A 72089-nucleotide genomic window follows, 5' to 3' on the forward strand; every position below is an offset into this window, starting at 1 on the left:
AAATAATGGAATCTCAGCACCACGTCCCTTGGCTTATCTCCAGGTTGGGGTCTCATTCTTAAAGCTCTGTGATCTGTCCAGGGTCAGAGACTCCTCTGTGAAATCTGGGAGGGCTGACAATAGCCATTTGCCCATGAACCCCTCAATATCTGTTTCAGATTCTGGGATCTTCTGGGATCCCCTGAATCCGGAGATTGTTATAGCAATCTCCATTTTCCGCATCTTCCTGTCTTTCCTTGACCTCAAGGAGCTGGGCCTTCACCTCTTTGAGGTCAGTGTCCATAAGAGATTATCTGGTGATCGTAGCGTCTACCTTAGATACTAGGGAGCTGGTGCGATCCCCAAGAGAAGAGATCTCTTCTTTGAGGTCCTTCACTGCTATTTACATTAGGGTTTCAATTTTATTGAAAAAGGTAAGCAAGTCGGTCTTTGTGTAGAGACTTTTGATCTCCACACCAGGTTCAGAGTCTGAGTGCTCCAAGGAGGGTGCATCACCTAATTCGGCATTGTGTGGGGATGGCTGGCCATGCTTTCTAAAGTATTCTTGCAGCTCACTCTGGTTCTTTTTCTCTTTGATGAATTTAATAGTTTTTGAGGCCATAGCAGGTGGGTCTCGGATGAGATATGGTTTATATTTAAAGAATCAGTTAGGGCAAATTTTCTGACATTAGCTTAGAGAGAGGGAAGCCTGGGGTATTCAAGGAGCTTGGGTCTCAATCCTAGCTTGCTCTGTTCCGGCTCAGTTATGCACACAGCACTCTTATAGGGGGATACATAGTCCCCTGTGGAATGTCCTAGAACTTCAGATTTTGTGATTTTGTGTGTGTGTGCCATCCACTTCTATGGGGAGTGGGGGAAGGTGCTTCCCTGAGGGGTATGGATTCTACATTGTAGATTCTCAGTTAAAACTTTTATGTAGGTTTCGTGGTGTGTGGGTGATGTGACTATCAGACCCTAGTTGCTCACCTTCATTGTCAAAGGCTGTCTGATTTTGCTGTAGTCTCCTGCAATGTCCTATAGGCCTATGGTGGACATCTTGGATAATGGGGACACCCTGGGTGGTCCTGGGCTTTGATCCTCCTCACAAAACTGGGAGTTTTGAAAAACATGTGGGAGAGGGGGATTTCACTTAGGCCAAGCCACCGGCAAGAGGCTTTGGTCCACCAATTAGCCGGGGGGTGAGAGAAAAGGGATTCACCCTCCTTTGCGGTAACGTTATGGGGCGCTGAGGCAAGATGGCCACCCCTCCCCATTTCAAGGGCCTCTGCAGCAACCGCACTGGACAGCAGCCGACAGCCGGGAGCCCTCTTCAACATTGGATCGGGGGTCCCTGACAGGCAGCCCCCCCCACACCAAGTTCAGGCCCCCTCAGACTTTACCGGCTTTTGGTCCCTGGGGATGACTCCTGCCACCGACCGTGACTCCGGCCTTCCGCTCTCTGCCTCCCTCGCGCTCACTGCGCTCACCTTCTAAGGCCCCGGAGCCCGTCCAAGCTCCATGCCAGGCCTGGGTTGCTTGTCCTCGTCGGACTCTTCCCACTGGCCTCTGGATGGCCCGCTAGGCATGGATCTTCTGGATAAATGGAGCCGCGTGTGACCGGTGGCCATCTTGGGCATCCCAAGGGGATTTGGCTGCAGGGATATTCCTGGAGTTTTCTGAGTGGTGGCCCAGCTGCAGGAGAGTCCCAGGGTCGGTCGAAAGGTACCCAACAGCTCTGCAGGTCCAGACCCCGAGATTAGAGCAGCCCAGTACACTTTATTAGGCGATGTTGCGTGTTTTGGGGCACAATTCCACGCTATTGTTGAGGAGCTGAGCTGACCTGCGACTGTACAGCTCAGAATCTTGGCCACGTCCCGACATTTTATATTTTTATATTGATTATTATCCGGAGAGGTGAACACAGACCATCCAGCGAGCACCTATGCTACAGCTAAGTTTCTATTATTATTCTATTCATCTCCAAGAGTGCTTTCACCAAATGTAGGACTTGTTCTACAGCAAAACCCCTGTTGTTGGCTCTGGAGGGCGATAACGCCACCTTTAGGTAAGACCGGCATAACGCAAGACCTGTTAAACTAATGCGGTGCAGTGCTAGCTTAACATGCCGTTTTGACTATTCTGAGATAACAGCCATTTTTTTTGCATATAATTAGCTGTGTGGATTGGCGTTAACCTCAGGGACATAACGTCTGTTACTGATTTTCATAAAATGACGTTATAAGCCATGACTTAATAGTGCTTTGTTGATCTGTCCATAAATGTGAGAAATACTTTCTTACATCTGGTGCAGTATTAAAAGCTAGAAAGGTATACCAATGTAAACTTGGAGGATTTTGATGCAGATTGAAGGGAAGATGGCAAAACAGAGGTGCAGAATGTTATAAATCTCATTGTAATCTGTGCTTCATGTTGCTCTTCCCTAACTCCTCCTTTTTAAACTCCCCAAATTGCAAGCTAATGCACATACTGTACGGCCACAATTAGAGCAAGAAGCTAAATACATTCACACAGAGTGATGCAAGATAACTGAAAATATTTATCTTGTACCATTCTGTCCCTAAATTGCAGTACTAAATGGCCTCTAAAGAGTTAAGATATTTTCAATAGTCTTGAGTCAATAGAGGGCATTTAGAAAATATTTGTTATTCTGACATTGTCAGGAATCACTACTTCACAATCAGGGTACACTTTTAGCCCTTTCTAAAATAACATTGTAAACAAAGTTGTATTGTGAACCTTAACATGTAATCGGGCTTTTGAAGTCATAAGTCTGTTTTACGATGTGACTGATTTAGCTAGGGTAAATCAATATGTTGCTAATCATATAGAAAAAACAAAATGCATTCATTTTCATGGTTTGTGAAAGCTATGAAAGTCCGTTTGCATTTAACATTTAATGGATATTCGCGTGGTATCATTTTACACTTCAGGAGGGATAAGTGTCTGAGGCAAAAATAAAGTATTTGATGTTACGAAACATCAATACTATAAAACGCCAAATAGGTCAACATTTTGAAAGTCCTTAAATACCAGCAGTATGATTTATAACCGTATGAAGCATCAAGGCTAATGCACAAGTATAGCACTAAGTGCATATGTCTTATATTGCTTTATCTCTCAGGTTGAGTAAGGAAACAGTTTGTAAAATACCCAGGAAAACTTTATCCTGCACCTTAAATCAGAATCCTGTCATCTTGTCCCAAAGGCCAAACTGTTGAGCTTTTTTTCTATTGCTGTAATAATTTAAGTAGTGGTGTTATAGAAACAAGTATTTTAGAGATTTTTTTTAAGAATGTCATGGATAGTTGATTATTGAAAAATTACAATTTGATGAGACTATAATACGTTTAAATTTATCAACAAATGCCAGTACTTTAAATAAGAGTGGCCACAAAATGATTTGTAGAGCTTTATATTAAAAGGATTCTCAAGAGAATTGATTTTGATTAATATGGTATGTTTAATTTAGGGCAGCAAATACTAGTGATTGCTCCGTAGTGATGGCGGGCGATTTTGTCAAAGCTCGAACCCACTAACGTTCCAACTAAACTTTTCTATTTCCGCACACACCCATAAATGTTTTTTTTTTTTTTTTTTAACCTTCTGTTATTCTAAAAATGTGCAAAAGCATGACATTTGCAGTAAGGGTTTTTTTATTTGTGTTCGCCAAAGCAAACCTTTTAAGTTTAATTTAAAAAAAAAAATAGAGAGGCATCATTTTGGGGTAATTTAAACGACATCACGAAACACCATTTTCAAAGCAGTTTTGAACTGGGAGGAAAAGTTTGCCCCTCTATTGCTCAGCAGTGATACTCTGTCATCTCAGTAGGAAGTACAGATCTCACATTCTCACATTCACCTATTTTCACAACCACTAAGTTGGTCCATTCAAGTTTTTTTTCTTCAGTCCATTTGTAAACTTTAACTGATATACATTTAATAGATAAAAGGTTATAGCATACATTTTGTTGTATGAAAGTAATTTACTTCATCATTACTATATGTTCCTAATTTCTGTGTAGCAACTAAGACCCTAATAGGCGTACGTATCTTTGCCTAAACTATGGCCTTAAATCGACAAACTATCATAGGGTCAATCTGGCGCTATTGCACAGAAAGCTTAATTGACTTCATTGAGTCTTTCCTTTCGATAGTGTCAGAGTGGAACTATTACATTTACAGAATAAGAGCCTACTGTATGACAAAAAGTAACAAGTTGTGTTTTTTTCCATGAAAACACACCTGTATTAGCTAAGGTTATATAGTTTGTTTTGCCAAATTGTACATTATGCTCTGATTACCTTGGCAGTTTCATACAAGAGGAAATATACAGTAGGTCCCATGGTACTAAATTGTGCTAAGCCATAAGAACACAGTATGCTGCCAGTAATGTAGGGGCCATGCGGCTTTCATTATAAGGGTTAAGCCCAGCTATTGCCCCCCGTCTGGAGATCAATCTGCCTTTGGCTCATCTGGCCCAAAAAACATTTTTACGATGCAGAACTGTATTCTATAAACTCTCTGTAAGAGATGTGTGCAGAGGTACATTTAATGGAGACCGATTAGGGTGAAATTATATCTTGGCTTTATTGCACCTGTTCCTACACTACCGACACACTTTATTAAAGTGTGGCCAGTTCCGCAAGCCGGGAGATTTCCCGGCTTGCTAGTGGCCGCCCCTCGGCGTGCCGCGCGTCACCGACGCGCGGTCACGCGTCATCGGGAGCCTGCGCCCCCTGCACGCGCGTCCAGGGCTCCCCAAGGGAGCCCTGGTGTCCCGCGATCGCGGGACGGCGGCAGGGGGTTCCGGGGGACCCGGCGGACCTGGCAGCGGTAGGGAGAGCGCCCCGATCGGAGGGCGCTCTTCCGCTGCTTCGGCGCGCGCCCGTCACCCTCCGGCGCGCGCCAGGATACTGCTGCGGCCAAGAACGGGCAAATGCTCGAATAAACTTGGCCGCAGCAGTACAAGAAACATACAAAACCAAACAAAATAAAGGCCTACTCCACTTTGGAGAATAACTAGATCTTCAATCCAAAAAAACCTCAAGTACAACTCCACCATGTGCTATCATACACAGTGATAACAATCTGTATTTATCAGAAAGAAGGGGAAATCATGGCATTAAATATACCTACTGTACTGTATGTGAAAGAAAGCTTTAACCTTCCATGTGTGTGAACTCCCTAACCTTGGAGAAGCAACGTTAGAAGTTTTGAATGCCTTGGGACTATATGGCTTACTAGGGATCACCCAAGCTTCCTTAAACTATTTTAAAGGAATCAGCAATTACCAGTTTATGAAGGTTTCAAGTGTATATGGATAAGTTACCATGAGGTCTTCATGGGAGGTGTGTTCTTCGTTGTTCATGTATACAATTTATTATAAACATTTTTATTTTAAATAAACATTTACAGATGTGTAAATATACACTTTAAAAAGTCATACATAAATCCCCCAGATTTAACCTCTTAAACATGTCACTATAGTTGGTTTAATTTGGTTCTAGGACAGGGTTCTCATTTTAGGTTCACAGATTTCCATAAATGAAGAATAGACTACAATACCTCAATATCTCCTGTTTTGCTGTTACATGACAAATGACAATCTGTAACCTTACCAGTACCATCTGAAAAATAGCAAGCAAAGTATAAGCAATAGTATGCTAAACTATGGCAGCCACCATTCACCAATTTATAACTTGGGACCATAATTGGTCATTATATATAATTTGATCCAGATGTATTTACAGAACTTTTATACTGTTTTTTTTATTTTTGTATAATATATGTTCTTAGTTATTTTAATGTTGCTAAAAAGCGGCCTTGATCTTTTTCACCCTGGTGCTAAAGTATGAGATACAGTATACTTGTTTTAATGATACCGAGCACAAAGCCTCACCTTAGACTCATACTGTACCTGTTTTATACTGGTATATAAATTGAGGGGAAAAGAATTAAGGTTAAAGCAGTTCAAAAATCTGGGAGCCCCATCTGGAAATACATGTAAGGTTTGTGCATCTCTGTTTTGATAGGGTTTAATCTAGTATGATATATATAGGCACTTTTTTCAATATGCATGAGAATACAGTAGATCAGCTTGAGAAGAAATCAACTCCGTTCAAATGAATAGGACTAACCTTTTCTCTAGCACCAGGGAACCGATTCACCACACACTGAATAAAGCCTATAGGGTATAACTAGGCTAATTAGTACTGCAGCTTGTGAAACATCATTGTATGTTTAAATGTAACAGCATTAGAGACTAAGATTAAAGCTTTCGTCCATTATTTCCATCATAGACCACATTAATTTTTGGCCCGATCTTATCATATAAATTCTTTATCACATTCAACTTCTAAACACTTACCATGCATGACTCCTTATATTTTTGGCCCATGTTTTGTGGTGGAACATCTCAGCTACAAAAGGCTACAAAGTTAAATGTCATATCAACATTAGATGTGCTTTTGATGTTATGCTGTTTAAGGATATTTTGACATTTTATAGACTACACTGACTTCCTTACCTTTAAAGATGATTCCTTTCATGACCTGTAACACTGAGTCAATATTTCTTCTAAGGATATACTAGAAAAACATGTCAATGATTTGTAAGCCTAGAATGCTATAGAAAGCCTAGAAGTCCCTTTTCGGAGATTTGGATGAGTCTGTCTGATTACATGTTACTTAAAGTTTTCTTAAATATATTAATTTCTCTGGAAGTTGTGTACTTGTGTAACAATAATTTGATATATACACACTTGAAAATTTAAAAATTGCAAGAAAGTATCTAAAGAACATATTAAAAAATAAAATAACTTCCTAAAAATGCATAAAAGCACTGTTGAGGTAAAAATAAAAAAAAGTCTAATTAAGTATAATGTAAAAGATGTAATTAAAGTGAAATTAATTTTGTTTTTTGAATGTCAGTTGCTAAACTAAATATTTAGCTTTATAGGCTATGCAATGCAATTAGCTAAGCCCCAGGGATCCTTATATTGTTTATAATTTGTTTATATGTACAGAAAATAGTCTTCATTACATCCAAATTAGCTATGATATTTTCTACTATTAATGTCCAGCATTCCTGTGAAAAATACTCCCTGTCCCCCAAGCTGTATAATTGATTTTAAGACCACATACTTTAGAAGGTCTTCTTTAATGTGTCAAGCCATGTGTCTTCATCAACTTTTGCTATTCACTATTGTAATACAGCTGAAGAAATGTTTGATTTTAAAAGTACATGAACATGAACCTTGTGCTGTTTTTTGCTTGTAAGTATATGCTTATATACAGTAGATTGCCTTGCATAAAGCACTTTTTTTTTTAGATATTAGCTAGATTTAAGTTTAAGGCTAGCACTGTTTTCACTGGTCACTAGAATTCAAGTGGATCAAGTATGTATGTATATATATATACTTCAAAGATTACAGTGTGCCTACTGCCCCTCTACATACACTACCGACACGTTTAATTCGAGCACGGCTAGCACCGCAAGCCGGGGGATGCCCCGGCGTGCTAGCCGCACTCCCTCAGCGTGCCGCGCATCACCGATGCGCGGTCACGCGTCATCGGGTGCCAGCGCCCCCTGCACGCGCGTCCAGGGCTCCCGAGGGAGCCCTGGTGTCCCGCGATGTGGGGGACGGCGGCAGGGGGTTCCGGGGGACCCGGCGGACCCGGCAGAGGGAGGGAGAGCGCCCCGATCGGAGGGCGCTCTTCCGCTGCTTCGGCGCGCGCCCGGCACCCTCCGGCGCGCGCCAAGTTACTGCTGCTGCCGAGAACGGGCAAATGCTCGAATAAACTCGGCCGCAGCAGTATATATATATATATGAAACACGAAAAAATGCCTGCAACAGACCATAAATAAGAAGTTCTAAAATCAGTAAGGTAAAGTGTGCAATATCTACACTAATGGCGGTGCTCAGGGATGTGGAATATATGAAAACAGAAAGAAAAAGATCCCAAAATAGCAATCTAGCGTACAAAAATATCAAATTTATTAAACACATAAAACATATACAAAAGATCCACAGTGTCCCCAAAGCTGTCTAATCTGAAACACTGAAAACAAAACTAATCTAAACACTGGAGTCAGCAAAATAAAGTAAAAAACTAATAAAGGTAAGTAAGAGACTGAGCTGAAAAAAACAAGTGAAAGCTGAGTATGAAACAGACAGAAATAACCCAACAAACAGAATAAATGCAGAACCTGTAGTGTAGAGGCTAAGTAGTTAGCCTCTGAATACTAGGACCGGCCGGTCATAAAGGGTGGGTGTAAAGGTACATGAACAAATTGGCTTGTAAAAAACATAGCAAATGCATACACAATAGGAATCATTCATGGGTGAAAATACACACACAGAATGGCAGCAGGACTATGAACAGAGATCAAATACAGCCATAATAGTACCTAGCACTGGTCCAGGATCAGAACAAACAGGAAGCTGACAGTCTGCATGTGAGGGGAGTTTGTTCAGTGTGGAAAGAGCGCCGCAATGTGCATGCTCCGTGAGCAACTGGAGCGCCAAATTCAAAATTGCAGCTGGGGAGAGAAGAACAGCCAGGGGCACTGCTGGATCAGGACAGACAAAGGAGTCCCGACGCGCACGTTTCGCCACATGCTTCGTCCGGGGGCTTGACGTAATTGCTGATTAGAGCCATATTTGTAGTAGAAATTCATGTGATGTGTATGTAATCAAGTGAGTGAGCCATCTGGAGACACCACAGCTGATAGGGTTGCGTCATGGCTCCTCCTAGATGGGAGGGATAACCGGAGTAGGTCTAAGACTTGATGTAATTCTTGGTCAGAGGTGAGGACGTGCCAATGTTTTTGGATTACATCTCTATATTTCCGCCAGTTACGATCATATGTCCCAATAAAACGAATTGTTTTATCTGTGGTGTTCTTGATATTCCTAGGCATACCTGTCGTTAGATTAGAAGATCCTCTAGTAGTGGCAACTATGTAAATTCCTTCGTAACATGTGAGGCAAACACTTCAACTTGAGAACAGGTCTCCATATCTTCAATTAATCTCAATTCTTGGCTTGTCCATAAAGGCTCAATATTAGATTGTGATTCATTGTCCTTGACCAATCTTGTTTTTGAATAAAACTTATGAAGCAAAAGTTTTCGGCAGAACAGGTTAAGATCTTTAATCCAATCAAACCTGTCTGCCGAAAAGTTGGGGGGAAAAGAAAGCCCCAGTTTTAAGACTGAGATCTGATCCGCAGTTAGTACCACATTAGCAAGGTTAATGATAGCTAGTTCATTCATTTTTTCGACTTGTTCTGAGACTTCTTGTTCTGTGTGGTTCCCTGTGCAGTTGTCGTATCTCTTAAGGCCCTTCTTGCCCCTTCTCGTCCTTGGTCTGTTATGGGGTGGCTTGTACCAACCCCTAATAAAGGGGTACTAGAAGCTTTAGTAGTAGAAATTCTTGCTTCCCCATCAGAGGATTCAATATCAGATGTAATAAATCCCGATTCAGGATCTTATGGGTTGGTTGGGATCCTGAACTGTTTCTTATTACGTCTATTAAGACGCTTATGGCCCCATTTATAAACCTTGTTTTCTTTGAAATCAGCAATGTCTCTATTATATTTCTGCTTCTTGAACTCAGTAAGTTCTACCACATAGGAGGCTAGTTCCTTTTCAATGTTGGCAATGATATTGTCACCTGTCAATTCTAAGCTGCTTTTTAATGTATCAATCTGTGGGGGCTATGCACTAAGCAGTGATAAGTCATTTTAAGAGCGCAAAGTGCTTTTAGAATGCAAAGTTCCACCGAGCGCTATGCACTAAGCCGCGCAAACAGGCACTTTGCGCTCTAAAACGGGCTTTTCCTTGAAATTTTTTCTAAGTCCAACTTTGATCGTACGAACAGCTGTTTGCGCTGAATCCTGCCCTTCTGCGGGATTCACTAAGCAACGCAAACTGATCGTACGTTAAAGTTGCGCTGAATAAAGCTCACCAGCTAAAGGCTGGTGATAAAAAAGCTGGACTTGGCTGGCATCACTCCCTTTAAGTGATGTCATGTGAAAAAAAATAATTAAAGTCGGAACATGGTTTGAACAGCCAATCAGGTGGCTGTTAACCATTTTGAGGCTAAATGTGACCTCACAAGCCATATTTAAGGCCGTGACGCCTCATTTGAGCCCAAGAAGCCGACGAGACAGCATCGGCTGGGATTTAACATGGGGTATTTTGGATTGACAGATGAAGAAAGAAGATAAAGAAGAACAAGAAATGGTTACAGATGAAGATAGAAGAAGGTGATTAAAGAAAGAAAAAAGAAGATTGGGGTACCTGAGCCGGATCTTCATGGCGGATGACATCGGATGCTGTTGGAGGCCTTCAAGGTATGTGAGCTTCCTGTTTCCCCGGGAGTCGGATGGCCACCGCTTCTAATGGTAAGTAATATTTCAATGTTTGTAAATGTCTCTTTTTACAGGTTTAATCTTTGGATGTGTTTTTTGATTTATTTGGGGGAGGCACATTGACTGATAATATATTAATCGGTACCTCTTTAGGGTACAGATTAATACATTATTATTACATTCTGGCTTGGTATTGCTGTTGGTTTTTTTAATGTCAGTTTCTTATGTGGATGTAATTGTTAGTATTTTTCCTGCTTAATGTAATAAAATGTTTGCGATTTGTGTTCGTTTGTAGTTAAGGTTGTGTTATGTTGGCTAATGCGTTTTATGGTTCTATCAGAGATTGTTTGAATGTATTTATTGTCTTTTAATGTTACATTCATTAATGTTGTAATTAATTGGTTTGATTGGTTAGTGTTACTATTCATTTTGAGTTGGTTTAGGAATTAATTGGTTTCATTGGTTAATGGTTTAATTAAATAATTGTTGATGTTGTTACTGCTTGTATTGATTGGATTAGCTGGCTACTGTTTTTATTGACTTTATTTAGGAATGCTAATGCAGTGTTTAATAATGGGCAAATAATCTATTATCCATATCTGGATAATAGTAATTTTGCACATTATTGTACTGTATGTGTTAGGGCGGAGGGGGGAGGGGGGTCGTGTATTGATGTTTGTTAATTCTTTTTTTAATATACATTTTAATTATAGTGTAGATGTGCAGGGGGTCTCCGGAGCTGACCCGCATTGGTTTCAGGTCCGAGGACCCCCTACTTCAGGAGATACAGGCCCCATTATGGGATGCCGGTATCCCCTACACTTTCAAGCATCCGCGTCACGTGACCAGGACATTGAAATTTTGCAGGGGATACCGGCACCCATAACGGGGCCTGTATCTCCTGAAGTAGGGGGTCCTCGGACCTGAAACCAACGCTGTTCAGCTCCGGAGACCCCTGCTCATGTACACTATAATTAAAATGTATTTATTTATTGTACGATCGCCTGTAACAGCCTTGCATGGAGATGACAGTTTTGGGCACGTCTGATAAAAAATGGGCTGCGGGCCTTAGTGAATCTCACTGCCGGCTTCATTTTTTATCGGACGTGCTATTTTTTTTCCGGCCAGCGCGAAAGCTCGGAGCTTAGTGCATAGCCCCCTGTGTGCGTAAATCACCCAAAGTAGATTCATCATTCAGAATTAGAATCCTCATTAATTCTGAGGAGCAGTTATCTAGAGCAGCCTCCCATTTTTGTTTAAGGTCGATATTACGAAATTCAAATGAGGGGAAAACTTGAACCCGAAGTCCCCTAGGTATGAGATGCTGCTCAAGATAACGCTCCAAAGAAGTACGATTCCACCACATTCTAGATTGCTTCTGCAACATACATTTTAAAGTTTTTAATTGGTCTGCTTGTGTGTTAACAATTGGGACATCACGTTCTACTCCTAATGAGTCCTGTGTACTGAAAATTTTATCAGCATTGCTGATCCAGCTGATTTCACTCAGAGAAAAATCCATAAATAATACAAATAACACAAGGTCGTGCTAGGCAGGAAAACCACAAAAAGTGGTAGTAAATATGAAACACGAAAAAATGCCTGCAACAGACAATAAATAAGAAGTGCTAAAACCAGTAAGGTAAAGTGTGCAATATCTACACTACTGGCGGTGCTCAGGGATGTGGAATATATGAAAAAAGAAAGAAAAAGATCCCAAAATAGCACTCTAGCGTACAAAAATATCACATTTATTAAACACATAAAACATATACAAAAGATCCACAGTGTCCCCAAAGCCTTTATGGACAAGCCAAGAATTGAGATTAATTGAAGATATGGAGACCTGTTCTCAAGTTGAAGTGTTTGCCTCACTTGTTACGAAGGAATTTACATCAGTTGCCACTACTAGAGGATCTTCTAATCTTATGACAGGTATGCCTAGGAATACCAAGAACACCACAGATAAAACAATCCATTTTATTGGGACATGATCGTAACCGGCAGAAATATAGAGATGCAATCCAAAAACATTGGCACGTCCTCACCTCTGACCAAGAATTACATCAAGTCTTAGACCTACTCCGGTTATCCCTCCCATCTAGGAGGAGCCATGACGCAACCCTATCAGCTGTGGTGTCTCCAGCTGGCTCACTCACTTGATTACATCCACATCACATGAATTTCTACTACAAAAATATCTCTAATCAGCCATTACGTCAAGCCCCCGGACGAAGCAGGTGGCGAAACATGCGCGTCGGGGCTCCTTTGTCTGTCCTGATCCAGCAGTGCCCCTGGCTGTTTTTCTCTCCCCAGCTGCAATTTTGAATTTGGCGCTTCAGTTGCTCACGGAGCATGCACATTGCGGCGCTCTTACCACGCTGAACAGACTCCCCTCACATGCTGACTGTCAGCTTCCTGTTTGTTCTGATCCTGGACCAGTGCTAGGTACTATTTTGGCTGTATTTGATCTCTGTTCATAGTCCTGCTGCCATTCTGTGTGTGTATTTTCACCCATGAATGATTCCTATTGTGTATGCATTTGCTATGTTTTTTACAAGCCAATTTGTTCATGTACCTTTACACCCACCCTTTATGACCGGCCGCTCCTAGTGTTCAGAGGCTAACTACTTAGCCTCTACACTACAGGTTCTGCATTTATTCTGTTTGTTGGGTTATTTCTGTTTGTTTCATACTCAGCTTTCACTTGTTTTTTTCAGCTCAGTCTCTTACTTACCTTTATTAGATTTTTACTTTATTTTGCTGACTCCAGTGTTTAGCTTAGTTTTGTTTTCAGTGTTTCAGATTAGACAGCTTTGAGGACACTGTGTATCTTTTGTATATGTTTTATGTGTTTAATAAATTTGATATTTGTGTATGCTAGAGTGCTATTTTGGGATCTTTTTCTTTCTGTTTTCATATATATATATATATATATATATATATATATATATATATTGTTTTATCCTCATTCCACATTCAACAGCTCTTACACATTTCTGTAATTCTGCATACAATCATCTGTTGAAGATAGGAACACAATGGCTATTACTAGTTCTTAATGCTTTGCAATTTATTTGCTTGGGAGCAAACCACATTCTAACACTTTAGGAAGATATAATCTATGCAAGATGGGTTAGACAGCATGAGTTAAGGAAAGAATATAAACCTTCCAATCCATATGGATTGGATTTGTACTTGATGAAAGTTGATTTCCTCCATCATTTACTGTAGCAAACCAACTAGAAAAATACACACAATTGAAGACAGGGCTGTATGTCCTGAAATGTGATCCTTCCACACTTGTAAATCTGTGCTCATTATGTTTCACTGCAGAAAAGCTTGCAAGAGGTTAACCGAGGGGGGAACTTTTTCTGAGCAGGGTCATCTATTGTTGACTTCAACCACATGTTTTAACTTGGAATTTGCCTCAGTTCTTTACTTTTCACTGATAGATGTTAGCAAACATAAACCTGATGCACTGCCATTGAAAATGTCAAGAACAGAAATGTTCCCTTAGTGTTGTTAGCCATGAGGCAGTACAGCAAGTATATTTACCCATTACAAATTGGGTGTAGCTAAGGGGTTTTTTTTGTATGTAGGTGGATGTCAGGAGTGGTGACTGCTGCTGTTGCTGCTTCATTTCTATACAGACAATGGCAGCAACTGACACTGTCTATTCAGGCTGTCAAGCAAAGCAAGACAAATGTAATGTCCTTAGTGATTATTTTCTTAGATGCTAAATCAATGAGCTTATTATCACTACAATTACATTGCTAATGTAAACAGATGCTATGTGTAGACAACCAGTTAACAAGTTATGGAGTACTTATTTGTTTTCTCTCCCTGGCACAGTGGGGGCATTGTGAAACTTTAAAATATAGTCTTGTGCCACATACAGTAGTAGGCAATGAAATTATCTGATTTGCCCTCAGTACCACAATAACCTACACAGAAAATGGCAATCCGTATTCTTTACTATTGTTAATCCTTAGTAACGTTGGGTCTAAAATATGTGTGACCTGTTTATAAAATTGTGATATCATATCAATCTATTTGTATTGGTCCACGAAAGAGTATCAAAACACATAAAATATTTTACGTACTTTTGGCCCTATTCAATATTTTCAAATAAAGCATATTCAGCATTGCAACATTTTTATTAACCTCCTTCCCCTGCAAAATTAGCTTAATTAAATAAAAAATATATACTGTATTGGCAACATTTTCATGGACAGATGCAGCTAATCTTCACTACCAAAGATTCCAGGTGTATATTTTGTAATGTGTACCTGTCAATCGATTCAATTCTTGAATTATAAACCTCTTTATACTGTAGTCACTGTGGAAATGAAGGCATGCATTAAACATTCCTTCATGTCCACAATTATAACTAAAGGGTTAATAACTGATCCCTCCCCTTTTGAACTACGTACTGTTGGGATGTTTTTTCCACGCGGTATGTTATTGGTATAAATCTGATTGGTTGTTTTATCACATGGACGCCTACAACATGTTATGCATTTGCTACGGGTCCTTTATAAGCTAGTTTTACGTAGTGCTTGACAGAGACATTTTGCAGGTACAGGTCCTTAATTCGTGGCACTTACAGTCCATGTTTTTGGTGCCTGAGGCATAGGGAGATAAAGTGACTTGACCAAGTTCACAAGGAATCGACACTGGGAATTGAGCCAGGTTCCCCTGCTTCAAACTCAGTGCCAGTCAGTGTCTTTACTCACTGAGCCACTCCTTCTCCTTATCTCTTTCTCCTTCTCCTTCTCCTTCTTTAAACTGTATCTGTTTTTCGTAAAGTCTGTTTGGTTGGTTATGTTCTGGCATTGCATGTACCATTGAAGTTACAGTCTGATTTAAAGTAGGTATACTGGACAACACATTCTGTGGTATGGGATATTGCATTTTTTCACAGAGTCCTACTTCTCAATGGTCAGAATCTGGATACTATCATGCTGAGAAGTACTAACCACAATACACATTTTCTTTTCAGTTTCTAATAAATAAATTCTGATATTATCTGGCATCAAGTGAGACTTTAATTCCTGCTATACAAGGTACATAAGTCAGCAGGTTTTCACCATTTTTAAATGTATGTTTTTTAAGGATTAGAAAGAAACTAAGAAGGGACACGCTTAGGTCGAAAGGAGAAGTTACACAACATAGAGGACCCACAGAAAAACAAAATATGTACATTTTTCTATTTATGGGTTATTCAACCTTTTATAAGTAAACCAATAACGTTTATCCACTACATGAGATTGCCCTTTTAAGGACCGTGAATTAATTCAAGCTGTTGTACTCATGTATTTGTGTGTCATCTCTTTATAATAAAATCAATGCAGGAAAATAATATACAGATATAGTGAGTCAATTCGCCTCCTGCATGCAATTCTACCAACTTGTGGCTGTTAGCATTTGTGTAATATTCCTTTGTCCCCTGAATTAAATGTCAATTATTTAATATTATTGATTTTACTACAGTAGATAAGAGTGTGATTTTAATGTGTAGAAAATGTACCACTTCATCATGCTTGTGCAAAATTAAATTTTCCTGTTTTGAAATAAGCACTTACTACAAACATATATTCCTGGGCTGGAATATTAACAGGCGAGTTTTTAGGAAAATTTACACATAAATGAGAATGTTCTATTCCTACTTGCTGAGACAAACATACATTTGAAAAAAAAAACATTATTTCTAGAGCAATACAAGATAAATATTATATTAAAAGCTGTAAGAACTAAATTAAAATGTCAGACAAAGTTATTTATAAAATAAGGTGATGGGCTGCTGTTGATTTACCTGTTTCAATAGCAATCAGAACAAAGCATTAGGATCTTCTTTTTTGTGTATAAAAACCTTGCAATATTTATGATTTTCCCTCCGTGTCAATGCAATTTATTATCTAAGGTTGGCTTCTCTATTTTGATTGGGGCTTTACTCTCTAGATGGATTGTAGGGCTTATCCAAAGCTGCTTTTATTGCATATCTAAAATTGCTTTGAAATTATTTTTCAACTTGTTAATTATTATTTTATTAATATAATATATTATTTATATGGCACCAACATATTCAACAGCAGGGTACAATATGGTGGTACGGAGAAGAACAAAACATAAAATACCTATAATTTAAAACAATAGGTAATGAGGTCCCTGCTCTGAGAAACTTACAATCTAAAAGGATTGGGAGAGAGATGGGTTATGACTTTTCAGCATGGTATTAAACAGATTTGTCGGGAGGGTGCTGGATAGGCCTCTTTAAAGAGGTGGACCGCGTGGGAACTTTTAAAGTGTGAGTGGTGGAGGAGACTGACGGAGCAGGGTAAGGAATTCCACAGTTGGGGTGCAGCCCTGGAGAAGTCCTGGACACAGGAATGAGAGGAAGTGGCGAGGGGGGTAGGTCATGAGCTGAGCAGAGATTGCATTTGCCCGGTGGGAGAGTACTTGGAGATTAGATTGGAAACATAGAGAGGGACTGTGTCACTGAGAAATTTGTAGATGAGAACCAGAACCTTGAATTTGATTCTGCTCAGTATGGGTAGCGAGTGTAAAGATTTTGACAGTGAAGCACCAGATGTAGAACTTTATTATGAAATTCTATATTAAAGAAAGCTATTTCTGTGGGGGAACTTTGTGTTCTGGCACCTTTTTTACAGAGCAACAAACACCATATAGTCATACTGACAATTATTCGGACTGAGGTTGGAATATGAACTGAGAGTAGATAAATGTTTTCTACTGCATAACTATATATTTCTTTGCAAATGTTTCATGTATGCTTTTCCCTGTTGTATTTAAAAGCTTTCTGATATAGACACATTTTTGTGGTGACTCAAACATGTCTACTGTTTTGATTGAGTAAAAACATACTTATAATTCAGTCCATAAAGCTGCAATTTTGGAATTACTGCAGAATTGTGTATGAGCCAATGAACTCAGAGCCTAATTTTTATATTATGAACATACACCCTGATGCAAAAGTGGCAAAGAAAAAGGACAGAGTTCAATCAAAATCTGAGAATTAAATCCGTGTCATCAAAACCTTTTTCTGAAAAGGTGCATATTACTTGTGGAATGGACAAAAACAGGTGCAATTCTTGTACAAAAAGGAATAGCATTGCAAGATTTGCACATGTAGCAGGCTTCATTTTCCAATCTGGTGCTTTATGCTGATATATATATTGTAATATTCTTCACCAACACTGCCATTGTATCCTATGAACACTGATATTCTAAGTTATAACATATGTTGTGTTTTCTGAGGGATCGATGGAGCCTGCTACATCTATATATATACCAGAGGTGATTATGCTACAAAAAATGCTCAAAATGCTCAAATTTAGTCTCACATGAGTTATTGAAGGACATACAAGTTGAATTTTTATACATAGTCTATACTCCGACTTATGTAAATTACCCTAATTAATGTTTTATTTGTTTACAAAATTGTGGAGCCTTTGGTAGCAGCTGAAGTATTTTACATATAGTCAGACAAGAGGCCAGTCAGTAAATACTGCTTTTAAAACTCTCTTGATGAATGTTCCTCATTACCTATTGTGTGTGGCCTATAGCATGGTGTAATTGTTTACAAATCTTGTTTCATTTTCTGCTGTTTATCATTAAAGATACTTATGGCTAATGTTGTAGTAACCACTACTCAGTATAAAATAATTATATGCTTTGTAAACTATTAATATATGTTAGTGGTCAATTTATGCATTAAGAATATTAGTGTTTGCAAATTAGTCATTCAGGTTTTTCTATTTAAAAGGACACATATAAGCTACTGATCACCAGTATAGATCCTTCTTTCAGATATGACTTTTTTTTAAATATGTCCTTATCCTGGCCAATTCTTTTGTACAGTTTACGACTAAACAACCACTCCTCCTTCTCAAGCATTTCAATTAAAAACAATGGAATCTAGGAGCAGAAAGCATATCACTGACTGAATTGTACTCACAGTCAAGCCTTTTCAAATTGATGGGAAGTAGTTTCACTTGAGAAGGACATGGCTGGCTTGTTAGTTCCTGACAACAAACTGTGTTTGGTACACGGTGCATTTAAGGGCAATGTAAACCTATTGTCAAGCACCATGCTGCCTCTTTCTTCTACCAGCTTCTGTCTTCTATGGGTGAGCAAGTGCCTTCACATACTGTGCCTAGCGGAGCTGAAAGAGGCTCCCCCTGTTGTATGATTTCTCACATTTAATTACCTTATTTTCCAATCCTGGGGTCAGAATGTAAAATGGAATCACACCATGCTCCATGTAGTTTTGGAATAGCATTGATTGTTTCTAATAGAGCCACTGGTGACACGCACAATAGTTGTATCCTTTGTTTCACATCGGATATTAGACCATTCAAACAAGGGAGAGTGTCCCTGGTCTGTGGATCTTCAATGGAAAACAATAGTATCAGATTTCTACCTTGTCACCCACATCACCTCACAAAAAATGTAAATCTTCATTTAGACTCATGAATTTCTCCATCCTTTAAACGTCTTTCTAAAGGTACTCAGCAGGGAAACATTGCTGTTCCACCATGTTTCTTAACAAAAATGACAATGCCAAAACTTGTTCAGCATTTAAGCAATAGGATGCAATTATGGCGTATATTTGTGTGTGTGCATGCATGAGGTATATACAGTGTGTGTGTGTGTGTGTGTGTGTGTGTGTGTGTGTGTGTGTGTGTGTGTGTGTGTGTGTGTGTGTGTGTGTGTGTGTGTGTGTGTGTGTGTGTGTGTGTGTGTGTGTGTGTGTGTGTGTGTGTGTGTGTGCAAAAAGAAAGTGTTATACTGTAGCGCCAACAATTAAAGTTGAAGATCCTACACCGAGTCTAACATTCAAAATGCATATGTGAAACACTCAATGTATGAACTAAAATAGAATTTAACAAATCATAATAGTGATTGTGTCCATTAATCATAATAAATATGACTGAAATCCTCTTGACCGCTGATTTTCTGTGTGGTGATTATGAGCAATTGTCTCAATGTGCGTGTTTGTGCGTTCCCGTTGTGAGTGCATGCCCTTCTCCCTTTATCTTTTATTCAATTTTTAACTATTGTATTACACTAGGAGTATGCGTCCGTCTCTCTCTCTCTCTCTCTCTCTATCTCTCTCTTCTTCACCATTATTGACTGTACACAGACCCTGTGTCACCACCACTCCTGCCACTCAGAGAGTCAGAATGAGGGGGGAATCCCCCTAGGATAACCTAGCCTGTAACTACTAATGATGTACGTGACAGGGGGCAGAGAACTTCTGTTTTTTGTTTTTTAGATCCCCTTGGAAATTGGTGAACTCCGCAGAAGCTGCTCAGAACCCCAGGAATTATTTGGACCATCTGGTACTGCACCGACACACTTTATTCGAGCAAATACCCAGTATGTACCTGGCAGATACCTGGAATGCGCCGCTCCTCACCTCTGACAAGCCCCGTTGCGTTTGCCTTCCCAGCCTGGGTTCATGCCTGGCTGACGGGCGGCTGATCTGTTAAATGATAATGATTAGGATTTAATAGGCTGCAATGCTTCGGGTGTCTACCAGATGGCATAAATTCATGAATTGTAATGCAGTATATATATATATATACTGTGCAGTATTGCAGCCAGCGGCAATAAAATGCTTCAATCCCTGCCTGGAAAATAACCCAATGCACTCGGGCAGAAAACAGTCACAAACCTCAATACACCCGGGTATACCCGAATTCGTGGGACTAGCCGAGCTCGAATAAAGTGTGTCGCCAGTGTATATATCCTTTTTTCAATTGACCTGGACTTTGTTGTGTTGATCAATATCTCCTATTGGTTTAGGATTATTATTGGATGTACAAGTTTTAGCGCTAAACAATTGTTTTGTTCTGAGATATATACAGTTGTGTGAAAAAGAAAGTACACCCTCTTTGAATTCTATGGTTTTATATCAGGACATAATAACAATCATCTGTTCCTTGGCAGGTCATAAAATTAGGTAAACAACCTCAGATGAACAACAACACATGACATATTACATTGTTTTTTTTAACAAAAATAAAGCCACAATGAGAAGCTATGTGTGAAAAACTAAGTATACCTTATGATTCAATAGCTTGTAGAACCACCTTTAGCAGCAATAACTTGAGTTTGTCAAGCACTGTATATATATATATATGCAAATACAACTGTATGCTCATCTGCATGTCTTAGGCAGGTCTGCAACCCCGCCTTTCCCCATCATCACCCAGCATACAGCACTTTCACTGCAGCAAGGGATTCTGGGAAATGACATGCAAATGAGCACACAGTGTCACTTTATATATATATATATATATATATATATATATACACACACAGATACAAACACGTACAAAGCTTTGTTACAGGCTTTTTGGGAAACCCATGCTTCATAAAGCAGCAGTCCACGCTAATCTTGCTTTTTTTTTGTTCTTTCCCTTTCGAAAGCTGTTTTTAAATCTGATGTTTTGTTCGGGAGATATGTGCTTGAAATAGTGTCTGGAAGGATATAAAATGAAGCTCTCTCCAGAGCCCAGTGCAGTCTAGGTTATCATAGTAACCTTAGACACCAGAGATTAGGAAAATCATGTTGTTTTTTTTTTTTTTTAAAGGGCCGGGCATGTTTATAGTACAATATATTAACATTATATGAGGTAACCTTATACAGCCTTGTAGGGGGCTGCTCCTATAACTTCTGTATTTCTGACAGTACAGATTCACCAAGACTTATTGTCTTTGGTACAGTGACAAGGTGCGAGTTTACACCTGTGGGAATACTTTGTGTACTGCGGTCAGCCAACAGAATCACATCCTGCGGGTATTGTGGGATTTATTTAGTTAATTGTATTTCAGTATGTGTCCAGAAGATGGCACAGTAAATATCTTTGTCCATGCCAGCAGTGAACTTATTGATTGGCACAAGAATGTAACAGATGTTTTTATACAATACAGTACTTAACTGATTTCAGGGGTGGTCAGTTGTAAAATAAATTATTTTTCTGTACTGTACATTTTAAATGTAACCCCTCTTTATTCCCCTGTATACTGTATGCAACTACTAGGACGGGGGCCTAAATCCACCTGTATTTAAATGAAACTGGTAATATTGAAAGAGAAGTAACCCAAGTGGAGCACTCGAGCTCACCCTCTGGTGGTAAGTGTAGTAATTAAAATGTAATCTTTATTATGCAACAAATAGATAAAATAATGGGTATTAAAATGACGAACTGAAGGTATACTGGATCATTACATTTTAATTACTACACTTACCACCAGAGGGTGAGCTCGAGTGCTCCACTTGGGTAACTTCTCTTTCAATATTACCTACATTATTGCCCAAGAGCACCGCTCACAATAACTACCGTGGCAGTAGCAAGGGCTCTCTTATTGTAATCCGTTTGAAATGAAACTGGTCTGACAACATGAGGTGACACGTGTCTTTTGGGGCAACAATTCTTTATAGGAATATAGCAGTGAAGTCACACAATCAATCTGTTTAGTGACCCTCAGCTCGGAGGACCCCAGATTGTCCACAAGTGATATTATATATACTTAGGAGCCTGACACATTTAACTATTGCTGCACTAGTGCCCTACAATGTCACAAATACAATCCCTGTGCCAGAATGGCAGTGGAGCTCATTGATGTGTAGTAAGGAGAGTTATAGTTGAAGGCCTGTACTGTATGTCACAAAGGTATAGCTGAGATGAGATGTGATGTGTACATAAAGGATACCGCAGCATGGTAGGACGAATCCCTGGACTTTAATACGTTCTGAGTACTCACTGTACAAGACCCTCCTCCTTATCGGGATATCACTGCCAAACTCCCCTCTATGGCACTTCTAGCTTTTCCTTGATCCGGATAGGGGATGCTCTGGAGCCACAATTTCTGTCTGCCTCAACTCCACATGAGAAAGGGACTTCCTCACAGTTTCCCCTCAGCAGCTCTAAATCATCCCTTCACATCCTCTTGGCTGCGCCTCCTGCCTATCTACCCACTCACATGATCCCCTGAAAGGGTTCACAGTCATTGGCCAGAAGACCTGTCTATCATTGCCCCAGATACATATGTAGCAAGACTTACACTTCCCATGACTGCAAGAAGATGCGAGGTGACAACCGCATAAATACTTTGTTGTCCAAGTCTCATCCGCGGGCAAGCCGTGTCATCTGCGGGCGAGCCGAGGGTCATCTGTGGGCGAGCCAAGGGTCATTTGCAGCTCAGCTACGGTCATCCAGAATAATTGTAAGTACATGAGTGCAGTTAAATATGTGTGGCCGGCAGGTGGCGCAGTGAATATCTTCACCTACGATACTCGGTAGCCGTAAAGTGGCTGCAGGGAACTGCGGATTGCAAATAAATGCCAGGGATTTACACGGTGTTTTTTGAGTCACCAAGGGGACAATAAGTCTGGCTACATCTGTACTGTACTTAAACCTCTAGGATCAGTTTTGTTCCAAAAGTGCTTTAGCATTTATTTACTGCATGCGGCAGGTGGTGCATCCCTTGTATGCCAGGAACAACACGTGTTTAAATACAAGATTCAATGTAGAAATGTCTAATTTTAAATACGCTCCTTTATTAATGACCTTATACTTTTCTTCAGAATTACTGGAACAGGTTCACACTAGATTTCACATATTTCACAAAGTTTAGTCCATAGGACAATAAGAAATTACATATTCAACTCCTGCTAAACGGAGTTTACCTTGACAAGGTTGGCAACCTTGAATCATGTTTTGATCAATAGATGCAACCAAATGACTCCTTTGTTATACAGGCGTAGGTTCTAAATGTAAACATGTCACTAGTATGTTTCAGCTCAATTGGTAGGAGCACAAGAATTGTTCTTTGTTTTCCATAAAAGTAAGGTCAATCCTTTTCAACACTGCATACTTCATAACGGCATTTAATCATAGAGTTACTGATACATTCCGTCATAGGGTTAGATATGGCTCACCTGGTTTCTGCTTTATTGAGCAGTTCCTTGAAGGTGTATGGCTTCTGCCCTCAGGAAAGAGCTCCTTACCAATTCTTCAATTAGCATAAAAGTATAATACACCTCACTCAGTCTATACTTCACCCTCCACTGAAGAGTAGGTGAGTGTCTATGGCTGGCAGAAAGAGAGATATCTGTAAGTATTAATATTTCACACTAGGGTATTTGTGCACCCACAGTTTACCTTTTATAATAAGGGAACTTTGTTACTGACTTTGGCCAGCTTTTAACTGCATTAAAACACAAATAAACACACGCTTCATTTATTTAACCGCTTCAGGGCCTTTCACATACTTTACAAAGTTTACTCCATAGGACAATAAGAAATTACATATTCAGTGTAGGTACCTGCTAAACGGAGTTTACCCTGAAGAGGTTGGCAGGCTTGAATCATGTTTTGATCAAAAGATGCAAACAAATTACTCCTTTGTTACGCAGACTTAGGTTCTAAATCTAAAAAGTTCATAGTATATTTTAACCTAGTTGCTAAGAGCACAGGAACTATTCTTTGTTTTCTATATATGTACAGCCAATCCTTTTACCAGCTGAATACTTCTCAAAGGGAGGAGCACAGGTAATGTGTACATTATTTGTTTTCCATAAAAGAAACACTGAAAGAATCAAGAACAATTTATGCTACGAAATGCATTTACTTATAACAGAACAGATACTTAAAACAAAACAGATAAAGTTTCAGGGCAGCAACCCTTTCTGTCAGATCACCCTCATTGTTAGTGCAGCAACATTAATCAATATTTAATAACACATGTGGGATTACTCACCCCCATCCCTTTGGCACCCAAAAGTTCTGTTTTTGGAGCCATTAGCACAATGTAGATGCTTCTCATAGGAGGGGAGGGCCCAGCAGTGAAGAAGAATACTTAGTTAGTTAGCTAGTGTCAATTATTCCTAACTATCAAAGACATCAAGGCTATGTACCCTGTTTACAGTGCCTACTGTTGAGACACACTGACCTATTTTTGAGTGTATTTAACCATTATTTTAGTATCTCTGTCTCTTCTCAGTACTTGTGTATCATCATTATATATACTCAGTTTAGGTTATTGATTCTAGTTTTATTTATATGTAGCCCTGATTGGTTTTGGGCTATCGGTCTGCCCTCCTCCTGGCAGTAATGCGTAGTAAGGGTAGGTTGCCAGGAGTAATCATGGGTTTTCTCCACTCATTGCAGTGCATTGAGTCAGAGAAGATAGTGTAATCAGGCCGTGTGTCCAATCAGAGGCACAGGGGTGGTTACTACTGGATCTGTATTTAAGGCACTGCACTTCCTGTATTTAGACAGATGCCTCTACCATGAGAGAGGCTGGTCTACCAAATTGCAGTGTGCAGGGCTCTGTACACAGTGTGCCCTCCTTTAGAGTAGCGGAGGGAGACTGTTCCCCTTATTCTACCAGAGAGTATGGGAAGAGCTGGGACTGCTCCTGGTGCCCTTTGGCTGGGAGTCCAGGGACATCCTGAGGGTGGAAGCCCTGAAAGCTGATACTTTGCTGCTGAATACAGAGAGAGGCCCAATAAAGAACACTGTGTTTTACCATACTTCTGTCCTGAGAGTGAAGTCTATTGGGAAGAAGTGAGAGAGATGCTCCTGCAGAGACTTCTCCCCATACATCTGGGGGCTGCAAGAGATGGAGGCGCTGCACCTGTGAGTACTATTCTGGCAAGACCCCAGAAGCCTGTCCTGTCACTCCCCTACAACACCATGCGGGAGACCCAGAGCCCCCTGTTACCAGCAGGTTTCACCACAATACACCACGGAACCAGCATAGTTTTCCCCGTGATAGACCCTATCTCCGATTGGGGGAAGGGGGAACAGGGTTACATATAGTTATTAAAAGTTATGTTTTTGCATAGTGGTGAGCATACAAGTGATTTTCTTTTGGTGGACATCACTTTGCCATCCAATTTGTATTCCAAACACAATATAGTGTCACATGGATGCCGCTTCCCACAGCCACCACTGGATGATCATTTTTCTGAATCCCTTCTTTTACATCGGCATTAGTTCTTTACATTTTTGTAATTATTATTTTTGTCATGGCTGCTATTCAGTATGTACTGAACCACTATTGAATGTGCATTCAATGTGTATTGCTTCTTAGTTGAACTGTATTATACGGGTAAATCGACAGGTACAGATATACACCTTCTATTGACCCTTTGCAACAGTAGATAACCAATCACCAACTTAGCCCTGTCCAACACCTTGTGCCTATTGCTGACCCTATGACATCAGTGCTACTGTAAATTAATTCTCACAGAAATTATATTGTCACATTCACTGATCTTGATCAGAACTAACTTGTACGCTTATTCTTGTGCTTTTAAATATGTTGTGTGAACAATGGATCAATCCAGCTTCTATGGACACTGCTTACTACTGCTGTACCATAAAAGAACAGAAGAAATTGACGGACGCCTGCTGACCAACACTCTTTTCAGCGAGGTGCTATCTATATGGTAGATATGGATTGCACCTTAATGAAGAAGGATGTTAAAAAGGTTGGAGAAGATTTTAAACTAGGATGGAGTGGGAGGGACAAGAAACAGATAATGAATGTCATGATAGGCTTGCCAGGCATGTAATAAAGGGGCCAACCCCCAGTTGGCAGCCCCTACAATCGTGCAGGATGTGAGGGGTTAATAGAATCGTATACATGTATTTCTGCAGTCCCCTGCTTCAGCACAAAATGTATTCCCCTTTGTTTTATGTGTTCCCGCCCTGTGATGTGATTGCACCAAACATCTACACTGGGATTAGGCCGAGAGGGAAGGGGTTAACTGGGTTTGAATGTTTATGGCCCTCTGTTCCCCTTCCTGCCTCTTTGGCCACCATTTGCAGTGACAGACAGAATGCCATGTATGCAGAGTTTACAGGGCTGTTGCAATTACTGCTGTTTTTGAAATGAGGTTTCGGACCTAAAAACATTATCTCTGATATCACAATACCTGGAGGGCTGAAATTTGGCCACAAGGCAAATACCCCTTAATCAGGATTGCATGGCAGGTTTCAGCCCTCTCAGATTAACTAAACGGAGTATTTTTGATATATATAAATTGTGATATATTTCTGTATAATCAGGGCTACACAATTAGCCCACGAAAGTTCCTGGCCATTTGGAATTGTATTGAGCCATCAGGCGCTGGTGTGTCTGCGTGCTTTGTCCAGATCAAGGCTTCACCTCCCAGATTAAGTACGGAGGGGGGAGAGATAGCAGGACCTGGCTGTTTATGTTCAAGGGCCACAAATCACATCTCCAGTCAGCTTTCCTCTGTGATGAAATACAGAAATACAGGCACAAGGCTTAAGAGTGGGGTGCACTAAATGGGACTCTGACTGATATTGTGTGCGCATGTCCCACCTACCAGGGGGCATGTACCAGCTTGCTCCCACGTGAGCTGGCAAAAGTTAATTGGGTCCAGATAATTGTTCTCTAATACCTGGGTCCCAATGTTAAGGAGTAGAGGCTAAAATATATTTAAGTGACTGTAAGCCCTCTACCCAGTTGTTTTCGTTTGTATCCTGTATTGCTGAATGAATTGCTGGCCTGAATCCTGGCTACTTCATGGTCCCCTTCCTAAGTAAGTGTAAATATTCTGTTTGTTATTTCTCCAACATTGTGTGTCCACCTTATTTGAAGGAATAACATCTCTTTATCATATCAGTCATATTCAAGTCAATCCAGTAATTTGGTGTATATTATAACCCTGCAAGCTATGGTGACAATGAACTAGACAGAAAATATAAAAATGGGGTGATGGAGGGAGAATGGAGGGAAGTGGGAATTTGGCAGGCAGGGAGACACCCATATTAAATACAGATAATAATAGTAAACTTCTAATGACTAAATACAATTGGAGTAGAAAGGCAGGAGCATATAACATAACAATAGCACAGAGTGAAAAAAACATGAATGCATGTCATGTCAAAGGAGACCAGGATTTTTAACAAATTATATCGGAAGCATTCACTAGGAAAAACACAGTAGTGGAATAAAATGATGTTTATTTGGGTAAACCCACATACACTGTGAAATACAAAGATACAGGTAAAATATACACTTACTGGGGGCGCTGGGGTAAAATCTGGGCTAAGATAGGTGCAGGGCACCTGCTTCGGTAGACTTACCCTCACTGGGATATACACCCAGGCTTCCTGGTCCTCTTTTTGGCTACAGTTCCTAGCCACGACCGCTACGGTCCAAAACGAGAACTTGGACTTTGCGTCTGACTTAGTCTCTGCAGGGCAGACTTTCCTAGCTTCAAACGAAGCCGGTTGCTCTGCTATTTGGAACAGAGCAACTTTGAAAAGCCTGCCCTTGCGTCATCGACTCAAGCCACAAGATGGTCTGGTTCTCTGAATGGGGCTTCTCCTTACATACCTTCCACTGTTCTATATTTAGCATAGAAGTAAGAGGAGCGATCAATCAGAGCATGTGAATTCCTCCCTGCCAGCCAACAGGAAAAGGGGCTCATCCTTTGGCTAATGTCAGAGGACGGGGTGCCATCCCGGCTTGGTATGCCCCGTTGGCAGGACATATGAAATTACCAATGGGAAACGCGCCGACATTCTGCCGCTTCCCCCAGTTAACCAATTGCCACCTACTGAGCAGGCTCCACTGAGTCTGGCAGACTAGAGTGTCCTCCATGAAGGGGGTCTCTGTACTCCGGACTCAGTACTCCACCCTGCCCCAGCCACTTAGCACCCCGACACCTCTTTGAACTATGATGTCTATCCAGACATCCTAGCACCTTGGTATATGCCCGGGCTGGCTGAATAGACATTTATGGTAAATTCACAACTCATAATAAAATATGTTTTATTACACAATATTTCTTGGGGAGATCCATATCTGTGTGGGAGATGGATCTGGGATATCTGGGCTCGAAACCCAGGAGTCTGGGGAACTCTGGGCAGCCCAGGTTTAATACCGGCCACGTACTGGCAAATAGTGCCTGCACATCGGGGAGAATTAGGGGACTACCTGTATTTTTGCCCCCAGATCTCCTGCAAACAAAATAATTGCATTTTGACACAAATATCCCACATAAAACGTACACACACCAGAAGTTTCATGTTTCTAGGGCAAAGGGAACATGTAAACAGGAAAAGCAGGGGTCACTTTATTTTTTACATGTATAATCCCTGGCCCGTGGTTTATGGTGCTAGGTAGCTGCAAGGGACCCCACGGTTTTAGGGGAACCAGATAGGCTTAAACCTTTAATGTATAGCCTGGTTACCCCATCCCGTCACAGCATGCTTGCAAGAACCCTGAAAGATAAAATAGGTGAGCTTGAATTAATAGATATAAGGGAAAAATATGATATTATAGGCATTACTGAAACATTGTGGGATAAAAATCATAACTGGGCAGTTAATTTGGAGGGTTATTCCATTTTTTCGGAGGTTATTCCCTTTTTCGGAGGGATTAAACAAATAGAAGAGGTGGGGTGGATTATGTTTATAGGTTAACCCGGATTTAAAACCTAATATAAGGGAAGATGATTATGAAGGGAAAGATGAGCCCTTGTGGATATAAATTAGCAGTGGAGGTACAGGTAGAAACAAATGTTTGTAGTCATATGTTATAAAATGACAATTATGTGAGATTGAGGAAGCCAAAATACTTTTGTAAATGGAGAAGGCATCAAAATTAGGTCATGTTGCATAATGGAGGATTTTAAGTATCCGGATAAAGACTTGAGCAATGGGATTAGCATTACAACAAAAGGAAACATGACCCATGTTATTGTGGAACCAAGGGAGGGGCATTACTAGATTTGGGGATATCAAACAATGTAGAAGAAATTACAAATATTCATCATAACCTCATTTTAAATAAATGATCAAAAACCATATTATATGGGTTCAACAAAAACTTCAAATTTTAGAAAGGAAGTTTTTAATAAACTGAGGAATACGCTACACAAATAAATTGGAATTACATTTTTGCACGGAACAATGTGGAAGATGCATGGACAGTCTTTAAAACATTGTTATAAAAGCACACTTATCAGTATTTACCCTTGATAATAAATATAAAAGAAACAAGTATAAACCAATGTGCCTAAATAAAAAAGGTAGAGGAGGAAAGGAAAAGGAAGAGGAAGGCGTTTAGAATCTTAAAGTCAGAAGGGACAGAGGCATCGTATGGGAATTCTAAAGAATGTAACAAAAGTTGCAAAAGGGCAATCAAATTAGCAAAAAATGTAAATTAAAAAAAGGATTGCAATAGATAGTAAGATGAAAGATCAACCCTAAAAAGTTATTTAAGTGCCTTAATAACAAAAAAATTGAAAATAAAATATAAGACTTTTTCAGTGTGAGATGGGCAGGCAGATTATTGGAGATAAGGAAAAAGCAGAGGTATTAAACAAATTATTTGCATCTCTATTTACCAGGGAAGAATCAATTGAAAAAATAGTGCCACAGAAGGAAGCCACAACCTCTATATTAATTAACAATTTGTTAACTGAGAAAAAAATGCATAGACAGCTTTATAAAATTAAAGTAAATAAAGCACCTGACCCTCGATGGCATACATCCAAGAGTTCTTAAGAAGCTGAGTTCAGTAACAGACAAACCATTAAATTTAATTTTTAAGGATTCCATTTCCACAGGCTTAGGCCCATAAGATTGGTGTAAAGCAGATGTGGTTCCTATATTTAAAAAAGTTTACAAAATAAAGGAAATTGGACTCTGTAAACATATTTGCACCTGGAAGGAAAACCGGTTGAAGAATAGAGAACAGAGAACATAAATGAAACATTTTCAGGTTGTGCTAAAGTTTCAAGGTTTTGTACTGGGGTGTGGCAGGACAGCCTGTAGGTGAAGTCAGACAATGGTCCACAGGTGCAGTTTCAGGGTAAACCAAATGTTGAGTGGTTTTGTTTCTCGACAACACAAATAAACATTTGGGCACACTGTCCCTTTGAGGCAAAACAACACTCATAAAAAGAACACCTATTCCCAATAGAGAGATCTTGCTAAACATTCCAGTCCTTAGCTATCGGGCTGGCTGGCTTTGTCCAGTTCCCAACCCCTAAACATATATCACAATGGTTATGTCCCTAGAGAGTGGTTAGGAAATCCTTCTGGATAGGAGCTTGCACAGGACAGCTCTGTAGTCTGAGTCAGCAAACTACTACACACATTAGCCTACTTATCAAGCTGGTTGTCAGCTGTTTCAGCTTACTTCCTGATTGCCCAACTATTCTTACTGGTTTAACCTTCTGAGTGCTGGATAAAGGACTCAGATGTATGTTTCCCAGGCAAAATGATCAGAACCTAACTTCACCCTGTCACATGGGGCCACTGATTTTTTAACTTTTTAATTAATGTCCTTGAGGTTGGCATAGAGAGCAATGTCTCCATCTTTGCTGATGATACTAAATTGTGTTGACGAGTCCCATACCTTGCCTCCGGTGCAGGGGAGCTGTCACGTAGTTGACCATAGCTCTGCACGATTGGGAGTGTGGGGAGGCCATTTTGGTAATCGCACATGTGCAATGCAGCAAGGCGCGCATGTGCAGTGTAAGGATTGCGGTGGCCATCTTAGGACAGCTCCACAGATTCAGTCGCGGGACTACAAGTTCCAGAATCCCTCGAGGGAGCGACTGCAACACATGGGACTATACCAGCCAATGTGATGCGAGCACTGCGAGGTACAGGATATCCTGCGCATGCGGAACGCCCGCGATCCAGTCCTGACGGAGGAGGCAAAGGAGAAGGTAGTGTCAATGGAGCAGTACTTTCTGGCTAGGCCCCAGTAAGGCCCTGAGCATAGTAGTGGAGTGTTGTAGGGAAAGCCCCAGATAGGGACTCTTCCCCTTATTGTTATTTCTGCTCCGATGACTGGACAGTCACATGGCACCCTGCAGCCTGGGACCAGGTCACATAATCCAGAGACATTGTGTGAGACCCTCTGGCTGGAGCTCACACTACGAGTAGCATCCAGACCCCTTAGGAGAGAAGGCATTTGTGTTGGAGGCCCCGCTGTGTGGGAACCACTTCAATTAACTACGCCAAGCAGCACCTGGGCACTGGAGTACCCAGGCAGGTACCCAACATGCACCAAATCCACAGGGGGTAGCGCTACCTCACACTTGGGGTTGAATCCTGGGACAGGACGCCAGGGATATTGGTGCCATAGCACCCTCAGTACTTTGGGGGAAACCACCACGAGTTGGGTCATTGGGTGTACACTGTGGGTACAGTTATTACCATTATTGTATGTGTTAGTAGGTGTATACAGTAAACCTTAGTTACATACATTGTGTGGTGTATTATTCTTTACTGTGTATTGGTTCCTGTGAGGGGTTATCCCACCAACGCTGGGATCCCTCATAGGTGGAGTCGCTGCACTGCAAGGAGAAAGAGCTCACCCCTGGCTCCCAGAGACAGAGACTTAGGCCTCCTTTAAGCAAACAGGCACGTGTAGTTGCGGCATAGTTCCCTTAGGCATAGGGAAAGGGGGATACATAAGGTAGTAAAATCAGGGCAGGATGTAATTTCTCTCCAGAAGAACTTGGAAAGACATGAAACTTGGGCAGGTAATTGGCAGAAGAGGATTAATGCAGATAAAAATATGGTTATGCATTTGGTAAAAAAGAATAAATAGGCGACTTACAAAAGAAATGGGGAACAATTAGGGGAATCCTTAATGGAGAAGGACTTATGAGTGCTTGTAGACAGCAGGCTTAGCAATAGTGTCCAATGTCATGCAGTAAGTAGAAGTGAAAAATGCAACGCACGACCAGAACAAAGATTGAAAGAGAGTGGGTAACTTCAAAATAGTAGATTTATTCACTCATAGGATCAAGTGACAGGCAAAAAAACAGAGCCGACATGTTTTGTGCTCATGCACTTTATCAAGGCTCCAGAGGCATGAAATATGTCGGCTCTGTTTATTTGCCTGTCACTTGATCCTATGAGTGAATAAAGCCACATTTTTAATTTATCCTCTCTCTTTCAATTTTTGTTCGGGTGGTGCGTCGAGTATTTCCACTTCTAGTTTCAGCATCCAAAGCGAGTAACACACCGACGGTTCAGCTCCGGAGACCCTCTGCACATCTACACTATGAGTAAAACACACATATAAATAAACAATCATTCCTTACCTTTGCGGCTATCTGCTATTGTAATGAAGCAGCATTAATGTATTTTTAATAATAGTGTACGGGAGCAGGGGGTCCCCTGAGCTGAACCACATTGATTTGTGGATCAGGGACCCCCTGCTTCCCGGGTTACAGGCCCCGTTATGGGCCATCGGGTGCCAGTTTCGCCGCCACTGTACAAATCAAATAATTGAAGGGTGGGAATCGGGCCAGGGTGGCTTAACCCTTTAATTACCTTTGAGGATATTATCCGATAAGGTGATTAAGGGGTTAATTGATATCAGAATGTAATTGCAATGTATTGGTTATGTATTTTGTTGGCAACGGAGGACACGGAATTTGCTGGCGAGGGGGCTTCTTATTGATGAGGTCAGTAGAACTTTATTTATTTTATTATGCTAGTTAATGTGTTTAATAATGGGCAAATAATCTATTATCCCTATCTGGATAATAGTTATTTTGCACATTATTGTACTGTATGTGTTGGGGGGGGGGGGGTTGATTGATGTATTTAATGTATAGAACATGTTTATTTTTTTTACATACAGGGTTGTTTCCTTAGGTCTATGTGGGACCTATGGAGACCACCAGTGGTCTCCTCGGGCTTCTCACGGGTAAACGGCTGACGGGTCCACGGGGGACACCTGCAGGGAAGAACCGGTGGGGGCACCGTGGACCCGTAGGGACCACCCGAGGCCCCTCAGACACCTGTGGGTCTGACCCGGGGCCCCCCAGACAGCCGTGGGCCTACCCGTGGGGACCGCATTGTGGCCCACGGTGACCCACAGGGACCACCTGGTGGACCAGGGCACCTGGCGAGGACCACCTGTAGGCCTCCGGACCCTGTTTGAAACATGGTGCTGGGCTACTGTGAGGTCTGTGAGGCGACCCTTCAGGCCCAACGGGGACTCCCGTGGGCCTGGGGTATTAACTCTCTATGTAAAATAATAAATCATGTATTTATGGGGGGCACAGAGGGTGGGTTATGTATGTAATAAATATAATGATGTTTATTGTGGGGCTGTGTATTGGTTTTATTGTGGGTACTGGGGGTGGGTGTATTGGACCCAAGGGTATGTGGGTAGGCCTCCCGGCTGGGTATTGGGTGATTGAGGGTGGTTAGGCCTCACGGGGTGGGAGGGGTAGTGGTGGTGGGTATATAGGCCTCCCGAGTGGTGGGTGAGGGTTGGTTAACCCTTTAATGACTGTAGTGGTTAATAACCGCTATGGTGATGAAGGGGTTAGGGGACATTACATTGGCTGTTTTTATTCTTGTTTATGTTTTGCAGCATCGGAGGGGGCATGGACGGTGATGAAGATGAGGATGGCATTCATCGTGGCAGCCGGACAAGGGTGAGTGCAATATGTATTTAATGTATTTATTGTTCTTTATGTATTTTAAATGGGCAAATGCACTATTATCCATTTGTGGATAATAGTAATTGTGCCCATTACTATACTGTATGTGTTAGGGGGGGGGTTATTTCTTTATAAGTATGTATGTGTTTTTTAAATTAATTTGGGGGAGGGCTTAACCCCATCATGACCGTAGCGGTATTGACCGCAAAGGTCATGAAGGGGTTAAGTCCACCCGCAACCCCCCCGCAAGCCATAAACAACCACCACGGGCCAAATACCCCTTCACCCACCCCCGCTACCCTTAATAAACCTGGCACGGCTGGTAACCCCTTCATTGCCTTAGTGGTTAGCCGCTAAGGTCATGAAGTGGCCTTTAAATGTTTTTTTCCTGCCTCGGATGCATGCCGGGGGGCTCCGGTGCTAGTATTAATGGGTATCAGCTCCGTAGACCCCCGACATCAATCCCAGGCAGGAAAAAGGCCTGATTTTTTCAAAGTGTCGACCTTGCCGATGCTTCTCCCCCAGCAACTTGCCAACTTTAGTTGGCGGGCTGGATTGCCATAAAATCTCAATTCTAGAGTGCCGATCAGCAGAGAAAAGTTGATCGGGGCTACTAGAATTCAGCCGGTTTCAGAAAGTGCCGATAAGTGGCGAAAAGTGGCTTATCGGCACCCGGCTGCCGAAAAGTTTTTTCGGCTAAAAAAAATGCCGATTTTTGGAGCTTATCGGCGCTTACTGAATCTGAAAGGCAATATTGGCGAGAAAATTGTGAAAATGCTTTTCGGCGCTTACTGCATAGAGCCATAGGTTTAGTAATTATTTTTTGTTTTCGATTATATGATATTAATAAAATTTATTTATTTTGACATTTGTGGAGGAGAGTGCACCAGAGGGATTTTTCTGTTTACCCGGTAATGCTGCATAACATATTTTAGTTATATCGTTCTTGTTGTCTTTTATATCATTGGTCTAGGTATATCAAACATAATTTCCCATCAACTTCCATTTACATTACATCAACTTATGTAACAAACACAATTTAGTTAGACACCAATACCAAAAATTGTATCCATGTTTATCTTTAAGCTTTCCAATGTTTATTAGAGATGTGCCAATGTTTCTGAGTTTGTCTTGCTTCTGAGTTTTCACTCCAGTAGAGTTTTCATTTTCAGCTGTTCAATGAAAGGGAAAGTGACAGATTCTTGCTCGCTAAAGTTTTGTGATTTGTGTCAATTTTGCCACTAGTGAATGTCTGCTACAGTATGTCCTATATTACAAATGTCTCATTGTTGCCGGTTTTGTGACCTTCAGTGAATGTTTAGCATCTCTACTGTTTTGATTTATAATTGTTTCCCCTATTTCTTTTATTTCACCATGGTTCCATGAACCAAACTACAATGGAAAATGTGTAAATGAGTTTGAGATCGACAAGGGAGTTTCTATTTCATCCTTTTTACAGTCCAAATACAAGAATAGGGTAATATAATAAAACAAATACACAGCAGAAAGGACTGCTGTATTGGCAAAATAAGAAAAGAGATAAGTACAGTACTGTATGTCACCAAAAGGCTACTCAATTAAGATATTTCTTGCAAGGACAGTACAAATGTATAAAACCAAGCTAAAGAATCAATCTTTTTACAGAATGAACACATTTTCATTCAATATGAAGTTGATAAGCAACCAAGAACACTACACAAGGTTGTTTTAAAGTACTTCCTGGCAGATCTAACAGCTAATGCTGGATGAACTGAAGGGTTAGTTTAAAACTACTGTAAAGGGATTGTTTTTAAGTGGCTTAAATCTAAAATCCGCAGCCACCTTTGTTGTTCAAAAGCTGTAGACATTTTAAAATAAAACTAGCAAGGTTTTAGCCATGTGGTATTTCCTGTTCAAAGAGTTTATTTTGCTTTAATCTTAACTCTTTATCTCCATGATCTAAATAGAGAAATCACATAGGCTAAACCAGAGTCCTTTGCTTTGGGAGCAAATACATATGAATTAGAAAATAACTCTCTGCTCATTTGCCAATTGCCTTTGCAAGACACCTAATTAGGTGATTAAGTCATTAGAGGGATATGTGCATCTGAAAAGCCTTTAGTCAGCTACTGAAATCAGAGGAGATAAAGACCAGACACTTCTTTTTATTCCCTTACATTGAAAAGATAATTAATCCATTTAACTTTGCCTGGCAGTGCATTTCTATAGTAAAGAAGGGGAAAATGAAGCAAGATAGCTTTTCAGAGTCTCTTTGAAACATACTAGTATGACAAATGCTTCTTTCTTTGGCACATTGTATGAAGAAGGTAGTTTTATTCATAGCGGTCAAAATTATTAAGATGAGAAATCATCTAAACTTAAACAAATGTGACTAAGGAATTTAGATGATTATCTTCAGATAATTGAAATTCCTTTGCAATCGAATATAGTATTTCATGGCATAGCCCAACTACTAATGTTCTGCTTGCTTCAGACATGTCATCTGTTTTCAACATTACACTATGCTATATGTGATGTCTAGATCTAAGTGTACTTTCCTGAATATGAGAATAAGTGTGGACTGTGCAGCAGGTTCAAGAAACACGTCTCTTCCATTTCATCCAAAAAACAAATATTTGCATTTTGCGTACAATTTAATAAATTTCTTAATTAAGGTTTAAGAGAACTCGGGTCTGAGGGATACTTTGCATGCAACATAAAGGGATGAAAATGACAGAATATCATGCAGAGTTCAATATATGCTATTATAGTACTGCAAAGTAACCAGAGGCTTTCTGATGCTACAGAAAAGGGTGTAGCATGGTTTTCAAATTGGTTATAATGTTGATCTCATGTGAAATTGATAGATTACAATAGCATACATTGGAGGCCACATACAGTCAACTCACCTACCCAGGCCCTATGAGGAAGGTGACCTACTTACCTCCTGTGAGAAACCCTCTCTGTAGCTTGTTGTATACATTTGCCACACTCAATAACTCTCCTTTTTGACACTTATATACATATATATTTTGTGGGGGCTCAGGCATTCCCAAAAAAATCTTGCTGGGGTTCTGTGTGATGTTAGTACTGCAAAGTAATCAGAGGCTTTCTGATGCTCCAGAAAAGGGTACAGAACGGTTTTCAAATAGGTTATAATGTTGCTTTCATGTGGGATTGATACATTATAATAGCATATATCGGAGGTCACATACAGTCAACTCACCTACCCGGGCCCTATGAGGAAGGTGACCTACTTACCTCCTGTGAGAAACCCTGTGTCATGGGTAAAAGTGAGGATTCTTGTCCTGTTCTGTCTGGCTGTCCTGGTTCCACCGTGATCTCACAGCATTGCAATATTGTTATGGTAGTGTAGCTACTGCTTGATCATTATAGTACAGGCAGTCTTCGGTTATCCAATGGAATCCGTTCTGGAAGTAGCATTGGATAGTGAAACCATTTTAAAGTGAGTCCCATGTTAATCAGTAGTGGTGAGCGTTGGATAACGCATTCAGGCGTCGGATAACGCATTCTGGCATCGAAAAATGACCCATGTGGTTGCATTGTAAAGCATTGGATATGCCATTTGTAGTAAAGGAAAAAGTTGGATAGCGAGGACTACCTGTACTGCAGTCTGTCATGGAACTATTCCTAACTCCTATTTACACTCCACAAAAATCAAGTTCGCTAAAACTGGTGGAATATAATTTGAGACGTGGAACATTTATTTTTTGCATCAAGTTCACAGCAAATGTTATTTGCCTCCTTTGTCTTCCTGGCAAATTGTCTTTAAATAAAAAAAAAACTTTATTCTTTAATTCAATGTTAATTTTACCATATTTACCATGAGAGGCGTACTGTAATACATTTATAGGGAATAATCATTTTATATTTATTTATATTATATATCAAATGTCTTTTCCCAGTTAGTTGCTTCAATAAATGTTTTTTCCTTTGTGAATTGCCTTCACTTTTTCTCTTGCCCTCCAATCGCATGCGTTACTGCCATCCAAAAGTTATACATTCCAGTATGATTATATACATTTTTGAGAGACACTTAAATATACAGTAGCAGTCCTTCTTTAGGGATTTCTACATAACACAGACCAAATCACTGCATCATTGGAATCATTGCCATGTTTAGATATGATCTATTAATGGTATTCTACTGCCACGGACTGTCAGTAATACCGAAGAACAGGGAGGCAGCAAGGAACGTGGATGCTGGGTGGCTGAATATCGAGCTGTCTTCCTGGGCATCACTAGCACCATACATTCTCTTTGATGCACTTTTATATGAGTTTGATACTTGTGAGTGTATTGATTCTATTCCAATATATTATCAACTTTGTTAAATGTACTACACCATGTTAGTTGTGTGTGTGAGCTTCTTTGTTTTAGATACTAATGTGATACTGCCCCTTAAACTAACCTCTAATAAAATCTGTCTATATTGCATATTTCAAGGAATTTTAGGAGCTTGAGTTTTGCATGCAAACTTGAAAATCAACATACTGTAAGAAACAAAAACGTGCAATAAGGTTTTAAACTGTATTGCTTTCACTTAATTCAGGTGCTGAATATCAAAAAAACAAATCTGAAATCTGACTGCCATATCCTGATTAATTCAGGTGTGAATAGCAACATAAAGAGCTGTCTCCAATTGTCAACGAAACAGGATGTATATTGATTACATCCCCAAAACAAAATGACCGGACTTTAGTTAAGGAAAACTGAACTTACAGACAGGCTATATCTGTAGGAATTCCCTGTTGACTAAGCATAGAGAGAAATTCTCAAAGAAAACTATCACTAAGTCTAGTTCTGATGTTAAAAAGTATAAATCAGACTACACCTGTATTTACCACAACATCAGTCAGCGTCCCACATTAAATTTATTCTCACAAACACTGGAGAATATATGCGGGAGACCCCTACGTTAAAGAAACCATCTTTCATCAGGACCCAATGTTGTTTTTAGTAAAGCTAAAAGTGTAAAAAATTGGGTGGCACCCAGTAGATTGCCACCACTAATTTCCACCATAGACACTCATAACCCGCTATTTAAAACAGGTAATTTTAAATGTGGAACCTCTAGGTGTTTAAGCTGTCAGTTTCTGATCATTAATGATTCATTTAAGAACTTTAAGACTAATTACATTTTCCTTGTCAAAGGACAAATTAATTGCAGAACAAGATGTTGTGTATTTGATTACTTGTTGTTACAACCTGTATTATATCAGTCGCACCACTCGTCCCTTGTTTGTTATCTTTTTAGTATATAGACGTACTGTAGTACTTTGAAGGGAGCTCAATCACACAGCGTTGCAAAACTTTTTTGCAATAAACACTTTAAAGTGCTCTGAAGATTATGGGTCTTAAACATATCCCTATCTCAAAATTAGGTGGTGATTGATTAAAGACACTATTTCGTCAAGAAACCTATTGGATTTCAAACTAGATAACCTTATAACCAATGTTCAAAATCAACATTTGGACACAAGCACTCTAATTTCTCGTTAGATTATATTACCTAGATTGTGTTCCTAAAAATCTTTCTTGATCATTGGGTGTCAAGGTTTTATACAACAAAAGACAAAGATACCCAATGTACATTCCAATGTGACAAAATACATAGTTAAATACTTCAATGTTTGTTTTCTCATGAGTAAACGTCATTTAGTTAAACCCTTTGTCCAAAGCATTATAATCCTGCAGCCACATCACGGCATGACCAGTATACAGGTCCTAACACTACCTGTGAAAATTCTCATTTACATCTGCAGTGGAGGGAGAATGGCATTAGTTGACCTGTTCTGCAGAGGTACATGGAAAAACTTGCTACTTAAAAAGTCGGGAGGGGTGAGCTTAAACCCAGGGTGGAGGGGCCACTACCCTCCAAACAACTGATACCAGTTGGAAATTAAAACGAATACACAGTCCCAGGACTAACCTCAGAACCCAACACAATATATATTATTTATATATATATAATATTACTGTATGCTCATTTGCATGTCTTGGACAGGTCTGCAACCCCACCTTTCACCATTATCACCCAGCACACAGCACTTCCACTCCAGCAAGGGATTCTGGGAAATGACATGCAAATGAGCACACAGTGCCACCTTTTGCTTCAAAACCATTCAACATGGTTCGCCTATAGGCTTAAGCTTGCTGCATGGTCACAGCTTTGAGCACAGCCAGGGTTAAGATGCATAGCCAGCAAACCCACCCACAGACAGACTGTTTCGACCTTAATGGGTCTCTTCAGTGTGGGATTGGTTATACTGGCTATGCAAAAACGAAGCAAGAGATAGGGTTTACTATACTTAGTTAAGTTATGGTGGGTAAAAAAAGAGACAAAAACCCTCCACAGCAAAGCATATAGCAAATGGAAATATTACTGTTTGCTCATTTGCATGTCTTGGATCCCTTGCTACAGTGGAAGTGCTGTGTACTGGGTGATAATGGTGAAAGGCAGGGTTGCAGACCTGTTTACAGTTTTGTCTGATATGCCTGAATTTTCTACTATTTTGTAAGTAGTACCTGCGTGGTGTTACTAAATTATATATACTTCACCATATTGGCTCTCTTTTTCTTATTTTTAGGTGGTCTCATCCCCGATCATTGTGATCTGGACATTTGCTCATAACTACAATCGGTGTTTATTAAGTTAAGCACATTATATTGGTTTGCGCTTTTTTGTTTCTTGTATCTATATATTTCTGGAATTGTGTGTTTCCTACACATTTTAGCAGCATCCAATATATTTCACTATTCATTTCTATAATGAATTAACACATTTTGAGCACTTTTGTATATATATATATATATATATATATATATATATATATATATCTATATATATATATATATATCTATATATATATATATATAGATATATATATATATAGATATATACTGCACCGACACACTTTATTCGAGCAAATACCCAGTATGTACCTGGCAGATACCTGGAATGCGCCGCTCCTCACCTCTGACAAGCCCCGTTGCGTTTGCGTTCCCAGCCTGGGTTCATGCCTGGCTGACGGGCGGCTGATCTGTTAAATGATAATGATTAGGATTTAATAGGCTGCAATGCTTCGCATGTCTACCAGATGGCATAAATTCATGAATTGTAATGCAGTATATATATATATACTGTGCAGTATTGCAGCCAGCGGGAATAAAATGCTTCAATCCCTGCCTGGAAAATACCTCAATGCACTCGGGCAGAAAACAGTCACAAACCTCAATACACCCGGGTATACCCGAATTCGTGGGACTAGCCGAGCTCGAATAAAGTGTGTCGCCAGTGTATAGATATATATAGATATATAGATATATAGATAGATGAGTAGATATCCTGCACTCCAGTGGGGGAGAAGTAATAGCTGGTGCTAAGGTCATAAAAATACACAGCATATAATATCTGAAAGGTAAAGAGACAAAAGCACTCAGCAGTTCAGTAATGAAAAAATGTATTAAAGTACACAAATACTTGCACAAAAAGTCGAACGTTTCGATCCCGGAGAGAGATCTTTATCAAGGGGTGTGCAGAGAACAAGTGAGACTCAATGACATTTATACCCTAAAGACACACCTACCAATATCAATTAAAGTTAAAAAAACACACACAAATGCAGATGACTGCAAAATTACAATCAAATCAGTCCACTACTGTGTAGGGAACCACTCTATTAGCTGTTGGATTTCACGTGATGTAAACACGAGCCGGGTCTTGTGTAGTCATATTGAAAAGGCTGGATTGACAATCCGGGTCCCCAGAGCCACATGAATAAAGACCACATATCCAGAACATTAATGACATGCCCTACAGAATCGGAACCATAAGCATGTGAATGTTAGTAACCAACCATAAATGTATATGAATAGTGTCACGGTAACTTATGACAAGATATAATATACACCAAATAACTGGGTTGAACTGAAGACGGCTTTAGATATAATAAAGTATATTTATTCCTTAGATAGGTGAACACAGCAGATAGTACAAATAACAGACAAGAAGGTAACACTTACTTAGGGAGTTGGAATGAAGAAGTAATCAAATAGCAATTCTCCAGCAATCAGGCATCAATCAGTTGGTATAAAGAAGACAAAGACTATAGGGCTGACATCATTTTATTTATCTTTTCAGCCCTATTCTTACTGTTGAGTGCAGGTCATTGGAGAACAATTACCTGCACCCAATCTCTAACGTGGGAACATTAATAACCCATGCCCCCCAGCTAGATGGCACATGCGTACTGGGGCCCTAGGGGTCTCATTTCTGTAGCCCTACACCCAAGTCAGGGGCGCCGGCCAGTCTACCAGATGGGGTATCTGGTCAGGATATTCTTTGTTTGTAGGTGTCAGTTATGGCACTTACAAACCACTCAAAGCTCTGCACTTCTCCGCCCTAATGTATACAGCTAGGGAGGTTGAGCCTTTTATCAGGGAGTCTGTTTTCCAACAATAGGTCGCCCCTCTGATCATTTACATTCCACAGATGGCAGGAATCTTCGCGGGCTTTTATCCCCGCTTTGAAACCCAGTACAGTTTTTAATATAAAGACATATTAAAATAACCGGTTCTGTTGGGCCCAGCGGGTCGAAACGGGACAGTTTTTCTTGCCAGAACTGACTCTCTATGGTGGCCAAGTTTCAGCCCGCTGCTACCTTCCAGGCCGGAGATACGTAAATACAGTTGAAACATTTTATTTCTTTATCACGGGATTCTCCGCTTTAAAATAAATCTCTGTTTTTCACTCTTCTCCCATTGACATCAACGGGCTCTGCCGCCATAGGCAACTGGATTCTAAACAAAAGCTACTACTCTTCACTGGAACTTGAAAGTCTGTTCTCCCCCCAAAAATTACCAAGAGAGATATAGCACATGGGATGGAGCAGTATTCCATAAACCATTAAACACAATATATTATTGAGAGACACTATAGCAATTTGGAAAACTGTAAGGAAACAAATATAACTTTCACACACAATCCCAAAATAATAACCAAATCAAGGGAACTCCAAATTTGTCCCCAGCTACACACAGCTGTTATTCCAGGCCTGGAAAGAGAAAGTAATCACATCTAGATCACCTAATAGATAGGGACAAACAAGAATTCATGAGTTTCCAAGAATTCGCAAAAAAATGGGATGTTCCTCAAAATCATCTATTCTGCACATGCAGATAATTAGCTACTGGAACAAAATGCTAAATTGCAGGACATATATAATGAAATATTAAGCTACTGTATATAACTATTTAAACCAAACTAGACAGAACAAATGCTCTTTTTCAGAAATATACAACCTTATTAGAAACCAAGCGATGGAGGGAACAAATGCAAACACACTTAGAGCATAGAGAATAGACTTCCCTGAAATGGAAGAGTATGGAACAATTGATAAGAGGCAACCAGAGAATACACAGCTTTCGCCCTCCAAAACCTGGAGGGAAATGTAGTTCAAAATAACAAATAGAGCCTGCATAGTGTTTACAAGGCAGATAAAGACTAGTTTGGAAGACACCTCCAAATGCCCTATGTGTAAAAGATAAAAAAGAAGACCTCAAACATTGTCTTTGGAAATGTGAGTATTTATCCATATACTGGGACCTACTACTGCAATTTCTAAACACCAAGTTCAAGACCATTTGGGCAAAAGAGCCGATACCACTGATCTTTGCAAACACATACAACACAAAAATAGGTGCGCATGAAATGAAAACCAGAAAAACCGAAATCAGTACATAAATCTTTATATTAAAAGAACACATAAATTACCACATAAATTGTATCAATATGAAGGCCACATGACACTGCATATAGATAAGGACCATGTAGGTCAAATGAGGCCCCAGACACACAAGGAAGTAGGAGTATAAACCCCAACCTCACACAGGAAAAGTCCCCCTAGCTGGTACAAAGGGATAAAGTGTTAGGGCTGCCAAGATGGAAAGAATTCAGACCTGAGCACTTAGGAATCTCCCTGGTGAGGTCCTTGTGGTGTCCCTGGGCTGTAACAGCAGCGCTATGTCTGTCGTCACAGACGTGCGTCGCTGCGTGATGACATCACCTACGCATTTCGTGTCAAATGGCACTTCTTCAGGGGGGTCATACGTTCTCATGGTGATGTTTAAATACCCCTAATAGGTTACTGCATCAACCAATGAGAACCGTTGTCTTAAGCTATTGAGCTATTGGTTTCATTTAACTGATCTCCCAACACTACTACTTGAACTATAGAAATGATAGTAAAGTTTGAACAAGTTTAATAAATGTTATATGGCTGAGTAGAGTTCAATATATACCAAAATGCATAACTTTGTAAAATGTTAATGCTAAAAGGAAAGAATTTGGACATCTCCTTGAGAGGAGCAAGCACCGATAGACGGGGAAGAAACATAAAGCCCAATACAACAAAAATTATGGGCAAACAAAACGAATATGAAGCACATTTTCCTTTAAAATATAAATAACATTTGGGGAAAAAAAATCATTAAGATTTCCTCTAAAATCGCAGTGGATTAAGCTACCACATATTTGCTTGAATGCTACTAACTGAAATTCAAAAACAGGCCCAAATAAATTAACGTGCTGTCTTAGGCCTCGGCCAGGCTCCCTGCTTGCTCGCTGAGGCGCGCTGAGGCTCAGGGAAAGCGGGTGCTTTCCCTGGCCTTGCGGTTTCTTACCGCACGCGCTGTCAGGGGGCCGTCAGGGGGCGGGCCGGGATCGGGCACGTTACTGGCCGGGGGCGGGCCAGTGACGTCACAGAGCTGGTTCGCCCTCATTGGGCGAACCGCTCACGTGACCGGCCTGTCGCGCCGGCAAGCGGGGCAATTTTAAATTCCCCTAAGACCTACGCTTCCGCGCGCTTGCGGAAGCATAGGTGAGCCCCTACTAAAGCCGCTCTATTGCGGCTGTAGGAGCTCAGTGCTGAGCGGGAGCGCGCGTCAGCGCGCTTCCGCCAGCAAGCAGGGAACATGGCCGAGGCCTCACTGTACATATACTCAGCGCTATTCACTTTTTTCCCCTTAGAAATCACATACTGTAAAATTTAATTATTTGACAGTAAAATCATCATTGGTTATGACATATGACAGCCATTTTTTAATATACCTAAACACATTTAATAAAAATAGATGCTTCACACTGGGGTTCTTCCACATAGGACCATTGCAAATAGTTTAATGAGGGTGTTAAAAATGTGGTACGAAAAACAATAAAACATTATTAAACAACTTTAGCATTATTATACACATTTAAGCATTTTACATAGACAAACACAGACAGATAATACAATTATTTAATACATTTCATTTTTTATATGTATTGCTAAAGCATACTCATTTTTGTATGCCTCCTGTACGTGAACTATAGATAGATAGCGTTGCTACAGTATGTAACTAAGTAATATTTTGGAGTTGCATCTTTTAGGCAGGTGTGGCTAACTGAAACCATTTTAAATTCTTAATTGTGGTCCAGTATTATTAAAAAAAAATGTTTTTACTTAAAAATAATGTTTACCTTTAAATCCGAGTCCCATGTTTCTGATTTCCAGAAATGGCATTGTATGGTATAAAGTATGGCCTGTATTCAATCTATTATAATTTTAACATATGTTGCCAAGTAGAATTACACCCTTAAGGCCATTGTATTTTTAAGTGGTTTGGATTTTTGTAAGTTTTTTATTTTATTACAATGCTGCAATCAATGTAATGAAAATGAATGTCACAATTAAATAGGGTAGTCAGTGCAAAATAATGATATAAGAGACACTTTGGGATATTCATTTCATGCCACTTATCACTTGAGAAAGACCTATGTAGGTCGAAACGTCGCACAACTATTTGGCTTAATAAATAGATTAGAAAATCCTTGTTGCCCTGTGTTGCTTTTTCTTACAATTAAAAAGGGCACATACATCCTATTAGTTCTCTTTGCAAAGATTTGCCAGATTTTTCTGTATTTCATTTTTGGGTGGTAGGATAGGAAGTTTATCTGTTTTGTTAATATAAAAGCATGAACTGTCTGAAATTGACGATTAAGCCACACCTTGTCTTAAATATACAATACCTAACCAGTATAACATATATACATCTTCATCCCTCATTTTAAAATCGGTTCTGGGTAGAGGTCGCAATATTCAGGAAGCAAGTGGAAACCCAAATGTAGTATCTCATTAATTTAAATATCTCAAGGGTTGATAGAGAGGATTGGGAAGATATATGGGAGTTTGCAGCAAAAACTTCCATATGTATACCACAATTAGAGAAAATATATAAAATACTATTTTATTGGTATCTTACCCCTGCCCGATTGAGCCAAATCTACCGTCTGGTATCAGATCTATGTTGGAGAGGATGCGGACAAAGGGGTGAAATGGTTCACATTTGGTGGACATGTCCGATAATACAGAAATATTGGATAACTATCCAATGTCTCAATAAAGAAACAACGGATTTAAGCATTCTTGTCGACCCGCTGACGTTTATGTCTCATTTATCTTGACAGCAGCCAGGTGCTCAGTGGCAGCCACATGGAAAAAAGTGCCCCCCCTCCAGAAAAACTGTTGAGAATAGGATCAATGAGGTAATGCTGATGGAGAAGTTAACGGCATTCATGAAACAAACAACTGAGGAATTCTACAAGATTTTGCACCCTTGATTGGGGCGGCACTTGGGTCCAAGCTAAACTGATCATAATAGATAGACTGTTACAGAGCTCTCAACTTATAGAGAAATAGTTAAAATGGAAAAATAGAGAAATACCTGCCCATAAGGTAATGGATAAAGTAATAGAGGGACAAACTCTGAAATGGGTGTTTGGAAAAAGCGCTACTGCGCATGACAGAACTTCTCAATGTCCCGGATGAAGCAAAAAAACTTTATTGACACAGATTCAATGGGGCTACACCACGATCTCCTCCTCTACGCGTTTCACCCTTAGGAATAGGGCTTCGTCTTGGAGTGAGGAGATGTGGTGCTGCCTGAACATCTAAAGGTAAAAAAGCCCGCGAAAACATGTAACAAAAATGATTAACCCCTTCATGGAAGAATATTTTTGACACAATGCTATGTAATTGCATATTATATCATTCAAGAATGGCCTGTATGTGAACATGAAAAGTAAACACTATCCACATTAATGAATTAAAAAGGCTAATCTTAAACATGAAGGTACTTTAAAAAGATACTTACAACATTGGAAGAAACCACCTCTTAATCCCTCTGATCCTTGCTTTAAGCCAGCAGTCTCTAATCCCTAAGTGTGGGTAAAACATAGTTTAAATGTAACCCAAACAATCACAGGTATATGATAAATTTAGACTGCTATTGGGATCATCTCGGGGGGATAGGAGATGGGTGAGGGGAAATAGATGGGGATGGGACAGAAAAGGATGGAAAGGGGGAAGAGAGGGGGGGAAGGGGGAAGGGAGAAGGGGATGGGGAGGGGGGGAGGGAGAAAGTAAGAAGGAGGAAAAGGAAGGCAGGGAACACAGTGCATAACCAATAAAAGATAAATAAATATAAATGAATTGATTTATATTCTAGAGATGTAAAGAAGACATGCGGTATATTTTAAGAACCTTATAAGACTATAAGATGCATCTGTATTTATTTATAAAAAACAACGTAAGTCCCATTCTACGTTTAGTCCATTGGGTTGCAGGGTATTCAAAGCAAAAATCCAATGAGCCTCTCGTTGATACAAGATTTTCTTTCGATCTCCTCCACGAGGAGGTAAGGGGATATGTTCAATGGCTATACATTGGAATGAATTAACTGAACCCAATGGACATGTGTTGAAGTGTATAGGTACTGGATGTATCGTATCATGGTTGCGTATAAGTCTCAAGTGCTCTAAGATACGAATCTTGAGTACCCTACTTGTGAGACCAACGTATTGTTTCTTACAACCACATTGTAAAACATACACTACAAAAGATGTTTGCCAGGAAATAAAGGATCTAATTTTGAATTTACGTGATTCGTCACAATTGGAAAAGTGTGTTGATTTAATCATGTGTGAACAGATGTTACAGTGACCGCATTTGAATGAACCCTGTAACTTAGGAAACAGTGATAGTCTATTATCCTTACAAGCATCAGACCGTGGCATACTAGGTGACAATAAATTGCCTAACGTAGCAGCTTTCCGGAAAACTATGCGTGGGCCAGTGCATGTCATTTTCTGTAATAATGGGTCCATAGATAATGTGACCCAGTGTTTCTGGACAATAGCTTTAATGGCATTTGCTTGTTCGCTGAAATTTGTAATGAAATAGGGTGTATCGGAGCTATTATGGGACATGTCTGTGTCAGATCTTTTAATATTCATATTAATCAATAGATCTCTATCGGCACCCAATGCTATTTCATAGGCCGTATCTAGATCTTGTTTGGCGTATCCTCTTGCCAGGAATCTGTCCCTCACCTCACCCGCCCTGTGTTCAAAGGCACCGAGGGTAGAACAGTTCCGCCGCAAACAGAGGAACTGACCCCTCGGAATGCCTCTGACCAAAGGGCGGGAGTGACAGCTTTTTGCATGGAGTAGAGCGTTCCTTGCATTCTCTTTTCTGAAAATTTCATATTGAATTTTATTATCGATGTCAATATAGAGATTGAGGTCGAGAAATTGAATTTGGTGTGTATCAGACACATGTGTAAATTTAAGATTTAATGTATTGTCTGCCAAATAAGTAAGAAACTCTTGAAGGTCCTCCTCTCCACCACTCCAGATCAAAAGCAGGTCATCAATATAGCATTTGTAGAACGCTATATGATGCCTGTATGGATTGGAATCTCCAAACACGTGGGACGCCTCCCACCAACCCATGAATAGGTTGGCATAGGAGGGGGCAAACGAAGTCCCCATAGCTGTCCCACGTGTTTGGAGATAAAACTGACGGTCAAAGAGAAAATAGTTGTGGGTGAGTGAAAATTTAATGCTGTCCAATAAAAAGGCAATGTGTGCAGGGGAAAGGGGGGAGTGTTCATTGAGAAAGAATTCCACAGCTGTGAGCCCGTGGTCATGGTGAATGATGTTGTAAAGGGAAGCTACATCTAGTGTGACCCAGATGTAGTGTGAGTGCCATGTGAAAGGTGATAAAAGTGATAAAACATGCTTAGTGTCTAAAATGTGAGAAGGTAAGGTGTGTACGAGTGGTTGTAAAAAGTGATCTATGTATTGTGAAAGGTGCTCTCCCAGGGACCCTATACTGGAAATGATCGGTCTCCCGGGTGGTGAGTGAAGTGTTTTGTGAATTTTGGGGAGGTGATGAAAGATAGGAATGATGGGATCTGGAGTGGTGAGGAAGTCTCGCTCAGAAGGAGTGAGAATATGTAAAATCTCACCTTCATCCATGAGTTCAGCAAATTCTTTGAGGAATTGAGGGGTCGGAATACGCCTCTTTATCCCCGAGTTGTCGTTGGGCCTATGACACATAGTAGTCTTTATCGAGGACCACCGTGGCCCCCCCTTTGTCAGCTTTCCTAATACAGATAAGATCATTATCAGCAAGAGATTTAATGGCTGCCCTCTGGTCAACTGTAAGGTTACCGACAACTAATCCACATGTATAAGTGCTTATAGGCCCTACTCCCTTGGCAAGAAGTGATAGATCCCTTTCCACACCTTTCTGAAAGGTGTCAATGTATTGCCCCTTCGTATGGGAGGGGTAAAAGGTGGATTTCTTTTTGAAACCCGAATTGATACACCCCAAGAAGGAGTCTGGGTCAATTACTGTGTCATTTTCAGTAAGGAGATCTATCAAGTCTTGCTGGTGACAAAGATCTTGGAAACCTAGGGAAGTAGAGGAAATTGGGTTAATATCAAATATAGGCAACATTTTGTCTTTGGTTCCAATTTTAGTAGAAAAGAACCGTTTCAGCGTTAATTTGCGGGTAAATTTGAAAACATCCACCATGGTAGAGAAGAGGTTAAATGGTGTACTTGGTGCAAAGGACAGTCCAAGATGCAAAATGGACAGTTCAGACTGTGTGAGTTCATATTGAGAAATATTTATCACATTACTGTTCTCGATGGTTAAGTCTTTAATCTCTTTGATGGCTTCCCACTGTACGTTTTTCCTTCTGCCTCTTCGTGTCTTTCCCCGTTTTTTGGAGACTTCTGGCTGACCGCTCTGCTTACATGAGTCACCTCGCTGGTTGCGGCATTGTCCTCTCCGGATGATGGACAGAAATCACTCTCAGAAAAGGAGAAAGAAACTGCATGGGGTGTTAGTTCAATATCTTTAGATCCCTTCAAAATAGAATAAAAATTGAATGCACTAGACTGAATGTACTGAGAGGTGGACCTTGGCGGTTGGGAAATAGTGGGGATGCACTCATATATAAAGTTAACCTCTATGTCTCCCCCCTCCCTTTTTTTCTCCCCCTCTTTGACTTAATTTTCCCCTTTTCTATCTAGCTTTTTCCTTCTCTTTCTTTCTTTTTGACAAAATAATGTGACACCCCCTGGTTGCGGATAGATTGTTTTTGACTCTGACTAAAAGGAGATTAGTCCCCGAGGTGAATTTGTTAGATCGATAAAAGATTGTAAAGTTATAGTCGAAATTTTCTCTTTTATTCTTTGGTTTATTCTCCTGAAAGTGTAAGTGTACCTTGCCATAACATTATATTATGTGATGTTGTTTACTTTCTATTTATCTAATAAAATATTTGAACAAAAAAAAATCTCAAGGAGGCATTGGCTTCTCAGGAACAAAACATACAAATATAATTAGCTCCCTCCTAGGAATTTTGCTAAATTTCACAAATCACTAGCTTTCCTGGCCCTGGACAGGTTTAACTGACAAGCCCTTGCATGCATTTGTCACTAGTACACTTGCTTAGATTAACCACTTTGTTATAAATGGCTCTGATCTGGAGGTACCTAAAAAAATATTTATGTGGGATGTCCTTTTCTGACATAATTTGTTCAAATGTTTTTATAGTAATTATGCCCTACAGGTCTTTAAAGCTGCAGTTCAGTCTTTTTTTTTTTTTTTTTTTACATTTATTTTTTTACTTCAATAGTTTTATGTGTGCAATCTCTAATTAGCTAAAGAACTGTATAGCTGCAGGTCAATTCGTTTTCCATGTATTGATAGGTCGAAATTTGGTGACATATTAAAAGCTGGGATTTGTTTATAATCTGCTTGACTGGCAGTGGAAGCTCATGAATATTCATGAGCATTCCTGCACTGACAAGTGCTAGAGGGAGGGCAGGGCTGACAAAGGGGTGTGCCAGAGCTTGTAACAGGACATGAAGGGGCAGTGCCTTAGCAAATGGCTGTTAAAATAGAATACAAGAAAATTGGTCTTTCAAAGTTGTTTTTTTTAAAAACAGAAAATGCTAAAAGTATTTTTTCTTACTACAGAACTGATTTATTAAAAAAAACACACATGCAGGATATTGACTGAACTGCAGCTTTAAGTCTAAAAACTCCTATTTTTCTCCAAATACAGAAATCCTTGCCATTCAGGACTGGAGCGAAATCCGTGTTGTCAAATAGCAGTGTCACAAGAGAATTTTTGGTGGTCAATAAGCATCTAAAATTAGCTGTCTCCCAAACTGCTAACGAGTTAGTCATTGAGGATAGCGTCTCTTTGATAGATTTTAGTATCCGAGATGGGGAACAGATTATATTATGCAGCTCCAGTGGCTCATATATTTCCTTTTCTATTGCAACCCAGCGTTTGAGACTTGGATCGCAGTGTCATTGGACAATTTGACATAATTATGCCGCCTTATATTTGAACCACAAGTAAGGTACCACTAGTCCCCCGCCAATGTTGGCCTCTTCAAGATCCTACCCCTCACTCTAGGTCTTTTATAATTCAAAATAAACTTGGAGATCAAAGCTTGGAGGGCTACTATATCCTTCCTTACTAATGGGATTGGTAAGGTCTGGAGCAGATAAAGGATACGGGGAAGCAAATTCATCTTGATACAATATATCCTGGATTGGCAGAATATATTGTATGTGGACCAAGTTCTATTATCGTCTTTCTACTTTTGCATGAGTTTGGGATAGTTGGCTTTGTATACAGTTTTGTATTCATTTGTGATACAAATTCCAAAATAGCTGATAACTTTTGGTTGCCACTTGAAATTAAAATGAATCTCTATAAGTTTCTCCATTTCTTTGGGTAATTTAGAATTTAAGGCTTCTGACTTTGTTTGGTTAATTTTGAAGCCTGAGACTCTATAACATTTTTCCAGTAAGCCGAAATGATTAGGTAGAGTGGTGAGAGGCCGCGACAGTGTCAGGATAAAACATAGTCAAAAAACATTGTCCACGTAAAGTGCCAATTTGTAGGTCTGAGTGTTCACCTGGATGCCTGCTACTTCAGGTTTATTCAGAATATTTGCAGCCAGGAGTTTCATACAAAGGGCGGACAGAAGAGGGGATAGCAAACATCCCTGTCTCGTGACGCTCTTAATCGAGAAACGCTCTGATGAAAAACCTTGATGGATTACTCTGACTTCTGGGTTCCAATATAGTGCTGTGATTGCTTTAAAAATTCTGCCCCCAAAGCCAAACGCTCCAAGCGTAGCATGTAGATAAGGCCAGTCAATCCTATCAAATACTTTTTCAGCGTCTAGACTCAGCATCATCACCCGGATCTTTTAGAGTTAGCCAATTCAATCAGATCAATTATTCGCCTTGTATTGTCGGCCTCTTGTCAACCTTTAATAAAGCCTACCTGATCCGGGTGGATGAGTCTGGGTAGGATTCGACTCAATCTGTTAGCTAACATTTTGGAATAAATTTTAATGTCCGAATTTATTAATGATATAGGCTGATATCTTTTACAATTTGTAGGGTCTTTGCCCTGTTTGTATAATAATGAAATGGACACTTGCAGCATCTGTCTCAGGAAGATGGCCCCCGCCTGCACTGAATTGAACATTCTGAGAAGATATGGGGCCAACATATTCACAAACTTTTTGTAGTATAAATTTGAAAATCCACCAGGGCCCGGTGCTATGGATATTTTTAAATTCTTTACTACTTGAATAAGTTCCTCCACTTTGAATTCTTGCTGTAGGCTCTCCTGCACCTCTATACTCAACCGCGGCAACTTTGAATTTACTAAAAACACTTTTAGGGACAGATTGGTATTTGTATTATGGGTGACTTTCTCCCCATTATAGAGCTGCTCATAGTAATTTATTTAATTCTTCCACTATAAATTTGGTCTTTTCCGTCACCCCTCCGGATTTTTGACGAATAGATTGTATATTATAATTGCCTGCTTATTCCTAATTTTGTTAGCTAGCAAAGTATTTGGCTTGTTCGCTTTTTCATGAAACTTCCTCTTTGACCATCTTAATGCATTCTCAGCCCGGGAGGTTAAAAGCATATTCAATTCAGTTCTAACGTCTTTCAGGGCTTTTAATGAATCGAGTTTACCATCTTGTTTGTTTTTATACACCAGGTCTTTAAGCGTCTTGTTCTTTTTCTGCCTGTGGCAATACTCATAAGTGTCCCCTGAGAGTAGCCTTGTGGGCCTCCCATAGGGTCATTTGATAATCTACACTGTCTGCATTAATTCTAAAAAATTGCCCAATATCCGAGTTCACCGAAACCACCACCTCCGGGATCTTGAAGCGAGATTTGTTCAATTTCCAATTCACTCCTGACCAGACTAATTTAAGACCACCTCAGCTTTATTGGTGCATGATCGGATCATGAAATATCATGGATTCTCTCCGAGGAGATCTTTGGAACCAATCTGCTAGACACAAAGAAGTAATATATTCTACTATAGCTTGTGTGGGGGTGGGAGAAAAATGTGTATCCCCTTTCGTCCAGGTGGAGCTATCTCCAAATATCTACTAACTGTACATCTTTGAGGCCCTTAACCAATGTTGCTATCCCCTCTTTTCTTGCTCTTCGGGACTGCTCTAATCTATCCAAGCCAGGGTCCAGAACCTTATTGAAGTCCCCTGCCAGAATTATATAGCTTTTAGCTACTCTGTTCAGGGTATTAAAGAATGACGTGAAACATTCTGAGTTGTTTTCGAACGGAGTGTAAACGTTTGCCAACGTTAACTTTTGACCCTGGATGGAACCCACTATTATTATGCATTTTCCCTCTTTGCTTTTTTGACACTATCCACTATCAAAGGGCATCTGTTGTGGATCAGGATTGCCACTCCCTTCTTCTTGCAGTTAGCTGAAGAAAGATAATAATTCCTGAAATTGTGGTCCAGATATTTCAGATTTTTTTTTACTAAAATGTGTTTATTGTAACAACACTACATCTGCTTTTTTCTTCTTATAGTCCATGAAAGCCACTCTCCTTTTATTCATGCTCTTAAGACCTTTAACATTGTGTGAGATTATGATTAGTGACATGATAAAGTGTGTGTTCTAATGCTTACCTTTGCCGTATCCCGTGGAGAGACCCTGGACCGTCAGAGGAGCCGTGACCACTTTTCGAAGAGCCACACACAGGATAAATCTGGGACAGGTCGTAGGGGGGATTTTGGGGGAAGAAAAATGTGGAGGAAATGAAATTTGGAACGAGCGCTTTAGGATCCGAGAGAACCCCGGCTCTTCTGCTCATGGGAGAAAATTCCTCACTGGCCCCAAATAAAGCTGAGACCGGAAACCTGAGTTCCTCTCCCACTCAGGATCCCAAGGAACTTGTATGGTCATATGGGTTAAGCCCATATCACCTCGAAACAGGTGCATGTGTACTGCTGAGCGGACCCCTCTCCTATCACACCCAAAGCATAGCATATCATCAATTCCACATAAAAAAGACCGCATGAAAAATAATCGTAACCATACAACAATGAAAGTTCTAGTTGATCCAAATACTAAAAGCTGAACGCAACTCGTAACCTAAATTCTACCGTCCGGTAGGCCGCCTTAATGGACTAATGGTCTTGCTTAGTGTATTTGCTAGCATCTTATTATGTAGCCGGCGTCACTGGTTGCTGCTATTCTTCCTGGTCTACTAACATACCTCTATACTGTATCAGACCTAACCAACATAACTCTTTCCCTGATCCCCTGTTATTTGTAGGACTGAGCTAGGCCTTCATAGGTGACAAATTATTCTGACCTGCCTACCGGACACAACTAACCCAAGAAACACCCCAACCCACTTACTTCTTGGATGCCATCCCCGCAAGAAACAGGATATAAGATGAATATTTCAGCAAGTTTAAAGTCAACCATACCCCGGATGTTAATGCCCCATCCCCTCAAACTCTCAGCGTCTTTAGTCTTTTAGGCCTCTTATCCCATGCAAACTGGTGTCTTCCCTCACCCCCTCCCAATAGACCTTTCCTTTTAGCCTCGACCTCAACTATCCCTACTATCCCCCTATCTTGGCACCTCCATCGGGGCCCTCTTTGCAGTCCTGAAGTTGTCTAGGGATCTCTAACGCCCTGGAAACATCCTCTGGATCCCCCAATCTTCCTCCGAACTTGTGCTGATGGGCCCTCTCTTCCTTCTTCTCCACAGAGGCCGCTACTTCATCTTGGCTCAACCACAGCATCTGATGGGTCCGCAGCAGTGGGTAAACGAGGAGGCATACCTGAGCCGGCCCTCTGGACCAGTGAGAGTTGTAGAGAGTGAATGAAGGGCCTGGATACTATGGGCTATGGGCTTCATGCACTGAGCGCCAAAAAAGGGCAATCGCCAAGTGTTCCCTATCGGCATGATTTTGGCGATTTGCCCTCGCAGTATTCAGTAAGGGCAGAATCCCTGCCGAATCCCTGGCGAATCACTGCGAAAGCAAAACGCCGATGAGCCGGTGATAAAAAAGCCTGGCTCCCGATAGCCTGACGATAGGCCGTTTCTGCTGATATGTGTTTGCAGCAGAGAGAGATCAGCCACTCTCTCTGCACAAACATCGGCACATTAAAAATCTTTCTAAACAACTTTTACTCATAGTGTACATGTGCAGGGGGTCTCCGGAGCTGAAACGCATTGGTTTCAGGTCCGGGGACCCCCTACTTCCCGAGATAAAGGCCCCTTTATGAGGTGCCGCTATCCCTCTGCATTTAAATGTCCCGATCACATGACAGCAGAATGTAAACAAAGCAGAGAGATACCGGCACCCCCTAAAGGGGCCTGTATCTCGGGAAGCAGGGGGTCCCCGGACCTAAAACCAAAGCAGTTCAGCTCCGGAGACCCTCTGCACAACTACACTATGTGTAAAACACTGTGTAGGGAGATGGTGGAGCACTGCAAAGAATTAGGGCTGGAGGCAGATCCGTGAAAAGTAAAAATGCTTTATTCCAGATGCATGGTAGCAACAGCTACATTAAAAAGGGTCCTCTAACGCATTTCGCGCTATGACAACGCTTTATCGAAACGCGTTAGAGGACCCTTTTTAATGTAGCTGTTGCTACCATGCATCTGGAATAAAGCATTTTTACTTTTCACGGATCTGCCTCCAGCCCTAATTCTTTGCAGTGCTCCTCCATCTCCCTACACAGACTTCATCTACAAAACGGAACGGATGCACGCAGTTATGGAGCAGAAGGGGTTAATAAGTGAGTGACTTACTATTTTTTATAGCTACTGTGACTATAGGGTATATGCAGGGCTCCAGCCTATGATACAGGATATGATTATCCACATAGTGATTGCACTGGGAGTTTCTTTATATAAGGGCTTCCTTGTGGTTTCACTTTTAAAGTGGTTAGGTTCACTCTGTCCATGTTAGGCTTCATATGGTGAGCCATATACCCTGTCACACATTCATACACTTATACAATTAATATACCCCGGACTCCTAGGCATTATGGCCAACATTGCATAATCTTGGATTTAGAAGCACCATCAGGAGATTCACTTCTCATTTTTTGCTATGTGTAAAACACACATATAAATAAACAACCATTCCTTAACTTAGCGGCTATCCGCTATGGTAATTAAGCAGCCTTAATGTATTTGTAATAATATTGTGCGGGAGCAGGGGGTCCCCTGAGCTGAACCACATTGATTTGTGGCTCAGGGATCCCCTGCTTCCTGAGTTACAGGCCCCGGAAAGGGGCATCGGGTGCAAGTTTCGCCACCATCTTTATAGAGCCCACGTCGCATCTTGGACGCTATAAAGATGGCGGCGACACTGACACTGTTGCCCCAAACCGGGGCCTTTAACTCGGGAAGCAGGGGGTCCCTGAGCCTGAAATCAATGCGGTTCAGCTCAGGGGACCCCCTGCTCCCGCACAATATTATTAAAATACATTAATGCTGCTTTATTACAATAGCGGATAGCCGCTAAGGCAATGAAGGGGTTAAGGCATAAAAGCATGTTTATTGGGGACAATTGCCCCCAATAAACATTGCAATACACAACATACACCCCTGTGCCCCCAACAACCCCTATACCCCCATTACATATATCTCATTTTTGGGATGCACAGCAATGATACTAGAGGCCGGCGGGGGCCCTCGGGTGTTCCCCAGAGGCCTGCAGTACCAATTCTGTGGCCCCCCCAAAAAAAATACAACAACACAAATACTTTACAATAAATACACCCCCTCTAAAAGATACAATAAAGTAATGGGCAAAATTACTATTATCCATAAGTGCATTTGTCCATTTAAAATACATAAAGAACAATAAATACTTGCAATACATATAGCACTCACCCATGTCCGGCTGCCACGATGAAGGCCACCCTCATCTTCATCCTGCCCATGCCCCCTCCGATGCTGCAAAACAGAAACAAGAATAAAAACATCCAATGTAATGTCCCTTAACCCCTTAATCACCATAGCGGTTATTAACCGCTACAGTCATTAAGGGGTTAACCCACCATCACCCACAACTTGGGAGGCCTACATACCCACCCCCACAAACCCCCCACCCCATGAGGCCTAACCACCCTCACCCCCTACCCAGCCGGGAGGCCTACCCACATACCCATGGGGCCAATACCCCCTCCCTCCACCCCCAGTACCCACAATAAAAACAATACATTGCCCCACACTAAACATCATTCTATTTATTAAATACATAACCCACCCCCTGTGCCCCCCCCTTAAATACATGATTTATCCTTTTATATACAGGATTCATACCCCTGGCCCACGCGAGTCCCCGGTGGGCCTGACGGGTCACCTCACAGACCTACAGGTTACCAGCAACTTGTTTCATACAGGTTATGGAGGCCTGTTGGTGGGTCCCACCAGGCGCCATGGCCCACCAGGCTGTCTCCGCGGGTCACCGTGGACCACAATTGGATCCCCACAGTAGGCCCACGGATGTCTGGGAGCCCCGGGTCAGACCCACAGGGGTCTGCTGGGCCTCGGGTGGTTCCCACGGGAGTTTAGGGACCCACGGGTGGGCATTACGGGTCTGCGGTGCCCCCACAGATGTGGGGTCACTGGTTCTTCCCCACAGACTACAGGTCCGCAGTGCCCTCACAGATGTGGGGCCACTAGTTCTTCCCCACAGGTGTCCCCCGTGGACCCACCAGCCTGATACCCATGAGATACCCGAGGATACCGCAGGTGGTCTCCAGAGGTCTCACTCACTCACTCTCACCAAAAGGAACAAACCCTGAATGTAAAATAAATAAACCTGACCTATACATTCAATACATCAACCCCCCCCCCAACACATATATTACAATATTTGCATTTCATCCCAGCCTCTGTCTAAAAGCTGTGTTTAAAACAGCATGCATTGTCTTGAGGATTTGCTTGTGTAATACGAGCTTGAGACAAAAGGTGGCACTGAGTGCTCATTTGCATGTCATTTCCCAGAATCCCTTGCTGCAGTGGAAGCGCTGTATGCTGGGCGATAATGGGGAAAGACAGGGTTGCAGACCTGTCTAAGACATGCAAATGAACATACAGTAATATTTACAGTTGCTATATATATATATTATTTTATTTATTTATTTAGTGTGGGGCTGTTGTGTGTGTATTTTTTTTATTGTGGGTAGCGGGGGTGGGTGAAGGGGGTATTTAGACCCAACGTTGGTTGTTTAGGGCTTGCGGGTGGGTAGCGGGAGGACTTAACCCCTTCATGACCGTAGCGGTATTAACTGCTACGGTCGTGAAGGGGTTAAGTGCACCCGCAACCTCCCCTGCAAGCCCTAAACAAGCAACAAGGGCCAAATACCCCCTTCACCCACCCCCGCTACCCACAATAAACCTGGCACGGCGGGTTAACCCCTTAATTGCCTTAGCGGTTAGCCGCTAAGGTAATGAAGTGGGCTTTACATGCATTTTTCCTGCCTCGGATGCATGCCGGGGGGCTCCGGTGCTGATATTAATGGGTATCAGCTCTGGAGAACCCCGGCATCAATCACAGACAGGAAAAAGGCCTGATTTTTTCTAAGTGTCGACCTTGCTGATGCTTCTCCCCCACCAACACTCCAACCGAAAGTAATAGAGTTTAAACACTACTGTATATTGTATCTATAATTTGAAAATAAACACAACATGTGTGTTACCGTATTCACAATTTCTCTGGAGAGAAAATGACCATCCATACCGGTCCATCATGTATCAGTACTCCTATGGGAACTGCAGGCGCAGTTATGTGGGAATGCTCATTGGGGTCCCGGTGGGCTCTGTGGGGTATCCTGTGCCTGCCATGTTAGAAATTATGATATATTTCAAGCAGGAAGGGAGGGAGTGGTGTTAAATTGTTGTTCTTAGTACAGTCTAAGCAAAGTGAGGTGTTGAATGACCTTAAAGAAATAGTGTCTTACACAAAGCTGTCTCCATTTTCCCCCCTCTCTGAATGTCTGGGTGTCCCCAAATGTCTTTATGAAAAAATCATGTGTCTTATGTTTAAAAGGTACAGTACAGACCGGATCGCTGGACAGTCCCACTGTGGAGCTTGGTGGGAGTGTGTATCCCCCCCTGTCTGGGTGAGCAGGAGGAGATTGAGCCATGACCACCCAGCTTGTGAACGCTCCTGGTCCCTGCATCTTAGATAAATTAAAGATGGCCACTGCTGCCTGTGTTAAAGGTATAATGCAACTGGGCCGTGAAATCAAACATACAAACATCAGGACTCCTGTAATAATTTGCAATCATTTGTTATCTATTAAATATAGACTAAAGACTATAGATTGCTACAATCAAGAATCCCACTACCCATTAAAAATAGTTAAAACATATAGAAGTGAAGGGCGCATGCGCGACGGCTGTGGTGATGGAGAGGATAGGTGACTAGCACCCGGCTGCCGATAAGTTTTTATCGGGAACAAAAATTGCCGATTTTGGCCACTTATCGGCGCTTACTGAATCGGGAAGGCATTTTTGGAGAGAAAATGGCGATTAAAGCCTTTTCGGCGCTTAGTGCATGAGGCCCTATGTCTTTAAAGGCTGGAGTAGAGAAAAGTCTGAAATGTAACACTGTTTCTTTAACTGCTTAATTAGATAATTGGGCTCAGATCACTGCCGTTTCCTCTCTGCCTCGTGGTGAGCTCCTCACTTTCCTCCAAGACGTCTCGAGTGAGGATCCTTGTTCGGTTGGGTAAATTTATCTATTATTCCAAGTTTTCCAAGAAATGTTGAACTCCTCCAGCAAGACTCTTGGCAATAGCATTCCCGGTTTTTAGCACCAGCAAACCAAAAGAAAAGGTCAAAAAATAACGCACATGATTGTCCCTAAGCAGCGGGATTCCCTCAAACTCCATCGAGGGGGAATTTCTTGTTATTTGGCTAAGCAAGTCTTTTATCCTAAAGTAGTGGAACTCATGATTATGTCTCTGGGTGGATTATTTGGTTGAGGTCTAACCCGCAATGCCCTGTGGCATCTATCGAGATGCAGTTCAGCCTCAGATTTATTAGGCATCACAGACATTAGCCATTTTGTAATGAATTCTTCCACATCTGTTATGCGTTCTGGGACACCACGAACTCATGTTATTTCTGTCCCTATTTTCAAAATCCTCTTGCCTGTCAGTGATAGTAGAGATCTGATTCTTCAGGTAAGAATTTGTTTTTTCCATCTTACGCACTGACTTTATTGTGGCATCTAGTTTGGATTCTAGTTCCTCTGTCCGGATTCCAATGGAGGTGATGTCTCTCCTCAGTTCTTGCATTTCTTCATGGAACAGTGATTTAGATCATAGAAAAGATTTTTTTAAGTCCGCTTTTAAGTCACTTCTTTTGACTAAGTCTTTCTCCCAGCTAATACTTCACTCTCCTCCTGTGTCTCGTTGGGAGTCAGAGCCATTCTGTGAGGCAGGGGACGTGGGTCTGCCCGTCCACACCATTTCAGTCGATTGGAAGTTTCGTTAATTTTGAGGATGGTCTCTTCCTTAATGCTCTCTTGGACATCCTTAAATACTTTGAATTTATTTCCGGGTCCTGTGGGTTCGATCATGCTAGTTTTCGAGTGTTTTACATTATTTTAGTGCTGTGGGGTAACGGAGCTAGTCACCTATCCTCTCCATCACCACAGCCGTCGCGCATGCGCCCTTCACTTCTATATGTTTTAACTATTTTTAATGGGTAGTGGGATTCTTGATTGTAGCAATCTATAGTCTTTAGTCTATATTTAATAGATAACAAATGATTGCAAATTATTACAGGAGTCCTGATGTTTGTATGTTTGATTTCACGGCCCAGTTGCATTATACCTTTAACACAGGCAGCAGTGGCCATCTTTAATTTATCTAAGATGCAGGGACCAGGAGCGTTCACAAGCTGGGTGGTCATGGCTCAATCTCCTCCTGCTCACCCAGACAGGGGGGAATCCACACTTCCACCAAGCTCCACAGTGGGACTGTCCAGCGATCCGGTCTGTACTGTACCTTTTAAACATAAGACACATGATTTTTTCATAAAGACATTTGGGGACACCCAGACATTCAGAGAGGGGGGAAAATGGAGACAGCTTTGTGTAAGACACTATTTCTTTAAGGTCATTCAACACCTCACTTTGCTTAGACTGTACTAAGAACAACAATTTAACACCACTCCCTCCCTTCCTGCTTGAAATATATCATAATTTCTAACATGGCAGGCACAGGATACCCCACAGAGCCCACCGGGACCCCAATGAGCATTCCCACATAACTGCGCCTGCAGTTCCCATAGGAGTACTGATACATGATGGACCGGTATGGATGGTCATTTTCTCTCCAGAGAAATTGTGAATACGGTAACACACATGTTGTGTTTATTTTTAAATTATAGATACAATATACAGTAGTGTTTAAACTCTATTACTTTCGGTTTTATAGAGTGACACTAGTTGAGCTAACATTCTGTCGCTGAACGATGAGCTGGAGAAGGAGCATAGATACATTTTTGGCACAAGTTGGATGGGGACAATGACCTCCCATCATGGCTGGAGGAGGGGGATGGCAACTTCAAGGGGCCAGATTGGGACTGAAGGATATTGTTCACTGATCCCATGAGAATCATTGTCTGTGTGTTGTAGTAATTGCTGTTTGCATTACTGTCAGTGTAGAGAGTCGACTGTTATTTTCATACAGTAATATAGTATGTGCAAAAAAAGATGTAGTGTGTATTAAATAACTTTTTTGTTTTCTTTTAAAATGGTAGCCAGAATTTTAAATCTTACTATCCAGCGTGAGTGAGGTGGAGTAGGCCCCATCCACCTCCCACATGAAAACTAACCCTTACCCCTCCTCCAGGTCAGACATGAGGAAAAGGTCCCTTTTCAGTACAGCAAGTCAAAAAATATATGCAAAAGGAATCCAAGTGAAATTCCCTTACCCGATATGATGGACTTGATTTGTCTGAAAGGCTACTCCTTCTTTACATTTGTAGCAGTTCTTGTACTTTTAGAGAATAAGGTGAGAATTGTTTTTCTTTCATGCTACTGATACAACTGCATGACTGTATATGTTTTCTGTGTACACAAAATGTTTTCTAATCGATAAACAGTGGTATTAACCTGTCTTTGTTTTTCTTTAAAAAAGTTTTAAGCATTACTTGCTGTGAACAGCATGTACAGTATCTACTGTACATGAAGTTCATTGTAGTGATAATGTGCAGCTTTTTGAGCCCTAAGTAACATGTTTTTTTTCTTTTCTTTACAGGATTTGAAAGCACTCCTGCTGCTGGCTTCGGGGATTACAGTTTATAAAAAAAAAACAGCACGCTATATTTATTAGATTGGTTCGAAGAACTAGATTGGCCATCACTTGAGTTTAGCAGCAAGGTTCATCTTTCTTGTCTTGCCTTCAAATACTTCTTAGGCAAGCTACCCCATATCTTAACAAGCTCCTCACTTCTACCACAAGCAGCACTTATCAGCTGAGATCTTCTTCCAAGCGACTGTTCACGGTCACAAGGTCCAACAAAGTATCCAACCACTCCTCCTTCTCTTACCGTGCATCAGACATCTGGAACAATATACCTGAGACATTCAATGTCTAAGTTCTTTAAAAACTAAAGCTGTCTCACATTTTAATCTGGTCTGTAACTGTTACATATGCCCATAACATCTATTTTCTTAAACTGTTCGCGCAATGTCTTTATAAATAATGTATAACCCTGTTCACTTAATATTTTAAATATATATATATATATATATATATTTAGGCCATCTTTTAACAATATCCCTGCGTCAATATCGGTGGCTCATTTTAAATGATCAAGGAAGGCACTGAGTGAGTCACCTGTGCTGCTGCAATGATATTCTTAAACCCTGGTCTGTTATTTTTAGAAGACCAAGTTTGAGCACCGCTGATGTGTATAACCTGACCTGGTGACACTTTAAGCCTTTGAGGATAGAGTTTGAGAAACACTGATTTACCTGTAAACTGAATGTTGCAATTATGTAAAAATAAAAAATAAAACATGTTGCAAAAAAACAAAAACAAACAAAACATACGATACAAATGAATTAAATAAAAATTATATGTTTTTTGATTTTTTTTGCACCAGGTTCCTGTTTTTTTTTTTTTTTACAAAATTGTGACATTCAGTTTTAAAGATAAATCAGTGTTTCTCAAACTCAGTCCTCAAAGGCTTAAAGTGCCACCAGGTCAGGTTATAAGCAGGTTACAAATGATGACATATCTATTAAAGTAAATGAGAGAAACATGTCTTGTACTGTACACCGGTGCAATATTTAAATAATACAATCTTCTTCCACCTGACTATCCCTTTACAGACACCCCCCTCTCCCCCTTCATAGCTTGAGGCACCAAGACACCGATTTTAGCCCCCGACAGAGAAGGGGGGTGGAGGGGTCTGAAAAGGGACAGCCTGCATTTTTATTCACAATATATCCATTTTTGTAGGTTTGTCAAGAAATTGAAAAATGCAGGTAAACATTTGTAGGACAAATTTTGACAGATTTCCCTATCTCTATTTCATCATCATAACATATACGATTAAAACATTGCATTGTTTTCCCTTTTAATGTTTACTTAAAAAGAAGCAAACTATAGAGCCATGAAGAAAATGTGCTCATTCTGCCATTGTTTCACAGCACAAAACACATTTGACATTGGAGTAAAATGATGTTATTCCCATGTTGTAAATGCAGCGCAGAAGGATAGTGAAGATCAATCATATCTTGGGTAAGGAGGATGACAGGCCATAGAAAACATTCTGGTGAGGAAAATGCCTGCTTAAATGATCAAACCACAGTCAGAAGTTGATACTGGCAAAGCAGTAGCTTACCTGTAGACATATCTGTGAGCTATTGAGAAAATCGGAATACTGTACAGTATATACAGAAACATCTTCAAAGAAACCACTGTGCATTATTCAATCAACTCTCAGCATTCAGAATGTTAGCAGTGAAGACAAAGGAAAATGAAAAGATGAACAAACAACTTTGAAATTGTTTAAAAATGTGGGTCTTCACATACAATATGCCATCATCCATATAAAGCTTGACATCCATTGCTGATGTTACTTTTTCAGATTCTTAACTTTGCAAACCTTGACAAAACATTGATTCATATATGTACAGTTAGTCATCAGTGTTTATACAGAGATAGATTTTTATGTTTGGATGCACTAAGGCCCCTGTTCACTATGCTATGAAGATGTCCACGTCTATTCAAACGAACACCACTAAAATCTTCCCCAACAAGGAAAATAAGTTTTCACAGCATATTGAATAGGGCCTAAAAGTCAGTGCTCTCTATCTTCCCCTCTGCCAGGAAAGACAAATCAACAACTGTACATGAAAGCTGAAGAAGCAGTTTGGGACTATGAAATAAGTTTAGACTGATATTCATAATTGATCTAAAACAAATCAAACAAATATAATCTCTGCACTGGATCAAGGCAAAGTGGTCTGACTCAAATTGATGCATTAATTATTTTTTAATGGTAAGGATGGCAGATTGCTGCTGTATGGTCTCCACAGAGTATGGTAGAGAAAGGGTTAAAACATTACAGATATTCGATATTGCAATATGGGGATGTCATATGTCATCCCTCAGAGCTGCAAAGGACTGAAAGACAAGTAGATCCAACAGCAGCAGGCTCCAATGGGAGTGCGGCACAAATAATGCTCTGTAGTTCCAACAGGAGTGACAGAAGGGTGCTCTGTAGTCCAGTCTGTGCAGGGGATGCCAGGGAGTGACTTGATTGAGATTGTCCCATTCACTCCCACAGGAGTATCACAGATATAATTTTTCTTTGATACATCATTTTGTATTGTATTCCCGTGATAAGTTTATGTACGGTTATTCTTTCTGGGCAGTTACACATAATGGGATTTATTGACCTTACCTGTCATTATTGTGCCTTTTTACTTACTGTTCTTTACTTGGAACTTTACCTTTCTGGGTTATCTTTCTATGTGCCTTTGCTTTATCTATTGTTGGGAGGATTTGTTTATTGGACAGTTCAATTATTGTACCACTGACACTATGTCTGTGGGAATGGGCGAGAAGAATGGACTAACTCCTCGAACCATGGCCCCCCTTTATTGATTTTCTTCATTGTTCATTTATTCTCTCATTGTGTTCTCCCCCTTTTTTCCTTTGATTAGTAGTTCCACTTTTGTCTAGCTTCTCACCTGTGTTTGTTATATACAGTAAAATCCCCTTCAGTTGGTTCTGATATTTATATTGTGTATTTTCCTGCACTTTATACATGTTTTACATATTGTCATTTGCTAGTGATATTTATTATCAGCAAAATGTTAACTTAATCTCTCAGTGGTTCTTGTTGTGTGAGTGCTGGGAAATCCTTTTGTTTTTTTGAATAATTTATTTCTATTACCCAATTCCTTATATGTCATGCTAAATTGTACAAATGCAGCGGCCGTTATTGAAACAAATCACGGTGCCATTTTCGTGTGCGCTGCTGTACTCTGCGCTCCCAATCGCCACAGGCGCACGTGTTTATCGCAGTTCCTTTGTTTGAATTTCATAGATTGTGTGCAATTAAATGCAATGAAATTAATTAATTGTAATATGAACAGTACTGTGCTACTGTTTCAATTTCAGAACACTAAAATGCAATTTTATGCGCTCGCCTGCGCTCACGTCTTAAGGCGGTAAGGTTGGAAGGATTCCTGCGCCATGACATGGCTATTCCGAGGTGTACACCGCGTGATTTGTTAAAATAATGGCCGCTGCATCTGTATGTTGGATATCTGGTAAGTTTATCCCTCCTGACTCTTGATAAATATATTTTTTCATGGCTATTCTACTTTTCCATTTCCTCCATATATATTTGTTAATGGCTCTGTTAAATTCTTTGATTATTATGGGAAACATTTGTAGGTGATATAGCAAACTGGCAATACTGACCATCTTGACCAACTGGCATCGTCTCATTTGGCTTAATGGTAACTCATGGACCCTATACAGTTCCTATGCAATTTTTACTATTGCAGTTTTAAAGTTATTGCCATATAACTTTCCCTGGTCTGGGTCTATGTTTATGCCAAGATACTTTATTGCTTTCCTCGTTCTTTTTAATAATAGCTTTTCATCCGATTTTACTTAATTGTTGTTAGATAATGTATTTATTTCTGTTTTTGTTCTATTTACTTTAAAGCCAGAAAACTTCCCAATGGCTTCCATTTTGGTATAGCTCCTACAGATTCCTCTGGGTTGGATACCATTAATAATAAATCCACTGCGAACATACATCATTTTTCTTCAGTCCGTCCTATTTTCATCCCATGTGTATATTTGCATTTGTTTGAGATATTCTGCTAAGTGTTCAATGGCTGTATTAAAGAGCAGGGGTGAAAATGGGCATCCCTGTGACTCATTCCTTTGTGCAAGTTAAATTCCTGCAACAGTAGACCTGCTGACATAATGTGGACTTTTGGTTCTGCATACATTGCTTTTATTCCATTTAAGAATGCTCGAATTATTCATATTCTCTGCAACATATTGAATAAGAAATCCCAATTAACATTGCCAAACACCTTCTCTGCGTCGACGGTGACAATTATATTATTTTTATTTTCTCATATTGATTTTTGTCCAGCTCATACTGTAGTTGCATTTACCCTTCTAGTATTCTTTACTGCTAACTTCCCCTTCACAACTTGGTCGCTATGTATTAACTTTGGTAGCAACGCTGTCAACCTGTCTGCTATTATTCTGGACAACTCTAGATTCATTTCTTTAGGTTCTATAGTAATTTCTCCATTATTTTTACATATTTTTAAATTTTGATTCGGTTGAATATATTTCCGTACTGGATTCAACATGAGTTTTCCCAACTTGTTTTCAAATTTGTACAAATTCAAAACTCTATACTGTAGCCGTTTTCTTTCCTTTTAATCCATAGTTCATAGTTTGCAAGGTATTGCTTTTAAACTCGATTAACACTTTATTAACTTATATACTAGTGTAGCCCTGTTTCCTATTTAATACAGTACGCTACCAATGCTGAGTAACCTGTTGGCTCGCAGGGACTGAGCCTCTGCCACGGAGAGCCTGGGGCAGATTATATAAATACGGATACCTCTTACTTGGTGCAGCGCCTCCACCTGCGATGGCTCCCAGCAGAGTGGAAGTTGTTCCTCGCAGGACAATAATGTATTTCACACACACCCAGTATATATATGTAACCGATGACTTTACTAACATAACCATAACATTGCATATAATCAACAGGTGTCCCTCCTTAGCGGAGACACTATACAACTGCGTCTCGCAGGACGCGACCCCCTCACCGTGTACCCACACCGTGTCCACTTCCCACACTCAATATTGCCCCACCCCCAAAGTGAGGTATACGTGTGTGACTGCGCAGCCACTGTGTTCGAATATGAATATATGTATACAGTTGGTGCACTTGATGGGATTACCTGCCGAGCGCTCCAGCGCTCGGGCCTGCCAAAGAACTTCGCAAAGGATCAGACGACAGATGGATTTTCCAGGGATACCTCCCGGGGCGATCCCACCCGGGTGGCTGTGCTGTGCAGCCGAAGTCAGAGCCCAGACCTCTGGTAAGATTATGCAATAGTCTCTGAATGTCTCACTTTTCTGCTGTACTAAGGGGCTGTGCCCTATCTGATGGCCAGTCCCTAATTCCGCTCTACTCTACGGGGACTCAGGGCCTAACTGGGCTGGGGTATGAGTCCTCGTGTAGGGGGCTACCGGCCTCCCTACACGCAGAACTCCTTCTCCTTTCTCCTCCTGCTCGGTTCTACCAAGCGTGCTCCCCTGCGCAACCTCCTAACTTTTCCTCCCGATTTTCCGCCTGCCCTATAGGCTCCCTGGCGTCACCTGGTCTCGCTCTGGCTGCTGGGACTCGTAGTCCTGTGTGCTCCACCTATAGGAGCCGTTCCTCTTTCGCGGGCTTTCGCAACCTTCTCTTGCGCATGCGCAACCTTTGCTCCCTCACCACCTCCACGGGCTCACTGCGCATGCGCGAACACCAACATGGCAGCGCCCTATCTGATCGGGTCACTGCGGAGCCTCCGATGTACCGAAGCACTCCCTACACGCAGCAACCTCCCTATTCTCCCAGCCTGCGGAGATAAGGGTAAACCTGGGGGACCTGGCTACACTAGATTTTACATATAATTTGTCTAATTCTTTCCGTTTTGTATTCACATAAGCTATAATTTTCCCTCTAAGCACCACTTGGACTATTTCCCAGTATACTGTAATTTACCCTTTTTTGGTGTGATCTGTTTTCATCTTTATGTACCATATATTAGGCATAAAAGCCCTGAATTCCTCATTGTGAGATGTGTACATGTGTGATGGAAATGTCCACGCTCTGTCTTTATGATTACAACATCCTACTGCAAGATCTATACAAACTGGTAGGTATTCTGATATTATGTTATCCTCTATTTAGACCATACTGAAATTAGATAGCAGGTGATCTCTGGCTAATATTTACTCAATTCTTGTAAGGGAGTTGTGCGCATGTGAATAAAATATACAGTATAGTCACTTTCAGTAGGATTTAGCATTCTACAGAAATTAGTGATGCCCATTGTCTCATATCTTTTTAAGAGACAATTCAATGTTACATGGTTTTTGCTTTTTGCCCCTTAATAAGATTTATCCAGCAAGGAATCTCCTACCATGTTAAAGTCCACTCCGCTCCCCTTAATATCACATTGGAACTTTTGTCTTTTAATGCTTCCTCTATTAATTTCTGATATAATTCCTGGCTTTGATCATTAGGGCCATACACATTATAAATGTCTAGTTCTGTCTTGTATACTTTGATTCTGCAATGTATTGATTGCCCACTTTTATCCTTAGAAGTTGTTATTAACTCAAATGACAAAGATTTATTTACAAGAATCACAGCCCCTCCTTTTTTCCCACTGTTGTGGAGTAGAGACAACTTTCCACCCTGTGCCTTTTAAGTTTTTTGCTTTCATCGTGATTTAGATGGGTTCCTTGTATCCCATTCTTGAGAGCAATCTCAGCCTTTAAGTATTTGAAATGCTTAATACTTTGTTCCACTTTATTGGGGAGTTTAATCCATGAACGTTCCATGACAATATTTTCATATCTTATACATTTTCATTCATCTGGCTATTATTTTGAGCACTTGAATCCACCTAGATTTCGTCATTTTCCTCTTGATCATAAACATTTTATCCTTATACATTTTGGTACTAGTAATGTACCTTTCTAATACCACAGTATTCCAAACATAAAAAAGCTAAAAAAATAAATTAAAAAAAGGCACATATTAATTCAACAGATATACACATATACATTTTGATGACTTTCCTTTTTTGTGAAAGTGAGTACATTATCTGTAATATACTCACACTTAATCCTCTCCTGCCCATCACTTCTAGTCTCTGCCATTAGTTTCCTCTTTGCCTTTTAGCAACTTATTTGTTTACTTTTCAACTTTTATACTTACTTTCCGCTTCTCTTGGAAGTCTCATATTAACCCATATTAACAGATATCGGGGCCTATTCTATAAACTTCGATAAGTGACTCATCAAGCATTTTGAGCACTTCCAGAACATTTGGCATAGGTAGCTATTCATAAAGCTTCGATAGCATGCCAAAATCATTTGGGAAGTGCTCCTTCCCGAGCGGTAGCGCTGCGGCTCAGGCAGATGGAGCGGAAGCTCAAAAAGAGCACCAATTCACATTTTTTTTTAAATCACCCCATTCTAATAGCTACGATGAGATCATTGGGGTTGTCACTAGAGATCCACTCACAGATCTCATCTCTATGTTGGGATGGGATTTGTGGTAGGACTTAGAAGAAAAAATGTATTTTTACTGCATCGGATTGAAGCCAGGAGTATCCAGAGCTGCCCCACATTAATATCAGCTCTGAAGACCCCCGACTTCAATCCTATGTAATAAAAATAAATTTACAGACAGCTTCATTACCTTTGCATCTAACTGCTAAGGTAATGGAGGGCTTAAATATCAGTGCCCTGTTTATTGGTGGTAGAGAAGGTGGGTGATGGTGGTATTTGGCCCAGGGTGGGTGTTTATGCCTACCGGGAGGGTTGCGGGGGAGGAGTTATTCCCTTCATTATCGCAGCGGTTACCACCGCTAAGGTAATGAAGGGGTTAACCCCTCCCGGTAGGCATAAACACCCACCCTGGGCAAAACACCACCTTCACCCACACCTCTTCCCCCATCCTCCCTCCCCCAGGGGGGGGGTTTATGCCTACCGGGAGGGGTTAACCCCTATATTACCTTAGCGGTGGTAACCGCTGCGATAATGAAAGGGTTAACTCCTCACGCAACCCTCCTGATAAGCATAAACACCCACCCTGGGGCAATTAGCCCCATCACCCCTTGTGCAAAAAAGAAACAGGTACTCAGTTGTAACCCCTAGCCGCTAAGGTAATTAAGCTGTTTTTATTTTATTTTAATCACACAGTATTGTAGCAGGGGGTCTCCGGAGCAGAACCATATTAATTTCATCCTTGGGGACCCCCTGCTCTGAAGTTAAAGGCCCCATTATGTGGTGTCGGTATCCCCCTGCATTGATTAAATCTCCTGCGTCACACGACTGAGAGATTTAAATGTTGAGGGGATACCGGCACCTCATACCAGGGCCTGTAACTTGGGAAGCAGGGGGTCCCCGGACCTGAAATTAATGCATTTCTGCTCCGGATACCCCCTGCTACAATACTCTGTTATTACAATTTAAATAAAAACACTGTGATCGCCTGTAAGAGCTGTGCAGGGAGTTGCAGCTCTCTCTGTGCAGCTCTCTCCGTATAGCTCTTACAGATTGCGGGAAGGTCGCAGGGGCAGGACTTAGAAAAAAGCTGAGATAAGGTCACAGCTATGCCGAGCGGTATTGGCATTTTCCTACCTCACAGTTTGTGACTTGCAGTAATGCTTTCTGATTCTTTCTGAATATCGTGATAACACAAATGTCAAACCGTTCTGTCGGGTTCATGCCAAAACGTTCAATTTGGCAGTGATTTTATTGAAGCTACTAGACTAGGCCCCATTGACTTGTATTAACATAACTTCTTTTGTTATCCTTGTTCCAATAACACCTTTAAAAGTAAAGGTAGAAAGAGAAAGGCACAAATGGGTTTACGTAAAAAAGTTTAATTGCCATAATCTGACGTTTCGGTTTATACAGTACACACAACTTTTATGAAGGTTAGGCCCTTTACCACCTTTAATTTTAATACTGCTTATGCCCAGCATTTTTAACCCATCCTCTCTACCCCTACATTGTAAATCCTTTCCTCTCATATAATTTCTCTTTGTTCCTATATTTATCACATATCATGTTTTGGAGTGATTTTACCAGTGGTTCATCTTCTGCTTGGACTCATTGCTTCCCCTCTGTTTCTTGTTCGTTCCTCTCCTGAGTCT

Source organism: Ascaphus truei, chromosome 2 (genome assembly GCF_040206685.1).
Source record: "Ascaphus truei isolate aAscTru1 chromosome 2, aAscTru1.hap1, whole genome shotgun sequence".
NCBI lineage: Eukaryota > Metazoa > Chordata > Amphibia > Anura > Ascaphidae > Ascaphus > Ascaphus truei.